Source organism: Acromyrmex echinatior, chromosome 8 (genome assembly GCF_024713525.1).
Source record: "Acromyrmex echinatior isolate Ae372 chromosome 8, ASM2471352v2, whole genome shotgun sequence".
Taxonomy (NCBI): domain Eukaryota; kingdom Metazoa; phylum Arthropoda; class Insecta; order Hymenoptera; family Formicidae; genus Acromyrmex; species Acromyrmex echinatior.
Genome location: NC_141859.1, coordinates 13,720,348 through 13,784,472, shown reverse-complemented (window position 1 = coordinate 13,784,472; position 64,125 = coordinate 13,720,348). Strand labels below are relative to the sequence as shown.

The window sequence follows — 64,125 nt, the reverse complement described above, 5'->3', positions numbered from 1 at the left end:
CTTCGTCATTTTTTGACATCAGTTTCGTAATTTTCCAAAATCTGGCAAAATCATACAAATTCAATGATTCTAATTCCTTAGGTCTGCTTGCATAGTAATCGATCGAGCGACGGACAATAAATATTCGTAGAATTTTCATCGAGAGCTTTAACTTCATTAAATGTTTTCATTAGAAATGGTTTCATTAGAAACTTTTCTGTTTCTGATCATTAACGTCAATCTAGTTGACATTGTATCACTGTCTGTACCATACAAAGAATTCCCTAACAGTGTAACCGCAGCTTCTAAAGCACCGCATTTTTGGTTATTCAATGAACGCAAAATTCCACAATTTCGATGCCAAGGGCTTATTGGAATCATTGCAAAGTCTATATTGCATTTCTTCGACTTTGTCGTATATTTTGTTAAGTACGAGTTTAAAAACTCCGATTTTTCTCCAATAAATTATATGTCCATATTCCCCTCCTAGGCTAACTTGATAGCCGGATTATAATCATTGGTAAATCTTTTTGACTTCTTGCGAGGAAGATCATACAATCTGCTCTTACTACGTAAAGTTTTTCTACCCACTATCAAAGTGATGACGTCTCTTAAAATGAAATTGTCAGTAACTGGCCGAGGAAAATCGAACCGATACTTTCTGTAAATATTCATTTTGGTTTTTTTTCGTACGCATGCAATACGAGTTATGTTTATGATTCTGATCACTTATAACCGTTCCGTACAACGTTAGCGAAACGTTTTGATCTGGAATTTCGCATATCACGTATTTTCGAATAAACGCAACAATTTTTTCATCCGGCGATTTTTCTAGCACTGGAGCATCTTTTATTCAAATCATACAATGCACATGCTGGATACCTCTACTTTTATATTCCAGTCGCCAGAAATAGTGACCTCTCCTATTGAATTATCGGACAAACAAATAAAATCAACGGTGGCTTTAAATTTTATATACTTGAATCTTACTTATTTACGTACTTAGACGTACTTACAAAATCATATGCAATTAGTTCGCTAATGCCCAACTTCTGTTTATCAGGATTCATATCTCGTAAATATTCACCCAAATCGGATCATTTCCATTTACTAGAACTCAGAGTTAAAAACTACGTCGCCGGACCATAATGCAGAGTCATGCATTTGACATTATTGGATGGTTGTCGTCAAAATTGATCCGTATTTCTCAGTTTTGCAAAAATACTCATTAAATTCGATTACAATTGTTCGTCTTTCAATTCATTCAAGTATCTACCAACAGTATATCTCTCTCGTGGCTTAGCAACCATCATAGTATAATAGATACCGTTTTTCAATTGTCGGTAGTTAACATCATTGAGAAGAAAGAACAGATTCAACCTGAATCTACTGTGTTTCGACATCAAACGTTCTGACAAGTAAATAATCCGGCAATGCAAAGTTTCTATCTTCTCGTTATCCATTGACACCCTCGGGATATAAATCAGGGAAACACGTGACATCCAGATATTTATAACGATTATCCATTGGAACATCTTCAATTTGGGATAAAACTTGAATGCAGATTCGTTATCAATTCTTTTCGCGTGCATTGGGTATATTGATCATTATTAATACTCGAATCTTTAGTGATTTGCGTGAGGAAAGCCTTACATTTGAAAACGGCTTGATCATTATTATCTTTGTTGTGCTGTACAGTGTTCTCAACCACCTTGTCTATTTCATTACTGTCACTTGCGTCACTGACGATCCGATATTCTGTTTCTTGCAACTTATCATTTATATTATCGTCAGACGACGCTGGAAAACGAATTTCCAAGTAGTGAGGATTATGGTCTTTCAACCATTGTGAAGTCTTATACACTTTATTAATATCCACCAAATTTTCCCAAACAACTTTAGACCTTTTGGGTATACCTCGAAGAATGTGCAACTCGTGATTCAAATTTATAGGATCTTCCGGAGGACATATCTTATCCAACGTTTCTTATAAAGGCAGAGGCAGATAAAATGTTCTACCTTTTATTTTACAGATCATTTGTCTATATATGTTTGTTCGAAACACAAACCATCGTTTGCACTACTCGGAAGCTGCTCACTCTCTTGATTAACATTTTTTCGTAATCATTGAAATCCGATAAAACATTTGATAATGGTTTTATGCAAGGTTATTCAAAATGCAAGCAGGAGGCAACATGCCTCTGTGAAATTTGTTCAAACAAAGCTTACAAATGAATCCAATATCGGTATTGTGTTCTGTTACGTAGGCCATCAGGTCTTTACGGCAGCAAGCTTCCAAAATAATCAATGATTGGCATACGATGATTTAAGAAATCAATCAAAAAAACTTCCATCTCTATATCAAATCTTTATATCAACGATCATGTTACAATCGGAGAGACAAAAAAAAATATGGTTGAATATGGTTGAGTTCTCACAAGAATGGAAGATGGAGGTGCCCATTCTTTATTTTCAGTATATTCATACAATCCGCATGACCCAGATTTTGACGGATCATGGATGCCTTAAGGTCTATCTTTTTGAGATACAGCGTAACGCATCACCGATTTGTGCGCATTATCATACTGCGGATACGGCGATGCACACGCTGTTGTTTTGCACATCTTGGGCCGCGGAGAGGACGTCACTTTTTAAGCGGTTGGGGCTCGATGTCCTTGACAGGACATACGGCTCCATTGTTAGGGCGGCTATGTGCTCTGCTGCGTGTTGGCCCTCGCAGATTTCTGCGAGGCCGTTATGCGCAAGGAGTAGGCCGAGTGGGAACGCCAGACCCTGAAGAGGCAAAGGGCTCTTTAGCTCAGGCCTGTCTGGAGTCTGACGATCATGTGTAAAAATATATATATAATGTACATATTTAGGATAGTATTTAATATAATATAGTATAGGATTCTTAGCTTTAACTAATATACCGGAACATGAAGGTGGGAGCATATACTCCACGACTTGGGTGCACCCTGAAATGCCGCCGGGTAGGCGGTTCCGAGGTGTGCCCAATGTGATCTTGCGGAGATGCTGAATAGGAGGAGTTTTTTAGCAGGTAGGCAATGATTTCCGCTGTCCTTCTTTATAGGAGGGACATAAACTCATCGAATCCTGCACAATCAAGAGACTTCTAGGTGTCTTCCCCTCATCCGGTTAGGTTCTCCTTCAGGAGCATCCCGAATAAGGGGCTATGTAAGGATTTTTCTCCTCCTCGCAAACAAAAAAAAGTATATTCATACAATATTAAAATATCCTAAGTGATTATCGGACACTTTCAGCAGACGAGGGTGAGAGAGGGAGAAAAGAGAGTGAGATAGGACGAAAAAGAGAAGGTTGGTGGAGTAGGTGGTGGGGGAGGAGGAGGGAGGGGAGAGAGGTGGAATTGATTGAAGTTGGTGAAGATGTGAGTGAAAAGTAAGAGAGAAAGGAGATGTATGTGACTGCGGACAGAGAAGAAAAAGACGTTATTTCATTTTACAAGAAAATCATCACTTTTCGACTGCTTGTATATCCAAAACGGTTTGACCGATTTTTATTTTTTTTGGCTCAACTTACTCGTAGCGATGCCGTCTTTCAGGATATGTTACATGCGATTCAAAATTTTTTATATTTTAATAGTCCTGTTGTGACCGGATCTCCAGTCCGGTTGCTTGAATTTCGGTTCTTCTTCTCTCTTCTCACGACCGCTACGTCTTTTCACCTCTAAAGACGAAGGGATTTACGCTGTCCTCTGCACCCCATCATCATAGTTGCGCGCACTCTTTATGAGTCGCCGGAGGATTCGCAAAGGATAGGTTCTGCAATAATTATTCAACTATCACTCTTAGGATAACAAAACAACTCTATATATTTAAATGCTGACTCAGTCACTATACAAATGTGTCGTCTTCGACGGTTACAAATAGTTGGATACTCGCTAACTCCGCACTACGCGTTCCCGCAGTCTATCTATCGGGTGATACCCCGTTTCGACGGTTTGGAGCACGCTCCTAGGTACTATGACCGTTGTTTCGTCGCCTGGAGAATACTCTCTCACCACGTTTATTTTTCATGTCGTTACTACCGCGAGCTCCTTCGCTACTTCGTATTGACTACTCTGAAGCCAGGCGAGGACTCCTCCGCTACACGCTATATTCTTCGCTCCCCACTATTGACTCCCGCTCCTCACTTCACTCACTTCGCTTCCTTATAGTGTTCGCATCGCAACCTATGTTCCTTATCGATATTCTAATCAATTCCCATCCATTACACCCTTCTGCAGTTTTAAGTACCAATGGTGGACCTCGTTCCTGTAACTCCGGTTTCTGCTCAATGTGGATTTAGGTGATCATTATGTTTCAACACTGTCTTCCCTTATACCAGCTCGATCAAAAAGTTTCCGGAAGAGACCACCAGGTGATGCTCTGAGTCAGCTGATTTGAGTTCTTTTTTTTAGCTAGGTTGCCACATCTATCATTGACATTTCCATCAAATTTTATCGCCATAGCTTGATATTTGTAAAAATTACGTCGTCTTGAGTATATCTACCTCTGCGCGTGTTTTCGATTTTTTACAGTTTTAAAAATGGAGTTGAATTTGCAACAACGAGTTTGCAACAACGAATACCATCCAACAGCCATCGAATTCACCCGATATGGGCTCCCTGCGTTTTTTTTCTGTTCGATCGAGTCAAAAAACCTGCGGGGAACGCGTTTTAACAGCCGAAAGGAGGTAATGGAAAAATCGAAGACGGCTCTGATGGCTATACCAATAATAGAGTTCCAGAAATGTTTCGAGAGCTGGATCAAGCGCTGGCATAAGTGCGTCGCATGGATGGAATGCAGTCGCTGGAGAGTACTTTGAAGGGGACAATATCACTTTTGATGAATAAACTTGTATTTTGAATTTTCTGAATGAATTCCGGAAACTTTTTGATCAAGCTAGTAGCTCTTACTGCTCGGGTGTCAGCTGCGCTTTGTACCATCTACTCGGCAAAGTGCGCATCCTGTCTGCACACCCGGTATATTTCCAGCTAAATCTCACCGTTGTTTTTACTCGGTTCCCCTCCTAACATTTAACGTTTAGCTTTTTCTCCTTTCCTTCCTATCGAAACAGTGTTTCGGTCCTTTGGCCCTACATGTTTTGGTTTTGCAAAACGTTAAATTGCCCGTTCATGTCTAATGAATTCTATGTTTCTGTTTTTTACCTCTCTTGCTTTTATCTACCTGCAATACTGTTTTGCCCCTACAATGGTAAATTTCTTAATTTCGCAAACGTCAAGTTGCAACATTCTTCTCCGATTCTTACGTTTTTATTTTTTCTTTATCTTATCCGAATTTATCCGAAACAGTGTTTCACCCTCTAGGCGTTGAGTACAAATTTCTGTCCCATTATCTTCTTTTAATTCTTACTCCGAGAAACTTCATGTTCCTCGGTTTTCCGCTATGCATCGCGATGTGCCCATAACACTGTTACACCATTTCCGCGATAACTTTTTTGACTTTATGAAACGTTAAGTTTGTATCTGATCATCCTACGTTTTTGTTTTCCTTTTATCCTCTCGCATTGGCCATTTCTACCCATGCCATTTCTACCCTTCATTTCCCCATAGCTCAGGTAATCGCCTATTGTACAATTAAATCTTATATCTCCTTGGAACTCTCTCTTTATTATTCGCTGGATATAATCGCTCATCACCGATTTCATTTTGTGACAATTATTATTATATTAATCCTAGCCCGCTTATCGCTAATTCTAACTTATAGTTATATATACATATATCTTATCGTTTGTTACTTGCTACAAAGCGCAGCTGACGTCCGAGCAGTAAGAGCTATAAGGGAAGACAGCGTTGAAACATAATGATCACCTAAATTCATATGGGATTGAGCAGAAACCGGAGTTACCGTAATAATATTACCCATCACCTTAATTGTAATGCTTAATCTAATTATCTAAACTTAGTATTAACAATTTCATTTTCATGACTTTATTTCTAACGCTTATCAATTGTATTATCTTATTTCTATGTGTTCATGTGCATATTTATTTGTTCCTTAATTGTAACTTCGCGCACGCACCCTGAACCTCAAGGCCTATTGTTCAAGGCCCAGCCGGCTTCGGGTCTTGCAGTCGGGAAATCCACTTCCGGCTGCACTGTACCCCCAAAAAATGGACTTTGGTGGTTCGGGATAAGAAATTTGTAGTGTCTTTTTTTTTTAACATGACCGGAGACATTAACCGCGCCTCCTGATGTATGTATGTATAATACATATAAACGTATGTATAAATGTATGTATCAACGTATGTACGTATAAATGTATGTATAAATGTATATATGTATAAACGTATGTATAAACGTATGTATGAACATATGTATGTATAAACGTAAATATAAACTTGTGACAAAGAAAATACGTAGAAAGACACGTATCGCGATACGTTCAAAATTTTTGGAAAGAGGGGGAAGACCTGTCTCCCCTCTTCGATTCCAGATGTATTACCATATACGTCACAAATTTATGCGGATGCAATCAGTCTTATGATACCCGCTTGTACGAACAGTTGAAAAAAATGTATTTCGCCAAAGAGAGCAGCGCATCGTATGACGTGAAGAAGGAATATAACATATAAGTTTCAACGTTCTACAAAAAAAGAAAATGTTTTTCAACATTATGTACTTACACAGCATGGAGCATGGTGCGGTGCGCTTACTGAGCAAACACTATGACATTCTGACGAATACAAGCTACAAATTTTTCGGAATTGGTCCATCGAGTTACGTGGAGCTCGCCCTGGAGGATCATCACGGACGAATTATCACTCTCTCTCGAAGCATGGAAGGGCTTTTACGAGCAACGATGGAATATTTACAAGATGCTTCGAAACGAATGCAAGAATAATTTCGTTGGACCGCTACAGGCAGAGCACGCTGAACAAAGCTACGCTCGAATGTTTCGATTCTTCGTCCGTATACATGATGATGACCGAAATGACGCTACGCTGTATGTTTGACTTTTACGGGTATATCAATGTAACGTTGGAACAATTAGCTTGTCAATACGCTCAATGTCAAGTATACGCGATTCTCCAATATCGCGTCCGAGAACGCTATACGCGATAGTGACATCTTCAATGAACATCAGCTCGTCGATTGCGAGCTATTAGCTTTAGTTTTTAGTATGTACAAAAAATCAGTGTAATAAGATGTGAATAAAAAATTTTTGTTCACATCACTACATATGTACTTTCTTTTACTGCCCAACAATCCTATTCTTTTCCTTGACGCGCTAGTAAAAGAACCGTATTATAAAAACTGCATCATAAAAGAAAGACTTTTACTCTTTTCTTTCATTCATTCATTTCTTCCAGTTTTTCTTTGATATCACGTTACGCATTCTGACATCGTTGCGCTCTAGCTTTTTCTAATGTGAGCCCTTATTACATACCCTACATTTTTTGTGGCATCTAAAGTTCTATAGTTTTATAGTCTGCAAACACTTATGATCTTAAGTCATACGCAGCGCAAATGTAAAAATATCCTAGATAGCCTTACTATGACAAAGTATACTTCTCAGCGTCAGTCTTTGCCGAATCTCTGCGCGATAGTGAGCATAGTGAAGAGTTTGCAACGTAAGTGAATTTTTATAAAAGTATTTTACATACTATTTATCATTACTGATAGAATATTTTTGCACGTATATTAAGTGATTAAATTAAAGTGGAAGTGATGATTTTTGTGATTTTTTTTTAGAAAAAATTTGTTGATTTTTCCCCAAGATATTTTTATAATAACAACGACGGCGATAAGTAACTTATGGGATTTAATAGAGATCCGTTACGAGTATCCTGTTAGAGGAGTAAGTAGTTTTTTCCTTCTTATTTATATCAAATTTTTTTAGCGAATTTGTGTTTTTTTACTTTTCTTTTTCATCTCATGGTCGACAACGAGCCAGTGATCAGGCTCCAATTAAAAAATAAGTTAGGGATACAGATCATCCCCTCGGTAAGTTCATTATAAACAGATTATTTTTCTAATTCACTTTTTCTAATTTACTTTTAATATTATAATGCATTTTTTTTTAAATTTACTTTGTAATCCATTTTTCAGGAGACACATCGTAGTAATATAAAAATTAAAAGGTTCATGAGACTCTTTACTACCCAAGTAATTCATGGTGTCAGGTGACAATTTAAAAAGAAACGAGTGGATTTGTGGGGGGAAGCTAGTTTTCATTTAGAAGAACTATTCGATCTCCGATTATATGAGCCCGATCCGAAAGTCCTGAGGATTGGAATTACAAGTATCAAATAAATTTTTATTATATATGAATTTTTCTTTTTTTATATATATTGCATGCTAATGTAATGCTTTTTGTTTTACAGAAAACAATGGCACTTGAATATATTTAATACATTTTAAAAAAATTTTTTTTATTTTTTTAATTAAATATTTTTTATGTAATTTAGACTTAAGGGGATGCTGGAGTGTTTTATCATTAATTATTAAAGACTCTTTTCTCCTAATTGTGTTTATGGATTGAAAAATCCTTCTCCATAATTAAAGTATTGATGACAACGCAATTCGCCAGCTACATTTGAATATGAAAAACGAAAGAAAATTGAAGACTTATAGTTTTGTTATCGGCTTCTAGTCAACACGTCACAATATGTGCTATATATAAGAGTTTCAGATCTTGCACATTCATAAAAAGCTGGCGAATTGTGGAAAACCTAAACGAACAATCCTATGTTTTTATAATAGAAACGAGGTAGGGGTTTTAGTATAAGAGAAGAGTATCCGAAAATTTCGTTTGTATATTACGAGTGAAATTGACGTGAAGCCATGAAACTAAGCAGTATTTTAATTCCGCGATATTCCGACAGCGGCGCTGTCATGAAAAGTGCGTCGCTGAACCATAGAAATGATCTAAATTATTGACCTACTCAGGCCCATATCAATAAACGTGCCCTGATCAAAGTTTTTTCTTTTGAGAGGAAAAATAATAATAAAATAAATATGATGTTAGTTATTTCAATTTTATTGAATAATTTCTTCCTAAACAAGAAACATACTATGTTATTTACATATGAATACAAATGAAGATAATTATTTTAATTACACTGTTCTGTCTTTTACATACATTTTATTTAGTAAATTATAGATGCATATATATAAAACAACATATATATATATATATATATGTGTGTGTGTGTGTGTGTGTGTATATGTATGTGTGTGTATATGTATATATGTATATATATATGTATATATAATAGCATACATACACACGTGTGTGTGTGTGTGTGTGTGTGTGTGTACATATATATAACACATGTCTAAACTTTATTTACTGAATTATTTACACATGCATATATCAAGGTTCGGAACGCGATGTGTGTTTCGGTTGAGCTTCCATTCTGCTCGGATGTCGGAACGACAAGCGGCAATCTCGTAGCAGACATATAAATGAAATTTTCGAATACTCATTGCTCTTATACTAAAGCTCACAACTCGTTTCTGCAAACATAGTATTGTTCTTTGAGGTTTTCTGTAAATCGTCAGCTACTTATGCAAGGTCTGAAATTATTGTATATAGCACATTTTTTACTCGACTCGGATGTCGAAACGACAAGCGGCAATCTCGTAGCAGACGTAGCATATAAATGGAATTTTCGAATACTCATCGCTCTTATATTAAAGCTCATAACTCGTTTCTATAAGCATAGTATTGTTCTTTGAGGTTTTCTGTAAATCGCCAGCTACTTGTTTTAAACGTGCAAGGTCTGAAATTATTGTATATAGTATTTTTGATTCGACTCGGATGTCGAAATGTCGACTTAGTAAGAAGCGCCATTCCTCTTATCGCGCACAAGCGAAGTACCGCTATTTAATTACAGAAATGGATTGAATCATTGTATAAACCAGCAAATTATATTATATTATCGGTTGGAAATGCTATAATAATAATATATTTGTGTATATATATAAATATATATATATCAGGATCGTTGTTTAGAAAAGGAATCATGGGTTCTTGCTGCATCGGTGATGATGCCAGAATCGATAGAAATCACATTCTTGAATTGCAGAACGAATTATTGAAACAGAAATACGATAGAGTGAGACAAAGAAAAAAACAAAAAAGGATAGAAACTCCGATTGTAATCGGTGAGACTCCGCACGCCGAGCTGGGCTCGTCGAACGAAACAGCGAGTCTATCTTTCAGAGTCTCTCTCTCTCTCTCTCTCTCTCTCTCTCGCCCCCTCTCTCCCTCTCTCGCCCTCCCTCCCTCCCTCTCTCTCTCTATGATCGCTTATCTTGACCGAAAATGCTTCCTGGGAAATTTCGGCCGCTCAACGTGTATAATTAAGAGGAGAAGAAACATTATAAATAACATACAAGTTTTAATAAATTATGCTAATCCTATATCCTTCCAATTTATGTATAATAGCAAAAATAATTTCAAAACACGATAATTTATGAGATATTGATATTTCCATAATTTTCCAAGAGCGTTATATATCACGTTCATAGAAGTGATTTGCAAGACCTCGTGGTCTCATGCGTAAGATGCGAGATCTGAATATTACAGATCCCATGATCAATTCCTTTTTTCTATTTTCATAATTTTTTTTTTTAAATAAGTGACATTGTTAATAAACACATATTACAGGCTAAATATTTTTATTAAATTTTTGAAATTATATGTGTATTTCTAAAAGTTTTAAACTGACAATTGTAGCAAAAAATAATTCGACATAGTATGCGTCGAATAGATAGAAAATCAGTATTTTTATATGTAAAGATGTGAGATCTGTTTACCTTTGGAAAAAATCCAAAAAGAAATCATGTTTCTGTAATAATGTTATGTTGATGTCGATCAGTACCTTCTGTGAAATGTTTTTTTTTATAACTTCCGAATGAAAATTCTGAAAATCAATCAAATCGCAAAAGTGCGATGATTAATATAATTATAAAGATGATGTCAATATATTAGGTGTACAACTTTGTTTCAGCCGTTTTTTTCCGAAATTCGAGGCTTTATTGTAAAAAACTGGTTATACATTTATGATTCAAAGTATTATCCATCGCTGGTCACTACTTTCTCCCATCTTTCAGGTAGCGTACAAATCCCGCGTTGAAAAAACTGGTCATCTTTTGAGGCGATCCACGAATCGATCCAATTTTTTACTTCTTCATAAGACCGGAAGTGCTGGTCAGCCAGGCCATACCATTGATCGAAACAAGTGATAGTCAGAGGGAGTAACGTCTGGAGAATACGGCGAGTGGGGTAGGGCTTTCCATTTCAACGTTTCCAAGTATATCTTGACTACTTTCGCAACATAGGGTCGAGCATTGTCATGCTGCAAAATCGTGTCTCTCTCGTGTCTCTCTTTATCGTGTCTCTCGTTGTATTGCGGCCGTTTGTCTTTCAATGCTCGGCTCAAACGCATCAATTGCGTTCGAAACTAATCGCCTGTGATTGTTTCAGTCGGTTTTAACAGCTCATAATACATTACGCCGAGCTAGTCCCACCAAATACAGAGCATGACCTTGGAGCCATGAATATTCGGTTTGGCCGTCGACGTGGAAGCATGGCCGGGAATTCCCCATGATTTTCTGCGCTTGGGATTATCGTAATGAACCCATTTTTCGTCCCCAGTCACAATGCGATGCAGAAATCCTTTCCGTCTTTGCCTTTCAAGTAGCTGTTCACAAACAAACAAACGCCGTTCAACATCTCTCGGCTTCAATTCGTACGGCACCCAATTTCCTTGCTTCTGAATCATTCCCATAACTTTAAGGCGTTTTGAAATGGCTTGTTGAGTCACTCCCAATGATCGTGCCAATTCTTCTTGATTTTGACACGAGTCTTGATCAAGTAATGCCTCCAATTCTGCATCGTCGAAAACCTTCTCTCATCCACCGCTATGTCGGTCTTCGACGTCAAAATCACCATTCTTGAAGCGTTGAAAGCACTCACGACACGTTCTTTCACTAACAGCGGCCTCACCATAAGTATTTGAGAGCATTCGATGAGCCTCAGCCGCAGATTTCTTCATATTGAAGCAGAAAATTAAAACGCAAATGACGAGAATTTGGCTCGTAAACTGACATTTTCAATCGAGAATAACTTTATGATGCAGACTTTATGATACAAATCGACTAATGTTATGGGGTTATGTTGACAGATACCTAAGTTAATTGTATGACGTCTATGATCTATTTATTTCGACTACTACTTACCGCTAAAGCCATCTATAGGAAGACGGCAAAAGCAAAGTTGTACACCTAATAATTTTATACTTAATAATTTTTTATTTATCTAACAAATCAAAAAGTTTTTATATGTGTCTTTATATGCAATATACAAATAATTTTTTATTTATCTATTGAAATGATTCGGTATTCTTCCTATAGTTATTGGAGTACATGTTAAATTTTGAGACAACTTTTGAAGCATCGCCTTCTTTCCTTCCGCCGCCGCCGCTCAACGCTCAACGGCTGAGCCGCACCGGATCGCGCGCGAATGTGTATCTCAGGAGCGTTGCACTAAGAAATATGCTGCGACCGTACCTTCCAGCAAATTATCAATCCTTTACTTTCCTTAGTCTTGTGTGATGTCTTCTTTATTCAACATACTTTCTTTATTCACATGTTGAATAAAGAAGACATCGCGGAGTTATTGGAGTTAAGTCATTCCAGTTTAAAATTACGCATCTCGTTCTGTATCGACTCTTATTAGCCTTAAATTGATATTATCAGTATTTTATATTAAAAGATATTAAATTTTATGGCACATAAGTGTAGTCAGTAACTGTTTGAAAGAAAACCGTAGCATAAAAATAATAAAGTAATATTTTAAAAGTACATAATATTCAGTAAAATGTATTTACTTATTAATATGATGTTCAATCACTATTATTAAGAAAATAACAATTATGTAGGAAGGAAAATATTTTTATGATAATTTTCATGCTAAAATGTTGTGATAATTTTCATGTCGGAAGGTATGACAGCAGCATGTTTCTTATACTGTGACGCTCCTGAGATGCACGTCCACGCGCGATCCAGCGGTTCAGCCGTCGACTGTTGAGCGATTGTAAAGGAAAAATAGGCAGCACTTCAGAAATTGGCTCGAAGTGTGTAACTAGTTCCGAGCACACTGAAGTACACGTATAATTACTATAATTTTATAAAAATATATTTGTAGTAATATGTTCATTAATAACGTTATTTATTAAAAAAAAATTATGAAAAAAAGGAAAAAGCAGGATCAAACTTAGGATCCTCAACATTCTGATCTCGCACCTAACGCCCGAGACCACGATGAGTTTTTGCGGATCGCCTCTATGAACGCAGTACATAAAATACATGGAAAATCGTAAACTATATCTCGTTAACTATCATTAGCAAAAATAATTTGAAATCATTTTTGCTACTATACATTAATGAGAAAGGTATATGATTAACCCTTTCACTTACAATATCGTGTAAGATTCGTGGTAAAGAAATCGGGCTACATAAGTATCATTAATGAGAGCCGTGGGACGTCTATCGGGCCAAACGTAAACAACACGTTCCAGGCTGTTAATTATGGCCATCATAACTTAAATTGTAGGGCAAAAGTTTAATATAATTTAATAAAAATTACGTATTATCTAGAATGTCTCTTTCCCCTTTATGATACACGCCAAGCGGCCGAGAAAATATTTTCGGTCGCTTAAAACAAGCGACTATAGAGAGAAGGACAGAGACAGACTCATTGTTTTGCTAGACAAGCCCAATTCGGCGTGTCCACGCGGAGACTTACTGATTACAATCGGAGTTTCTATCCGTTTTTGTTTTTTCTCTGTCTCGCTCTACCGAAACAACAGAAATTTAAAGAATTTTAAATCACAAACACGGTTGCCAGTTCTCCGTTTTTTTTTTTTGACAGTCTTCGGTTTCTTGGACTAATATTCAATACTCCAGCAGATATGAAAATCTCCAATTTTTGTCGTCTGCTGGAGTATTAAATATTAGTCCAAGCAACCGAAGTCTGGCAAAAAAAAACGGAGAACTGGCAACCGTGTTTGTAAATTAAAATTCTTTCATTTTCTTTTTATTAAATTATATTAATCATATATTTTTCTCATTAACGTATAATAACAAAAATGATTTCAAAAACATAAACATTGATGAGATCAATGATACAATAGTTTATGATTTTCCGTGCACTGTATGTATCGCGTTGATCGAGGTATGTACCTCGTCGAGGTGATCTGCAAAAACTCAGCGTGATTTCGGGCGTTGAGTGCAAGATCAGAATATTGAAGTTATGTTCAATCCTGCTTTTTCCTTATGTTCCTTATGTTCAATCCTGCTTTTTCCTTTTTTCATAATTTTTATTTAATAAATAACATTATTAATATAAACATATTACTCCAAATATACTTTTTATAAAATTTCAGAAATTATATACGTGTACTTCAATGTGCTCGAAATTAATTGCGCATTTCGGGCCGATTTCTGAAATGCTGCCTACTTTTCCTTCACAACCACTCGATGCTTGATGGCCGAACCGCTCATGTGCGCTCGTGTATCTCAAGAGCATCATAGTATAAGAAACATGCTGCGACCATACCTTCCAGTAAATTGTCATGAAAATATTTTCCTTCCTACATAATATCGTATTTTCTTAATAATGGTGATTGAACATCATATTAATAACTTAATGCATTTTACAGAATGTAATGTACTTTTAAAATATTACTTTATTATTTTTATGATACATTCAGTTTCAAAGAGCTACTGATCACGTTTTTGTGCCACAGAATGTAATATAGAATTTTACTTTACCGCGTCATATATCTGGTCATCGATTTGTATTTTTTTTTTAGTGGAATAAATCTGGAGAATGCACTTAAATGACATATCAATAATAGAATTTCAAAGATAATAGATAGTTTTTACAATAACGTGGATTTAGATACAGTGAACGCCTTTTCTTAATTAGTCACTAAGGAGAAGATAATGTGACCATGATATCGATTATGTATCTTTTTTCTTAGAGTGAAAAGTTAAAAATTTTTTTGTATGTATGTGTGTATATGAATATGCACACATATATCGTTTTGCGTGACGCTGTATGTGTAGAAAACATTATACGAGTCAATCAGCTGTAACCAGCGTTCACAGTATCGTTGCCGCGCAAAAGTACTGTCAATTCAGTGTAGTATAGTAGTGTTCTACACACAACCATATATATATGTGTGTGTGTGTGTGTGTGTGTGTGTGTGTGTGTGTGTGTGTGTGTGTATGTATATACAAGGTGCTTCCCAAAATTTTCCAAACTTTTTCAATAGGGATAGGTCGGGTGGCGCCATCCGTGTGTTCGATTGCGCGTTTGAAAGGTACATCCCTAGCTGACTTCCAGTAAAAATTTCATGACATTTGGTTCAGTGGAAACGAAGTTATGGCGTCTCAAGTGTCAGTATGTTGTATACATCGGTACGAGAATGAACTTCGAACAAAGAGCCAATATTAAGTTTTGTTTTAAACTTGGTAAAACATTTACCGAAACCCATAATTTGATGAAACAAGTTTATGGTGATAATTGTGTAGCCCGTGCCAGTGTTTATGAGTGGTATACGCGATTCAAGAACGGTCATGAGGACATAAATGACGACGCACATACAGGTCGCCCAAAATCGACAATTAACGAAAATTCCATCGAAGTTTTTATGATTCCAAGGGTATTGTGCACAAAGAATTCGTTCCAGCAGGCCAAACAGTTAATGCTGTATTCTATGTAAGCGTTTTGAAGCGTTTGGTGCACCGCATTCGTCGTATTCGGCCAGAATATCGCGAAGGAGGAAGTTGGCGCTTGTTACACGATAATGCGCCATCTCACCGTTCGACACTTGTCACTGATTTTTTGACTAAAAATCACATTTTAACAATCAACCATTCCCCGTATTCGCCTGATATGGCACCTTGTGACTTCTACCTATTCGGCAAAATGCATTTGTCCATGAAAGGAAAGCGGTATGTGGACGTAGAAGACATCCAAAGGGCTTGTATCACTATTCTGAAGGACGTGCCTTTGAACGACATAAAACACTCATTTGAAATGCTTTTAGATCGTGCCAAACGTTGTATTGAGTCCGACGGGGACTACTTTGAATAAACAATTTGAATTTGAAAAAAAAAGTAAACCGTTGTTGTTTTATTTCAAAAGTTGGGAAAATTTTGGGACGCACCTTGTATATATATATATATTGTGACGTGACGTTTTCCGTCCGTCACAAGGGCCGCATGGCCTGACCGAACGGTGCAGTATAGCGTCCTGAGTCCTCTCACATTTTGGGGGCGGACACACCTACGCTTTTCCCGCGACGTCGTTTGTGTACCTTACGCATTCCGCGCTGTCGTTTTCGTTTTCCCGTTTCGGTGTGTTCCCGTACCGAGGGTTATAGAGGCCGGCGACTCCCGCGACCTTGGCGAAGTGACGCCACCTCACCGGAGAGAAGAGGAGGAAGAACGACCAGGATTGGAAGTCGGGAGACGACCGCTGATGACAGACCCGCCCGGATCGCACACAGGTGATATCCTTCCTGCATTGCTACGCCCTTTTGATTATCGCAAAGCATTTTTTTATCGCCCTCTTCCAGGCGCAAAGCGGATCGAGAGTCGGTACGGCATGACGGGGAAGGCCACTCTACGCCCCAAAGGCGAGAGCCCCAGATAGGCGCCTCGAGGTCACGAGGCGGCCTGAAAAAGACTCCCGCGATCTCTCGAATTTCGCGCGCCAGGACATGCGACGAGCATGACGCAGTTCCCGCGATTAGCGGAGCCGCGGGGCTACACGCCAATCAGGCGCGATAAGGCCTCCTCGCGAGAATAATGAGCCCTGCGTGCGCCCGGCACTTGAGCTGTGGCCAGCTTGACGAGAACACACAGGATGTCAGCTTCCAAAATCGACTAGGACGAGCACCTGCAAGGGAGTCACGGTGAGACAAGCGTCACCCCTGTAAAGTCGCCGGTTTCCGCGTCCGGGAGGCGTAGCTTATCGGATTTCTATCGGGCGTATAATAGTGAGTGCACGTGGCATTACCGTACACCAGAGTTTCGCGGGACTCGAGTACGCGTGTTGCCTCCCGGAACGGCCCTTGTCGTCGGGATAACTCTAAGGCGTCCGCCAAGGCCACAGCCTCGTTACTCGTTGTCGGTTTCTTTTTTTATCGCGGATCACATATTGCGTCGAAGTTTCGTGTCGTAGTATTGTCGCGTATCGTGTCGTCTCGAGCGTCTGTAGCGTAAGATTTGCATGTTTATTCGGTCCTCTGTGTCATGACCATTAAAGTCAATTTATAATAGCAATTGATAAGTGTGCGTATTCTGTATCGAGGCTGCGTAGTGTCGCGTTTGCATGTATTCGAGCCTTCTCTGCATCTCAGCTGAGCGGCGCGAGGTTCCGCGAGCGCGCACGAGGTCACGCCGTATCCACGCTACAATCGTTGCCGAATTCCTTAGCATTTGCGAGGCGATGAAGTATGGTTCGTATAATTCGCGAGAGTATTCCCGTGTGGCGTGAGCTCGTGTCGCGGGAATTTAACGAAGTTGATACGCCTAGCGGGAAACCGCGGGGACTATGTAAATCAGTTATTGCGCTCAAATAGAGTTTATCGTCTCGATTGTATCGCCAGATGTGAATGAGAGTCGAAGACTCACTTAATATATTTGTTACTTTTGTTATTGTTAATTCGTGTGTACTTTATTCTCGCCGATCTGCTATCCTCGACCGCGAACCGCCCCCTCTGCCATTTCCGAAGCTGAGCTACCGATTGAGAGCCCGTCGACATTCGTAGCTCATTAAAGATGGCATAAAGAAAATATCGCGTAATTTCTAAAAAGAGTGGCACGCTCGCTCGTGCCTGGCGCCCAACTATTGTTTTGTGATTATGTGCCGCCCTTAAGAGCGGTCACGGGAAGACGCATTTCTGTCACGTTTCGTTTAACGCCACCCGTTATCCAATCGCCTACGAGAACCTTAGCTGTGAATGTGCGACGAAGTTGCGCCACGCTGAGTGTGATTGCAATATATATATATATATATATATATATAGATATATATATATATATATATATATATATAGATAGTGTTTTGTGTCCACAAAATAGAAAAAATATAGTAACAGAAAATTGTCTGCCTTTGGCAAGAGAAGGTTATGGGTGCTTTCTAACAAGCGACTCACTCAGTACAACACAGTGATTATCTCATCCTTGTATTGGCGAACAAGACTGTAATGATGCACCGTGTCACACTGTGTCTCTTGTTGGAAGGCACTCTAGAAGGCCAAAATTGGTTATTGTGATGTTTCTTATTGAACCCTATAAAGCCAGCATCTTTAGCCAGGGAAAGGTTAGCATCTTTATGTCATTCATGAAAATATCACTTTTATTTATCATACAAGTGATATATAGTTAAATGTTATAACAATAAATTGCGCTTTGCCTAATTATGATTCAATGTCAAAGGCGTTCATCGTGGGCTGACTATTTTTAATTTATTGCCAGAGGCGTTAATTGTGAGCTGGCTAGTTACAACAAAATGCCATAGTCGTAAATCGTGCTTTGGCTAGTTATAGACAAAGGTCAGAGGCGTTCATCGTGGACTGACTATTTTTAATTTACTGGCAGAGGCATTCGATTATTAAATTTGGTGAAATATAATTACGGAATCAATTTGTAGAATTTTGCGTCTGCAATTAAAGAAATGTGAATAGATGTATTGTCATGGTGGAATCAAAAACTGATTGCTTGACATGATCGAAACAAAGAAACTAATGAAGAAAAAAAAACTGTCAGTAAACAGCTTCTTTGAAATCTTACAACTTTTATCTGAAACGTTTTTTCTAAAAACGTTATGTAATGGCTTTATAGCACAAGAATGGCCGTAATTCAATCATAGAAGAGAACGTGAATCATAAGTCAACGTATTATATTTTGGCGTATTATGCATGCCGATACAAGTGTAATTCACATTCCTTTATGATTATAGTTATAGTCACTTTTATGTTCAGCTCCTAAATCCGGGGTCTTTTTGGACTATTTTATATATATATTGTACATATATATAACATACAATACATTACACAGTCAATAGTCACATGCATAATTTTCGTACGATGCTGTACGTTTATGAAATGTATATAAGTATATCATATTCAAAGCAAAATGTTTTAGCAAATGTATACATTTATAGGTCAATGTGTACATTGACTAACAGCAAGTTACAATAAGTATATTTTTACTAAATACACTCTGACTGTGACTTAGATATATCTTCGGATGTAACCATGTATTTGAAATACATGTATACACGTGTAATGTAATAGCATTTTTTCCTTTATTCCCAATACCATTTTAACTTAGGATGTATAATAACATGTATTGTCAGTACGTAAATACATTGCACATACATATGTAGCTATTCCATCTCTTTTTATTATGTTTTTTTAATGGGCCTTTTACAATTATAAGCCATAAATCAGCCATAAATAAGAAGTCAGACGCTAAAAATTGATTGTGATTGATCAATTTGTAGCTTCTGACTTCTGATTTGTAACTAATGGCTTATTGTAGAAGGCCCATAAAAGAGAGATAGAAGTTACTCATACTTAACTTTTCATGCAGATATAATATAGACACATTAGTGAATATTAGAATTATATTTTGTGTGCATTATAATGTACACACATTACAAAACATAAAATATATTTCTAATTCATATTCACATACGTGTGTAGCTATTTCATCTCTTTTTACTTACGTGTAACAAAAAGGTGTACTGATTTTCTTTTTTCTACGTTTAATAAAAAGAGATATATTTTTTTATGATCAAATGTACAGATATTAGTGATATATGCTTTTATATTTTCAATATCAGAATATACATACAACTAACATAAATCAAAGCTAACGAGAGTCAAACGCAGATGATCAGACGTAACATCTTAAAAAAAAATAATCAAATTATGAATTCTCTGATAAATCCTCATTTTATGTGTGCATATATACGCATTATATATATATATATATATATATATATATATATATATATATATGGATATTCATAAAAAAAGAATTATATTATGTATGTGCAATGTCGTATTCATTTATTGATACTATATTATTATTATCTAAAATGACATTGGACGTAAGGAAAAAGTGCTACTACGACTTCGTATCGATATAACTATTAAAGTTAAAAATCTGTACTTTATGTATATTACAGATTTTTAATACTGGTAGTATATATTGGAACACTGTGTACATAATACAACTGTATTTCTAAGGTCCGATTCTACAAATATAAGATTAACTTCAATTACGGTTTATTTTTTTCTCAATTCTAAAAAATTAGAAAATTTTTCAAAATAAATTTTACATTTGTGGATCCGACCCTGCTAAAATGATAATGTAGGAAACGAAATAAAAATATCAATAGTTAATCGATCGAATTTTCTGCATGATCATATTAACTCGGAAGGCGTAAGCATCTTATACATTGGAAATAAAAACCTGTAATATCAACCTTGACTAACTTCAGCCTTCGCTCCAGCATCCTCTTAAATAAATATACTTTTTTTTTTTTAAATAAATAAAAACTTTTTTTTTTCGTAACATACTTCAATATATAAACAAGCTGTTTCCACATTAAGCATTCGATCTATTTAAATTATTAAATAAAAATTTGATAAAATATTCTTGCGAGAAGAAGATACAACGGGAGCAACAACGTGACGGGAAAGATGTCAACATATAAGAAGAAGAGAGATAGTAAGTATGTGCAGTAAGTGTATGTGAGCTTGCATGGTGGCGCGGTGATGGGGCGACGACGACGGCGGCGGCAGTGGTCGACGGAGGCGGTCCGTGGCGACGGGTGGTGGGTAACGAAAAAAATACGGAACGTATAACGGAATGTTATCACATGTATCATGTTTATGTAATCCATCGACCAGAGTTCTATGTTTGCATAAACATTGAACTTTGATTATTACTGTTTACATAAACAGCGATACTGGCGATCGGAGTCCTTACCACGCCTACGAGTACACCCGCGCCTCGCGCTCCCCTCTAGTTCCATGGGTAAAATCCGTCTAGCATACTTACTCACGAGGCAAGACAGATCCTTGATTTATGCAAAATGCTCCGCGTTATTGTTCCATGGATCTTACATGTAAAACAAATTAATGTGCTTATTTCTCTTCATATTGGTAAGCCTTAAGAAGAATTACTTGAAACGTTTTACCACTTAAGTATTTCTGAATAGAGAAAGAGGTGAATTACTTAAAGCATTTTATCACTTAGGTAATTTTGAATAAGAAAAAGGAAAATTATTTGAAGCGTTTCACCGCTTAAGTAATTCTGAGTAAAGAAAGTGGTAAATTATCTGAAGCGTTTTTACCCCTTAAGTAATTCCTTATGAGAAAACACATCTTAGGTGTGTTTGCGGTTAAAGAGAGAAAAGATTGAGGAGAAATAAGAAAGTGAGAGAATATTAATGGTCATATAACTTTAAAATTAAATTAACACGAGAAAGGAAAAAAAGAAAATTTGTTCTTACTATTTGTTGGAGGTAGTGGCGAACTATAGGGAGCGGGAGTCCCCAATGATGTCCCAGTGATGTCTCGGTGATGTCTCTTAACCAAGAATGAAGGATCTTCAAACGTGAACTACTGATTTTTGGGATTGCATCGAGCTGACAATTCCGTAATTGGAACAACTAAACTAATCAAAATTTTACTTATGACTGACTGCGCTTTTCCAAAGAGCCGTATATATATATATATATATATATATACATATATATATATATATATATATATCGAGGTGTGATACAATTCGATACTTGGACTTTGGATGAATGATTCATCTCTTTTTTCCAAAGATTTTCCAATTATTTCGAAAGAATAGGAGTGATTAGAGGTGTTTCATTTTATATGTGAGTCAGAAAATATGATCAGGCTTATCTGTAAGCCACAGGGCCACTGCACGTGCTTTCAATTGAGCTAATAATTATTTTCCTTTAATTAATTAATTATTTAGTTATTTATAATAATCAAAAATCAATATTTGAATCATGCTATTGACTCTATTCTGGAGATAATCGCAAGTTATTCACATTTGAGAGAAAAACAGATTTTCTTCACGAAAGAAAAAAATCGTGGAATCGTCAGGACATAACGTCATCATCGTTCTCCATATCACTGTTGGAACACAAATCATTTGACAGAGCATGATCTTCATCGAACATTTTCTGGTCAGACATTTCTTTATGTTGATCATTTACTTCTTCTATCACTTCATCTATCACTTCATCCTCGTGAGGTGCAAAATCCATTTTTTCATTAGCATACACACACATTGATATAACACCGATATAACATTGTAGAAACTTCAAACTCGACTGCATGAGTGTACTTTTTCGTTTTTATATACTATGGTTGATGCGTTATTTCTTTAATATGCTGCGTGTTTTGACGTGTTTTTAACGCGTTTAAACGTTTTCGAAAGGCGATTTTATTACAATCGCAGCGATACGCTAAAAATTCTTATTTGAAAAGAATGTGGGAACAAATGTACGTTATTGTAATAAAAAAATTTTACAATGTCTGTGGTGTAAAATAAATATCACACAAAAATGCAGTTTACAACAATCGAAAATGTGAACCTTTACCTTTAATTTGCTTTTTTATAGACCTTTTTTTTCACCGAGTTATTCAACATTGAAGCAAAAAGGGTCATTGCTATAAACCGCATATTTATTAAATTTTATTTCATACCATAGACCTTTGTAAAATTTGTACAAAACTTTCACATTTGACGGTATCCATTTGTGCCCGTATAATTCCATAAAGGAATATCAGTCACTGATATAATATCCGTCAGATTGAAATATCAATTACCGATTTCGAAAGTAAAGATTTCAAACTTTAAAAGGCTTTTTTATACATCATGCTATGATGATTTTTCACTAAGTTATTTGCTATTTGAAAATATTAAAAAATTTGTGCAAAAATTTAGTGCCCGTTTTTTTTTGCGTGTAAGTGTATTTTGAGCTTCTGTACAGAACTGGATCCTTACGTTAAAATCATTCTGCGAGAGTTCTTGGAGTACTGATATATAATATAGATGGACTTATTTTTCTCGAGTATGCGTGACACTAATGATTGGCTAATATTTCTATCGCGGATAATATGATTTATCCTTATTTTAGCTTATATCCTGAAAAAAGTTGAATTTTTGAAAAGATACTTTAGTACGAAGTTATTCAGCTTATTGGGCCGTCGACAGAACGAGTAAAAATACTCTATTAAAAAAAATTTTTTATTAGTAGTGTGAAAACCAAGAACAGTTAAGATTACTCAAGATATGTCTCCCTTATCCTACACAATTTTGATAATAAGTATTTTTCCTTTATCTCTAACCGTTTTCGAGAAAAACGTGGAATTTTTTATTAGACTTACCCTGTATATGTACATATACATAAAGAAATATAGTATTTTTATATTATAATATTAGGTGTTGGAATTAATTCGTAGCGTTTTACAAGTGATGGGAAGTACTTTCATTAATGTATTTTTTAATGCTCATGTGAAATAAATAACATTCTTTCATTAAAAAACGCTACGAATTAATTCCAACACCTAATAATATTTTTTTATTACGAACAGTTTTATTTTTATTAAATATGATATAAATCTTATGAAAACATAACGATCAAGAGCATAAAGAATGAAGATGGAGAAAGAATGTGAGCGGGTGGGGTTGACAGCGGAAGAGGGTGGAAAGTACGACAGTTCTACGCTTCGTCAGCTGTCCTATTTGAACTGTTTGGAGTAGTCAGTGTGCATTGTGGCCATGTGCTGTTCGAGATTTTTATAAGTATTCTATGTGATTATGATTTGCATCGGAATCTTTTGCCAATGATAATCAAGACAAAAATATTATTCAAAGTTATTTTTGTTGAGGAGGGATCGCGACGCAGGGAAGACTCGAACTGTTATTGTTTTTATCATGCATACAAAAGATGAACATCCCGGTAGTAGAAGCGCCATCTGTGGTCAGCGATAGCGTATCGTTAAAACGATTTCTCAATACTTCCCCTCGATACGCGATCGAACTAAAGGAGAACCATTACTCATGCTTCTCCGAGACCAATCAAACTCCGGCACTTATCGTGCTTAGGTCTCGATAATCCTTTCGTTAGGACGTCTGCAGCCATTTCTTCCATTGAGACGTGACGCAGCTGAAAGGATCCGTTATTTATAGCTTCACGAACAAAATGGTGTATGTCGATATGCTTTGTCCTAACGTGGAAGACCGGATTCTCGGCTAGTTTCAGCGCTCCTTGATTGTCACTGAAAACGATGACCTCTGGCGTGTCCTCTGAATTGAGAAATTTCAGCAGTCCTTTTAGATGAATGGCTTCTTTAGAGGCTTCGGTGAGAGCCATATATTCGGCTTCTGTCGAAGATAAAGCCACTGTCCTTTGCTTCCTCGACTCCCAGGATACAGCACCTCCGTTGTACATGAATATATATCCGGTTTACGACCGTCTGTCTGTGAGGCAGTCTGTTTCCCCAGTCAGAATCTGAGAAACCGATGATTGAGCTTTCGCCACATCCGTAGGTAATCCCGATGTCCGGTGTCCCTCTCAAGTAACGTAAAACACGTTTTGCAGCGGTCCAGTGTTCTTGTCTGTAGTTGGTTAGGAACTAGCTCAGGAAACTCACGGCATGTGCAATATCGGGCCTCGTTGCAGTGGCCAAATACATCAAAGCACCCACCAGTTCACGGTAGGGCAACTCGGCATATTTCTTCTCCATGGCGCCCTCAGGGTGAGTCAGTTTAACTCCAATGTCCATAGGCGTTGACACAGATTTCGAGTCGGCCATCCCGAATTTTTTCAGGATGTCTAAGATGTAACCTTTTTGGCGAATCGATATACCTCCGTCGTCTCGATTGAACTCCAGTCCTATGCAGTATCCAATCTCACCTTGATCCTTGATGTCGAACTTCTGAGCCAAAAAATGTTTGAAGTTGCGGATCTCCTTGATGCTGTCGGAGACGATCATGATATCGTCGACATATACGGCAATTAAAAGTGTGATTCCTCCTCGATTTACTCGGAATATACAAGGATCGGCGTCAGCAGGAATGCCTCCGTATTCCTTGATGGCTTTACTAATTTTATTGTTCCAGCTTCGTGCAGCTTGGCGCAGTCCGTAAAGGGATTTTTTTAGGCGGCATACCATGTCGCCAGTCCTGATCTGGTCTAGCATCTTCTTGACCTTATCTTTGATTCTTCTTGATGTCATGCCAGATTGAACCACTTGCTGCATGATTTCTTCAAGAAATTCCGGTAACTCCATGAAGATTTCTTCGTCAAGGTCTCCATTCAAATAGGCTGTCGTCACATCTATCTGATGCATCGACATCTGATGTTTCGCCGCCACCGCGGTTAGAGCACGAATCGAATTCAAACGCGCTACTGGTGCAAACGTTTCGTGAAAGTCCACTCCTGGCTTTTGGGAGAAACCTTTTGCGACCAACCGAGCTTTGCGGCGTTCAACGACTCCGTTCGCGTCGTACTTATTTCTTAAGACGAATCTGCTTCCAATCACGTCGCGGTTTGTCGGTCTTTGTTCAAGTTCCCACGTGTCATTTTTGACGATAGAGATCACTTCTTCTGCCATGGCGCGGATCCATTCATCCGCATCAGAACAATCCATGGCCTGACGTATGGGGATCTCCACGGAGAAGGCGTGTTCCATTTCTTCGCTGGCGGTGCGAGCTTCATGATACCTTTTGAGTGGTCTTCCCCTCAGTCCAGTGCGTACTATGGTAGGCCTGCCTCGGCCCCTTTTTGCCTGTGAGTCTCTCTGTGCAACGACGTCCCGCTCATTCGCCGTCGATTGCCTGTCCTCGAAGTTTTTCTCTGTCTCGTCTTCTGGTACGGTTTCGTTAACTATTGGTGGGGGCGTTAGCTCGATGTCCATTTCATGTGATCCGTCTATTGGATCGTCGGCCTGCTTCTCACTGAACGTTTCCGGCATAGATTCAATGTAGGTAGAATTTTTTGCGTTATTCTCCATGAATTTGACATCTCTTGATATCACGACTTTCTTTTCTTCCGGTAGCCAGACTCTGTAGGCTCTTGACGTATCAGAGTAGCCGATGAATACTCCTCTCGTAGATCGAGATTCGAGCTTCCCCTTGCCAGGTGTCCTATCCAGGACATAGACTTCGCATCCGAAGTCTCTGAGATGGCTGACGTTCGGTGTGCGTCCTCTCCATTTTTCGTACGGTGTCCTCCCTCCTTCAGACTATTTGTGGGGCACCGATTTCGCAAATAGTTTGCTGTAGCGATGGCCTCGCCCCAAAATGATGTGGCTAATCCAGATTGTGTCAGAAGGCACCTCGCCATCTCCACTAATGTACGATTTTTCCTTTCCGCCGTTCCATTCTGTTCCGGGTTGTAGGGTGCAGTGAGTCGCCGCTGAATTCCGTTCGCTTTCAGAAATTCATTGAACTCCGTATTCACGTATTCCAGACCGTTATCCGTTTGAAGATATTATATCTTCTTTCCGGTAGAATTTTCTGCGAAAGCCTTGAATTCTACGAAGCAATTGAATACGTCGCTCTTCCTTTTGATCATCCTCACGTGACACCACTTCGAATTGTCGTCTATGAAGGTCACGAAATACCGGGCCCCGCCGTTCGTTTCCACGCGCATGGGTCCGCAAACGTCTGAATAAATGAGCTCCAACAATTCCGTTCTTCTATTTGAGTTCTTCGGGAAAGGAATCCTAGTCATTTTTGCTCGGGTGCAGATTTCACATTCGAGCGGTCCATGGAATTTATCCAAGCGCAGTCCTCGCACTCTATTCTCGCGATCGCATTTCACTAAGTCTTTCAGATTCAGATGTCCTAGGCGCCGATGCCATTTCACAATCTCAGAATCCGTCGATATTCCGTTTTGAATCTTGCGGTGTAAAGTCAGTCTACACTCCGATCGCGCATTTCCCTCGAGATAATAAAGTCCGTCGATACGTTTTGCGACGAATTTCGTATTTCCGTCTTCGTCTATTATAGATGCGGAGTTTCTGTTAAATGTTACACTATATCCCTTTTCGGTTATTTTACCGACTGAAAGCAAATTTGTGCGCAAGTCGGGGACGTGGAGTGTGTCGCTTAGCACCACGTTTGTTTCACGTCCGTCTGAATTCGCTACAATATTCACGACTCCTTTCGCATTGATTTTTGTAGAGGCATTGCTCGCTAAGTTGAGTTGTCCGATTTCGCACGCCCTCATCTCAGTGAATTCATGGGCGTCTTTGCATATGTGCGACGTGCAGCCGCTGTCGAGGCACCATAGTTCATTGCGAGTTGCGGTTAACGCGTGCGTCGACTTATTATTCTCGCTGCGGTTCGCTACAGTCGCGCCTTCGGCGTCCTTCGGATACTGTCGTCGAGTGGCCCCGCTCGCTGCGATCTGCATTCTCCGTCTTCGGCGATCGCTCGGGAAACTTCGCCTTCGGTTATCTTCGCGAGTCTTCGGCGCGCCTCGTCCGTTTCGAGCGGCTTCGTCGCGAGTGTCGTAAAGAATCCTATATCTTCGGCCGTTTTGGCTAATTGTTTGTCTCGATACCAGCAGTCGGCCGCCTTGTGCCCAATTTTTCCGCAACTGTGGCATTTAAGTTTAGATTTTTCTTTGTCCTCGTTTTTCGATGTCGCCTTCTTTTTGTTCTTCCAATTTTTATTTGCGTAAGGCTTGATCGCCATAGCATTTTGCACAAGAACGTTGTCCTTTTTTCGGGCGTCGCTCTCTTCAATTATTTTAATTCGTAGTGCTTCCGGTGTAGGTAATTCATCGCGCGACTCGATGGCACATCGGAAGTTTTCATATTGCGACGGTAGACTGTATAATAATAAAATCGCGAGCAGATCGGGATTTATGATCACTTCCATTTCGGTCAGTTTATCCACTGCGTCGAAGAATGTACGAATATGTTCGCGCACGTCTTCCCCGTCCGCCATTTTTTGTAATGCGAGACGTTTCAGCAGCGTTGCTTTTCGGGCAGGACCCTTGGATTGATATATCCCTTCCAATCTCAGCCAAATTTCTCGAGATGATGTGCAGCCTTTGATCTGCTTCAATTCGCTCGGGTGAATTGAAAGGATGAGATCTGATATTGCCTTACTATCGTTGTCGTCCCATTCCGCACGAGCTTGGGCAGATATCCCATCGTCGTCGGCAACTAGTTCCGTTTTCACGTCGGTTCCATTCACATATTTCCATGCGTTGTTCTTCACCAATATTGCTTGCATCTGCATTTTCCAGGTGTCGTAATTGTCTTTATTGAGCGTTTCAATACGGCTCACAGCGGACACATTCATTGTGAGTGTCGTTTTCTTTGATGCACTTGATCACTGAGAATCTCACTCACTTTTTCACTTTAATACGAACACTTATTGCGAATCGTTGCCTGGGCCCATAACCTGTTGAGGAGGGATCGCGACGCAGGGAAGACTCGAACTGTTATTGTTGTTTTTATCATGCATACAAAAGATGAATATCCCGGTGGTAGAAGCGCCATCTGTGGTCAGCGATAGCATATCGTTAAAACGATTTCTCAATAATTTTACTAACACATTTAAGTAGTCCTATAACGTTGGAAGCATTTCCGTTATCATTATGATCTCGCATGTTTTACAATGCCAAAAACTCAAATACGTGCGCTCTTGGTAAGTTCTTAAAAAATTTGAGGTTATATAGAACTCATTTAATTGATGGGGAATCTTGATAATTTTCCTAAATATATTGAAATAATATCCACGTTTTCATTCGTGCAATTTCATTTGAAGATGATATACATATCTTTTCAATTGAACACAACTAAAAAAATTTATAAATTTTAATTTCCAGAGATTATTTAGAAATTTAGAAATATACTCTCTCTTCATCTTCCTACCGATAATAAACAAATTACTAATATTCATTTTTTGTACGCATGCGCTTTTTTTTAATTTTGCTATTTTTTATTATATCAAAAATTTGGTAAAACTTTTGAAACATTTGATTAATTTTATAAATGTATAAACTTAAATATCTATACTGCTAAACAAATTTTTATAATTTTTGCAACTTATATACAATGGAAATTTTTTTACAGTTAATCAGTAGCTAGTATTGATATATTATTAAATATTCTAAACTTATTAAAAATTAATTTATCTTAAAGAATAAATAAAAGATAAAGGGTTAAAATTATTACGTTTAAAATTATTATATTGCTTTGTGATAAAAAAGAATTAAAAATTAAAAATTCATATCTAACAAAAGTTATTTCAATACGTGTACAATGGATTTTTAGAGTTCGTCGACCTTTCTTGGAGCATTTCATTTCAAATTTTCTTTAAATTACCATAAAAAGTTTCCCATCGATTTTGAAAAATATTATTGAAATAGAAATGTCTTTTATTTCAATAATATTTTTCTTTCTGAGAGAAAAGAATGGTTGCAAGTACTGTAATTTAACTATTCCCATACATCGAAAGTTTTCAAAAATATCTCAGAAACATTTCAATTGAAAAATGAAACATTTCATAAAAATGGCGAAATATGTCTGCAACATTTCTGAGACAGTTCTGAAATAGCAAAATGTCCGTGATTCTTGCAGATGAAATCTTGTTAAAAGGCTGATGAAATGTCATAGAAAGAGAATCTACAATCTTTTTTAAATATTACCAAAATTTCAGCCATTTCTAGTACTACAAAAATGATATTTAAATATATACAGGGTTGGCCATATTCGACGGAAAGATGTTTTTTTTTCAATCATGGGAAACGTCGTTACTCGATCTAACATCTCTGTCAAAAGTTACAGTGTTTGCCAGATCTTTCCGTCGAATATGGCCAACTCTGTACTTAATTGATTCTAAAATAATATTTAAATTTATTATGACGACATAATAAATTTAAATATTGTTTAAGTATCAATTAAACATGTATTTAAATATCATTTCTGAAGTAAAATTTATTGAGAGTTTTGTGTTGTGTTGTGATCTGGTTTACAAATTATATAAAATTTATTGAAATAAACTTAAAGTATTTCTCAAAAATAGTAATTATATCGCCAACTACCTATTTTGATTAATTACATATCAATACAACATATCAATATTTAATAAATCAGTGACATTCGCACGAATAAACTTAATAAATTTATTAAAATTCAAAAAGACAAAAAGGATCCAGCCTTTACAGACCATGTAATATTAGAATTGATTGTAAAAATTGCGATGCCTCTTACATGGGCCAAATCAAGAGAAAATTGTGAACGAAAATCAAAGAACATTGTAACAATATAAAATTGGATCCATCCAAACATTCTGATGTCACTAATCACATGTTGGAATGTGATCACATGTTTGATTGGGAAAATATTAAAATATTAGACATTGAACATAATTGCAACAAGAGATTAATTACGGAGATGATCTATATTAAAAAACAAAAGAACGGTATCGATTGTAAAAAAGATATGGAATTGCTGGATGGTTCCTATTTTGATATTCTTAAAGAAATTTCTAATGACTCTAATTTATTGATTGGTTACTGCTTCTAAAATGATTGATTACGTTCATTCTAAAGTTTATATATTATTGGTTACGCATACTTAATATTATTTAGGCTCATTGTCTTATATATATGCGTATTATTACTCGTTAGCGTTAGTCTACGTCAGGCTTCTGTTACGAATAATGACTCTGAATTATATAATTTCACTATATTTTATTAATAGGATCCTGACAGCTTTGTTAATCAATCCACACCATAAATATAAGGTAATTTGACTACTTGATACATTTAATTATTTTTCATCACAATTTTTACATAATTTTAATATATTTCATTCTCCTATTTTTTTCATTTGACTTCTCTTTTTGAACATGATTCTCATCCTTAAACGAGGATTTAGTTAAATTGTATAAACATCATAACTCTTATGAACATGATGGGATAACACTTCAGTTATTTATGATACAATTATGACATTAATTATAACATTCCGTTTTTTAATTGCGGTTAGATTATTAGGTTAATTATATTGTTAACTGAAAAAGACTCTGTGAGTCGAACCGTTTTAATGTAAATAAGAATTGAGTGATATTATATCTCAAATATTTTTATTGTAATTTAACAACTTTTATGCTCGTTTTTTATCGTTATCTTATCGTTTTTAAAGAGTATATCATATGTATATTTGAAGCACTTGTAAATCTGAAATTTAAATCATTTTTTACTATCATTTTTAAAAATTAATTAAATCTGTAAAATTATAATTCATATTCGATTTTTTTTATATACAATTTCAATGTACAAACAGTTGTTAAATATGCAACATAATATATATATATATTATATATATACATATATATATATATATATATATATATATATATATATATATATATACAATGCGTAGAAATACGTCAAATCAAACAATTGTTTTGACATTACTCGGTTGGATGTACAATAAAAAAGCAAAATTTAATTAAATTTGTCAATAAAGTAATACTTCCTAGAAAATGTGGGCAAATTCGAGCATTATAAACTTATTGTTAGGCAACTGCAACGTCCCATCTATAGTCAAACGAATGTGGGGGGTAGACTGCTCTCCAGAAAAACTTTGCTAGTAAGGATAAAATGCAATTGGATAAACCGATAAACATTAAAAAGCTTTAATCACATTGAAAAATGTGCTTCGCTCAAGCGTAATAAGAAAAATCTCGTAAAAAGTGACGCTTACGTTAGTATGCCACTACAACAAAAGCTTCCGCACTTTGTTCGAGTATTTCTCGTTATTTTCCTGTCATATGCTTCCGACAATAAGAACGAAATGATAGCAAAGAGCTCAATGATACGCAAAAAGGCATCGCAATCGCAAATGAACTTCGCTTTAAAAAATGCAGACTATTATCTATATATTTTATTTAAAAACTCTATGAATCGCATCGGTATTAATGTGTATTCAAATAACAAATCGTAAGAAGCGCGAGAATATTTATCATAAAAATCTTTTAGCATGTTACATTTATTTTATTTTTATACTTATCTATCGGAATAATTTGTAGATTTACGTGGCAGATTTCAAATCATTTTTCCTCTTAAAATAAATGTGTCTTTTAAAAAATATCTTTAATATAGTAATTCTTTTTTTGTTACTAATTTATGCAAAAAGCAATTTAAAGCTGTAACTTGAAAGACCGTCATTACACAGACATATTTATTTCAAATTATTCTTGCATGATTAAAACGTTCACAAATTTATCTTTCATCAAGACTTTTCAATACGGAAAAATAGAAAACAAGATAGACAGATGTATAGTCGCCAAAGAAGATTATATATTGGTAGACGTGTAGAATGGGAGTAAAATTAGAAGATTTAACTTGTTTTTAAAATTAGAAGAATATGTTTAATCTCTCGAGTTCTCCAGAATGCTGCCGCTGTTGCTGTTGTTCGATTCGTGAACTCTCTCGATGTACTTCTGTACTTCTGGACGTGTGATATTGTGTTCCGTGAACTCATGATTCTCGTCACATCGCTGCTTATCGTTTTCAGTCTCCTCGGTCGAATGCTGCCGCGCTTGCACTGTTCGTTGCAACAGCTGCGGACTTCGAGTTCGAGATGCTGATTTACCCTTTGATTTCGCGCACATCTCTTTACGTTTTGGTTCTCGATGCAGTGATTTCTTTGCTAAAATATAGATTAATAACACAGATCAACAAAATTTAGGGGGAGGAGTCTTGTGCTTTGAACTTTAGAAGATGTAGAATTTTGATGCGTTGAAAGCGACTATGTTGTCCATTTTTTTTCCATTACCTCCATTTTTTTTAATTTAAATAATTGCAAAAACAATTTTTTTCGGAGGTACTTTTATTATTAATTTTTCTTGGTAAACAAAAAATGATATCGAAATTTGTTTTGCAACAGTTTAACTTAGAAATAAAACAATACTAAAAACATTTTTTCGATGCTTATAAAAATGTTTTATGCAAATCGCAAACAAAAAGCTTTAGAAAAATCGTAAAAAACCAGAAAAAATTAACAAATTTTGAAATATAAAAACAAAAAATTCGAAAAAAATTCGTAAAAAATATCTGACAATTTATTTTGTAGTTGTATTTGTAGTTCTATGTTTCTAGTTTAAATCCTTTTTTGAAAAATATATTTCCGACCATTTGTTATTTAGAAGTTATCAATTTAAAGCGCCAAAACGCGCGCGCGCACGCGCGCACACACGCGCGCACACACACACACACAGAGAGAGAGAGAGAGAGAGAGAGAGAGAGAGAGAGAGAGAGAGAACCCGCGTCAACGCAATATCTATAGCGCAATATCTTTTCGAATCTGACACATAGCCACCGAATACAGGAGTATGTTGTGTAGTCTTTTTTGGTCTGATTTCTGAAATTTGAAATAAAAAATGTGTAATAAAAATGGCTGATCCAATATATAGAAGACAGGAATTTAAAAAAAACTGTATATGAAAATCGATATTTGATGATTTTATAAATCTTTGTACTGTAGACGTATTTATGCGGGATCTACAATAGAAGTCGTAGAGGTCGTAGAATCTTAATTCATAGAAAATTAATCAATCATAGTCTATTATTCTTCTCATGTTCAACTGTGATTGGTTAATATTCTACAATTTAAGACTCTACAACCTCTACGACTTCTATTGTAGACTCCGCATAACACGTCTACAATTGATCCATACAACACCTATTAATCATCTATAGAAGCGCTAGAAAACAGCTACATTTAATCCATATAATGTCTTTTAAACATCTATTAGAGCTCTATAAAATATCTACTTTTGAATCGTATAACGTTTTTTAAACTTCTAATGGAATTCTTTAAAACATCTACAATTGATTCATACAACGTCCTTTCAACGTTTGTTGGAGCTCTATTATTCATTTATAATTGAGTTATATATTGTCTGGCTATTATATCAATTCCAGAAATTTAAATAGTTTCTATATGTATATATTGAAATATGATGTATACATATATATATACAGTATTTTAACTTTTCTGTAGAATATGTTAATGAAGTCAGTTCATATTAATTTAATAATAAAATGTAAATATTAGTTTAATAGACGTCTATCGTGGATTTTTAATGGATCATATATCGTAAATCTCTAATGAACATCTATTGTACATCTCCAAGGGACATCTATGTGACTTTCATGTGGAGATAGATGTCGCATGGAGTTATAGAGGTCATGTGGACGTCTAATGGATGATTTGTTCTGTGTGGGATAAGGTAATATATCCACATGATACAGGATAGTTAAAATCCCGTGTACATTTACTTATTATTCATCGCCACTGGATCTGTTTACTGACTCTATTTTCAATTCAACAATTATGATTACGGTATAAGTAATCAGACACAAAACCAAATATCAATTTTCATGTATGCTTTTTTTAAATTTTTGTTCTCCATATTGGATCTGCCATTTTAAATTGCACATTTTTTTTCAAATTTCAGAAACCAGTGACCAATAAATACTACACAACATGCTTCTGTATTCGGTGGCTATATGTCAGATTCAAGAGGATATGCGCACTGTAGGTGATGTGCGGGCTGCTTAGGTATTTTAAATTCAATAATTTCTGATCGGAAATTAATTTTTCAAAAAAGGATTTAAACTAGAAACATACAATTATAAGTATAAATTATCAGATATTTTGTACGATTTTTTTCTTTTGAATTATTTGGTTTTATATTTCAAAATTTGTCAACTTTTTCCGATTTTTTACGATTTTTCCAAAGTTTTTTTGTTTGTGGTTGACATAAAACATTTATATAAGCATCGAAAAATGTTTTTAATATTGTTAGAACATTTCTGAGTTAAATATCGTAAAACAGACCTCAATATCATTTTTTGTTTAGCCAGAAAAAAATTAATTAAAAAGTTTCTTTCGGAAAAAACTGTTTTTGCGATTATTTAAAAAATGGAGGATAAAAAAGAATGGGCCCGGTAAAAAATTTATCATGCATGAATATGTATAAATATGTATAAACATACATAAACACACATAAATATTCATAAACATGTATAATTATATATGAAATATGTCCATACATGTTTATACATCCTTCTTTTTTTCGTAAAATTACTTTTTAGTGTATTAGAAATAATAATAGTAATGTGAAAACATAAAAAATAATTAAAGGGATAATTTTCGCATTGTTTGTTTTAGAAAAAGCAAATTTGGAAAAATACTGATAATACATAATTATGCATAATTTTATTTATAATTATATTATTTATGTATAATTATACATAAATAATTTTTTTACATTTCTTCAAACTTGATTTTTTCTAAAACAAATAGTGCAAAAATTATTTTTACAATTATTTTTAATGTTTTCACATTACTATTATTATTTCTATTACAAATTACTAAAAAGTAATTTTAGAAAAAAGGATGTATGAACATGTATAAACATATTTCATATACATGTTTATGAATATTTATGCGTGTTTATGTATGTTTATACATATTTATATATTAGGTGTTGGAATTAATTCGTAGCGTTTTTAATGAAAGAATGTTATTTATTTCACATGAGCATTAAAAAATACATTAATGAAAGTACTTCCCATCACTTGTAAAACGCTACGAATTAATTCCAACACCTAATATATTCATGCATGAAAATTTTTTCCGAGCAACATCGTCGTTTTCAGCGCATCAAAATCCTACAGAAATATCTTTTAAAGTTCAAAGTGCAAGTCCCTTCCCCCTAAATTTTGTCGGCCTGTGTAATTATATACTACAAATTGTTTTTAAATATGTAATGGCATGAAAAATATACGTTAGTAATAACAATTACTTTGTCAAACAAATTTGATATATGTATATATTTTTAAAACTCAAGTTTATATATTTAGAATATTTAGAAACTGCATAAAGATATTAGTCCTTTTAGTCTTCTCTATAGAAATATCAGAGAATGGAAAGTTACTTTTCATAAGTAATAAGTTACTCGTTACTTACTGAGTAGAAAAAATAACAAGTTAACGTTACTATTTTATCGATGAATATAATTAATTTACTGTTAACTGAAGTATTCAAATGTCCCTATCTTATTTTCATCTGGCGGGATACTTATTGACATTCGAATTTTTTTATATTTTTTAATACTTTTTTTATATTCTTTTATATTTTTTTTTATACTATGATACTTCATCATTTATGATTTTTAAATTTTCATTATCCGTTATTCTTTATTCATTAATTTAAGATTGTATCTCTGCGTTGTAGCACTGAAGAAGGCTTTGTGAGCCGAAACATTTGTTAATTATATTAATTTTAAGTTAATTTAATTACAGTTCGAAATAAGCCATGACATTGTGTTAATTTTTAAGAAAATATACGAGCATTTTTTACTTCATTTTAATGTTACTAGTTATCGATTTTTTAAAATTAACTCTTTACAATTACCGTTACTTGAGAGAGTAAGTAACTTTTCGTTACTTTTCTGTCACTTTTTTAAAATTGACGACCATCAATCACAGTGGACGAGCCTAGAGGCTTTCTAGTCTCAAACGCTATGAGTATTTGTGTCCAATCGTATCGTGCAAAGTAACGATAAAAGTAACTGTAAAATTTGTTACCGTTACCAAAAAAATGTCGTTACCATTATAGTTACCAAAGAAAAAAGTAACGCAGTTATCAGTAAAGTTATCAAAAAAAAAGTAACTAGTAACTGTAACTTTGTTACAATTAATGAGTTACTTCCATTCCCTGAAAATTATATATACATAGGGTGTATATATATTTCTTGTATCTTAAAAAGCGTCCATTAATCCAGCGCTATTCTTGATTACAAATTGATTTAAGAACATCTTTAAGATCTGTAAAAAACACTAAAAGATATTTTAGAGTTGTTTTATGTGTCGATTTTATCCGCTAATTTGACAATTGTTAGAGATTAATATTTCGTTAACTATTGTAAAAATTGTAAATGGCTCAAGATTTTTGGTTTCAGTTTTTAATCAGGAATAGTGTTATTTAAGATATACTCTGTATATTTCATATATATATATATATATATATATATGTATACATTTTCTATATGTATATGTATATGCAATATCATATATAAAATTGTTTTTTCTAAACAATTATACCTATACATATAATTAAATAAAAAAGACAGCAATGTATAATCTTTAATTCTTAATTTAATACACTTTCTATTTTATTTTCTAATATGATTTATATGATTAAAATTACCTCGAAAAACACGCTTTTGACTCACGTCGCTATTGCATTCACTTTCATCAGATAAGTCAGACTCGAGCTCTCGCTTGGATACTCTTGAACGTTTCGTTTTGCAATTGAATAATACAGGCGAATCATTCCTTCTATGCAAGAAATCCTGTCCGGATGAATAATCCTCGAACTCCTCATCGTCTTCGTATGTGCGCTTTCGTTGTCGTCGCTATCATCATAAATATTAAAATTATATTAGGTGTTGGAATTAATTCGTAGCGTTTTACAAGTGATGGGAAGTACTTTCATTAATGTATTTTTTAATGCTCATGTGAAATAAATAACATTCTTTCATTAAAAACGCTACGAATTAATTCCAACACCTAATATTTTGTATGTTTTATTTAATCAAATAATTTTCATTCACGATATAGTCCAAGAAAAAAATTGTAACAATTATTCTCATTGTTGATTTACCATAAAATAATCATTTATTATATAATACATCATTTATAACGCTTTTTAGGTTTTTATGGATATTATCTTCAAAGATATCAGAAGATTTACGAGTTATCACCTGTGTTCTACCATATATCAGCTCCTCACCCTGATGAAGTAAACGACAAGATTTACGAAACTTTAGCATTAGCAATGGATGAGAACATGGCGATAACCCGCAAACCATCTGATATATTATTTATTTTATTCAATTATATTATATTTACATAATCGAATAAAATAAATGATTATAATTTATTTTATTCAAATATATTTATAATCTTCCTTCAAGTGTTTTGCAAAAATATTGGCTTTACGTTTAATTTTTCCGTCTCTTTGCATTAGCATAGAGTCTCGTGTAATTGCCTATGTTATAATAGATTCTTATTGAAATTTGCTCTAAATTATTTTAGCTCAAAATGTAAAGAAAATATGATTAGCATTTATATTATTAGAATCTCTTTAAAAAATAATATCCCTATATACCGAGTGTTCAAAATAAAATTACAAATTTGTATCTTGGAAACATGGCATTATTCAGAAAAATTATTCAGACAAAAGTTATAGGTTCAAAAAGATCTATTTACAGATTTTATTAGTTTGACTTTGGATGGCGTCGCCAAGGTCAGATCAAATTGATTTTTTTAAACATGACATCCTGTTTTTGCCAGAATCTAATAGCTGATGTCAAGACACTTTTCAAAACACTATAATAAAGTTATTTTTTATCGAGTACTTTTTGAGTTATAATGCTTAAAAGTTACAATACCATTGACATTAGTATTACCCACGGTGTCCAATCAACGATTAAAACCTCTTGAATGTTGTTCAGAATGTCCTGAATAATATTTGTCATGAAGGTCATTAGAGATTATTCTTCTTATATCCATTTAAAAAATTTATTTTTATGTAAAAATAAAAATTAGAGGTACAACCTCTGAGGATTTTTGATCTTGACAAATGTTATCCAGATTGTGATCCTGAACAACATTCAAAAAGTTTTAGCCGTCAGTCGAACACCTTGGATAATGCTAATGCTGACAGTGCTGTAACTTGCAAGCCTTATAACTCGAAAAGTATTTAATGAAAATGAACTTAATTATGACGTTTTAAAAAGCTTTCAACATCAGCTATTAGATTCTAAAAACAAAAGTAAGGTATCTCTAAAAAAATCGATGTAATCTTGACGACGCCACCCAAGATCAAACTGAGATCAATAAATAGATCTTTTTGAACTCTACAACTTTTGTCGGAACAATTTTTCTTAATAATGCCATGTTTTCGAGAAGAAAATTTGTAACATTTTATTTTAAACACCTGATATACAATGTGGCAGAAACCATCCGTACGCTACTTTTCTCTCGAAAACAGAGTATTTTAGAAAAAACCGCTTCAAATAAAAGTTGTAGGGTTCTAAATAATGTATTCAATGATCCGATCAGTCTGACTTTGGGTGACGTCACTTTAAGCAATGTCACTTTGAATTTTTTAAACGGAACCCCCTATTTTTCATTATATCACATTATTCACATATTCTTATAGCACATCTCGAGAGCAAAGCACTATAAAATATTTTTTTATAAAGTACTTTTCGAATTATAATGCTTGTGATATAATGAAAAATAGGGGGTTCCGTTTAAAAAATTCAAAGTGACATTGCTCAAAGTGACGTCACTCAAAGTCAGACTGATCGGATCATTGAATACATTATTTAGAACCCTACAACTTTTATTTGAAGCGGTTTTTTCTAAAATACTCTGTTTTCGAGAGAAAAGTAGCGTACGGATGGTTTCTGCCACATTGTATATCAGGTGTTTAAAATAAAATGTTACAGTATCGCTAGCATTATTATTGCCCAAGGATCATGTCTTAGATAACATTCGTCAAAATCAATTAGAGATTTGAGAAACTTACTTTATGAAAAAATATTTTATTACAGTATTTTGGAGAGCTTTCGAGATATTGTACTATAAGAATATATAATTAAAAATAGAAGGTTCCATTTTAAAAAAAATTTTAAATGACATCTGACTTTGATGACACTACTCAAGGTCAAACTGATTAGATCACTGAATAGATCATTTAAAACCATACAACTTTGGTCTGAAACAGTTTTTTCTAAAATGTTCTGTTTCTGAAATGAAAGGGATGTACGTGTGGTCTCAGACATCTGTATACATATACAGAGTAGCATGAATATATGGCCCTACTCATTCCGAGCAGATAGAGTGGACTAAACTGAGAAGAAAAGTCCTCTACCATTTTATAATTTTCGCAATAACAAAATATTAATTACTAAAATTGTTGAAAATTACATACGCGGTATTTGTTATATATATATGTAGTACTGAGAAATAAATGTTAATATAATCGCTTCAATTACTGCGAATTTAGGCTTTTAATTGCCCATTTTTTCATTTATTGTTTAATTGTTAAAAATTGATCTTCAATAATTTTTTACTCAAATACTATCAGTTTTTAACATAAAAACTGCAAGACAAAACTTATTTATTAGAGACAAATTATTAGAGACAAAAATTATTTATTTTCTTCTCATAGAGCTCTACGAATTTTTTCAAAATTTTTAAATAATTTTTTAGTATTGCATTTTCGTATTTTTAACATGAGAAAATACGGTATTAAAAAAATTCTTAAAAAATTCTTAAAAAATTCTTAGAGATCTACGAAAAGATAAACAATTTTTACCTCTTGCAGTTTTTTTGTAAAGTTGATAGTATTCGAATAAAAATTATTGAAAATTAATTTTCGGCAATTTTTAGCAATTAATATTTTGTTAACTATTATGAAAATTCCAAAATAGTACAGAACTTTTCTACTCAGTTTAGTTCGCTCTACCTGCGCACAAAATATTTAATTTTTCTGAGACATCCTGTATATGCATATAATATCAGTATATGAATTCTTATTCTTAGGAGATATAAGAACAAAGAGTAATCGAATAAACATAAATACATTTAGATTAGAAATCCTATAATCAAAGTTTGGTCATGAGATAGCAATTTACAATTTGTTTTTTTTTTGTTTATATTTTTCATTAAATAGCATTATAATCAGAGCAAGGTGACACATATCTTTTTCTTTTTCGTACTACTGCAAAATAAGATAATCATATCTTTTCTCATTCGCATGCTTTTGACAAAAAATGTCGGAATCGTTATCGTGGCTAGACTCTGTTATTAAAGGATATTTCTAATTTAAATATATATATATATATATATATATATATATATATATATATATTAAATTGAATGTATTGTCAAAGTAGTTCAAACTATTCAAATAACAATAATTCTAATTGACGCACCTTTCGATTTTGGACAGCATTGGTTCGTCTAATATATGGCGAACGTCGAGATTTCCTTCTTACTTTTGTATTACGATGTCTACTATTTCGTCGCCGAGTAATTTTTTTCCTATATTATAGATATTAAACAGAATCACAGTAATTTTAATTTCTTCGTTTTTTTGAGCCAACATTTTAATTATGTTAAACTTCTTATATAATAGTCTATCATCCATCCATAATAGATTGTAGACGTTATTTATTATAATGAATTTTAATAGATCTTACTTATAAAATTTAAACATAAGTACAATATATAAAAATTATTGTCCAACACGGATTTTAGACTACAAATGAAGCCAAGTGATTTTTATAAATTTTTTGTAGCTGAAAACAAATCCGTAAATGAAATTGTCTCTATCACGCAAGGTTTTCGAAAAACTTGAACCTAAAGGTGCTAAAAATGGCTGCAAAAAACTTTGGGTCCTTTGAGCTAAAATATCTAAAAATGTAACGTGATAGAGTAATTTCAATTATAAATTTGTTTTCAATAACAAAATATCTATATAATATCTATATAATTCTTATAATATCTATAAGAATCACCTACTTTATTGACTGTTTTATGCAAGAAGCTATAGTTACAATGAAGAGGAAGAAAATTAAATTTATATATATAAATGTAACACTTTAAGGATCGCTTATGTAATTTGAATAATCACCTGTTATTTTCTATTTTTTTATAACAAATGGGAGGCAGAAAAACAATGCGCTACTTATATGCATTTTTCCACAGAATCCAATAGCTATTATTTTCATTCAAATAAAATTTTTGTTAATTATTTAAACGATAATTGTTTGAACAAATTGTATATGATGATTGTGATTTCAGATTTATAATGAAAGAGAGAGAGAGAGAGAGAGAGAGAGAGAGAGAGAGAGAAAGAAAGAGCTTTCACAACTGTTACATGTAGATAATTATTCATATTGTATAAGCAATCTTCAAAGAGTTATATTTATCTATGAATTTTAATTCTCTTCATCTTTGTGTAACTGTTGTTTCTTGCGTAAAGTCGTCAATAAAGTAAATGACTCTTATAGATTTTTTGTTGCTGAAAGTGAATCCGTAAATGAAATTGCTCCATAACGTTTTTGAGTATTTCAGCTCAAAAAACACAAAAATGCCATTTTTTATATCAATTTTCTCAAAAACCTAATGTAATAGAGCAATTTTATTTATGGATTCGTTTTCAATGATCAAAACTATATAAAAATCACTCGGTCTTGTTCGTGGTCTAGAAAAAAAGTAAATGTGTCAAAGAATGTTGTTATCTTTGAAATGTGAAACTTTAAATTAGTCAAAAAAGGAGAGTCATCGCTCCACATGTAGAAGAATTTCAGCGTACTTGCGCTCTTGTGTTTGCAAGGATTCAACATCACTATTCGGTGTTTCTACATCGGATTTTGATTTTTTTTGTTCGTTTATCTGATTGTTAGCTGGTTCCTTATTAGTAGATGATTCCTCCTTAGCAGGATTAGAAACAGAATTAGGATTTAAAGTAGCCAGTGCTTTATAACGACCACTTCTATGCCGTAGAAGTCCAGCATTTACTGCATGCTTTAAAGCTCGATGTACCTATGTTAAAGAAACATTTAAATTATTTAAGTTTTATTATTGATCATAATAGAAATTGTCTTTCTCTTTTTCTATTTCAAAAAATAATCTATGATAAAGATTTTTTAAGTGTTCATAACATAAATACGATTGGGCACAAAACAAAACAAAATTTTAAAAAGATTATAAACTTTTTATTTAAAGTTCAATTTCTTAAAAATAAATTTATATTGTAAAAATTTAAACAGACACAAAAAATATATTTTTACTTCTAGAAAATTGAAATTCTGAAAAGCATTTCACACATGAATTATTGTGATAAATAAACACAAATTATTAAAGAAAAATATTTAAAATGTAGTGTTTGTAGGCGCACACATAATAACTTTTAAAATAAATACTTTTGTATGTTACCTGCAGTGTCAAATTTTTTGACGATACGTTGCTATGTCGAATAAAACTGAGAACTTCGCGAGCTGATGAACCTCTGGTGTCACCAAGATTTGCTACTGCATCTAGCACGCGAGCCATAAGTCGTGGATTCGATGGTCGAACCATTTTCGTGATATACAATTTACTTAACTGCTGCTTAATTATTCTTGTAAATGTCTAATCATTAAATTTCAAATTATCCTATTACAAATTAACTTATTATTATCCTATTATTATAATAATAAGATAAATTTCAAATTATCCTATTATTATAATAATAGGATAAATTTCAAATTATACTATTATCTTATATAAAGAATAAATAATATAGTATCAAATATAGTATTAAACATTCAATGGAATTCACGAATGTCTGTTTAAAATAATTATTATGTTTTTATATTTTTAGTGTTTTTTAGTTACATGACATAACACTTATATTTTTAAAGAACAAAAGAAAATTATTTACAATAGATCTTTTTGAGTTCATATTGCGAATTGCAGGACTAACTCGAATTTTTTAATGCTACTTTTAATGCTAATTTTCATATCTACATGCCATACCTATATGTATTATTACCTGACAAACTCTTGGAGTAAAAAGATATCCAATTACTTTTCTTAATGTGACAAACGGTTTTAATAAACCCGTTGTAAATACGGGCCGTCTTTAAGAGCACCACGAATTTCGTTGAGGCATGTCGTTGTTGCATCGAAGTTGTCACTGAGACATCCGTTGTCTCTAAATGATATTCTTCGTTTGTTTGACGACGCTTCTTTTTTCTTTTACTCAAGAGCGTATTCAGATTCCCGGGTGCTCCCCGAGAACCGGTATCATGTCATCCTATATTTAATGTTCGGTAAACAACAAGGATAGAATGATACCTGTGTGGCACTTAGGTGGGAATCTGAACATAGTCCAAGCTGTTATACATATTATGCCGGTGAACATTAGATAGAATAATTACGAATGCCTCCGATTTACAAAACCGAACACAGCTTCAGAATCGCAAAACTTTCTTATTTCTATATACAATAATAAATTGTACATACATACATTCGATTATATAATCTTTGAAAAATGCAACATTGTACTGAAATTCAATAAATCATCTTAAATTATTACTTATATATGTTATGGCATATTTAGCATAATCAAAGAATTTTAATTTATTAAAATTTTGATACATTTTTTATATAATTTAAAGTTAAATGAATTCACGAAAACGGTTTCTATATATATATATATATTTATATATTAGAAACGCGACAGATACATTTTACTGCATTTATAACATGAAAAATTGACATTGTGTCATCCCAATTTATTATGTAACATAAAATACATACTATCGGCATACGTCAATGTCAGGAATTTTCGCAATATCATGATCATGAATTACGAATTAAAAGTACACCTGTCATTTTTGTATACTTTCTCGTACATATTTGTTATGCATCATGTGACTTATCTACTCTATGAAGAACCAAGAAGATGTTATATATACATAACTTGCCGTAATCGAAGTTGAGCTCTAAACTAATTTGTAAATTGCGACAATTCTGCACAAAATACTTTATTATTGTCGAGATCTTTCAGTGTTACTAAAATTGTACAAAATCAAATAGAATTATTTATCCATCATGTCAATTACCATGAGTAATTCGTCGCTACATTGTAAGTCAAGATCAAAGGATGTATGAAAATTAGATAAATAATGGAAATATTTAAATTATTTAAAATAAAATTTATATTTGAATATAGGAAAGGTCGTATTATGAGATATCGAGTTCATTTTGGATAAATGAAATCTATGCAGAATTTAAAAAAATAATAAGTAATTTTGAAGGAAATTTAATAAGCTTTAAAATAATGTTATGTAAGATTTAATTCAAATTTTATGTTTTTTGAAAATTAAAAAAATGTAAAAAGTGTGCAAATTGTAAAAAATTGTGCTTCTATTAGATGCTTCGAGAAATCGATAATAAAATTCAAAGTACATCAGTATTGCAATTAAAAAACTTTATTTAATGTTTGTAAAATACAAACAAACACAGCCAGTGTGCGCGCAAAATGAGCATACGATGCATTGTAGGACTCGTCTTCAGTTGAAATCAAGCATCGGAGAAATAGACACTCGATGTTTATTCCGATTGTCCTTTTTATTATTATACAATTTATACTTTAGTAACGATTTTCACTATACCATAGAAGCATAAGTTGTTTCATATTAGAAATACCCTGGGTATCTCATATTACAATTTTCACGTCTTACGGTTTTACAATCATCAAATTTAACTTCTGAATTAAGCAATTTAATATAATATATATCATATTTTTCTATTAATACGATCTTATTTTATCACTATATAAAGAAGAAATTTATTGTCAAATATTTACTTCTTATAATAATAAAGGTTTAAAGGCTCATCTCAACGAAACTTGAAAACATCCGATTCTACAATTTTTTTTACAACGACTACAAGAATGATCTAATAATGAATTTTCCAAATAATTAAATAGTTGTCAATCTAGGAGCAATAAATTCATGGTGAAACTAATAGATAGCTATAATAGATTTATTTATTCAACAGAAACGCTGCTATCTCAGGCGTCTATCTCATAACAGAGGGCTTTCTTCTATGGATATAGGTGAACGCACACGCGCGGTAAATCTTGAAAACAATGAACTCATCTCCGATAACCTTAATCTTGACATACAGTGAGTGTAAAAAGTATTCGTACAAGAAAATTTTTAATAAAAAGTCTTATTTGTAGAAAATAAACATTAATTAGCAATTTTATACAATGAATCCCAGTAAAAATTTTGTCATGCATGAATATGTATAAATATGTATAAACATACATAAACATGCATAAATATTCATAAACATATATAATTGAATGTGAAATATGTCCATAAATGTTTATACATTTTTTTTCTTTTGTAAAATTTTTAGTGTAACAGAAATAATAATAGTAATGTAAAAATATTAAAAATAATTAAAAAGGTAATTTTTTCTCTATTTTAGAAAAAAATCCAGTTTGGAGAAATGTAAAAAAATTACTTACGTATAATTATATATAAAATTATGCATAATTATGTATGAGCAATTTTTTAAATATTTTTCCAAACTTATTTTTTTATAAAACAAACATTGAAAAAAATTATCCTTTTAATTATTTTTTATGTGTTCACATTACTATTATTATTTCTATTACACTAAAAAATAATTTTACAAAAGAAAGAAGAATGTATGAGCATGTACGGATATATTTCATATATAGGAGAAATCGGGACACCATGGGTCATCGATTGTTTAACATATTCTAGAATTATAAAAATAATAAGGCTCAATAAATCAAAATAAGTAAAAAGGAAAAAGGGCTAAGAGCCTAAAACATAAATTGACAAACTGTATGAGTAATTAAAAAAATTTTTTTGAAATAAAACTATGTCATAAATTAAAAACGTAAAATATAATTTGACAATCAGAAGGTGAACAAAACAAACGTTTCGATCCTAGTTGGATCATTTTCAATGTGACAAATAAGTTAGTGTGACAAAATAAATTAACAACGGTAATTAACAATAGAGTTATAACGTAGATAAAAAACATAAGAGATCAAGTAAAATTCGCATTCGGACGCAAATTAACTAAAGCTCGCTCCAAATTAAAAGGAAATCAAACAAACGATTATATTTATGACATAGTTTTATTTCAAAAAAATTTTTTTAACTACTCATACAGTTTGTCAATTTATGTTTTAGGCTCGTAGCCCTTTTTCCTTTTTACATATTCTATAATGTTTAAATTAATATCATTAGTACAATACGACTGTTACTTCATTGTCCATACTTTTTATCTAGGTGGCAATGATTAAATTTCATTATATCGAAAAACATCGATTATTAATGGTTTTCGTGATGTAAAAATAACTTTTTAATCGCATAAAAATGTATTGATATTATTTTTGTAGTAGAAGATACATGTATGAAGATAAAATATAAATTTCTGCGTATCTTTTCTCAACTTACTTAACTCACGTTACAAGTAATAATCTAACATTTATTTTTTATAGTTTTCTATTAAATGTATAATTAAATGTACAGTTGGGGTACCATATGAATCATACATTAAATATTCATGAAGAAACAATACAAAAAATATATATACTAAAAGAGTTTATACTTCTAAGCAATTTATTTTATTTTATCGTAATAAAGGAACTATGCCCAGTTTGGACCCCGGCTGAACAACATTGAGACCTAACTAGGATTGTAGAGCATAAAAAAAGGATTAAAAAGTTCCATATACACAATTTTGTAAAATGAGTCCCTTGAATACTACAGCTGTTCAAAGTTCGCTATTATGACCACATATTGCATACCATATATAAGACTGGTTTTATTCGATTTCTCGAATTATCTAGCATCTGGAATATGTCCAATCTTGACGAAGACAACTAAAATCTTTTTCGGACCCCAAATGAATAGCTATAAGTGATATATATTAATCGATAAAAAGTGGAGAGAAACATTCAAAGTATGAAACAAAAGGTTTTAATTGGTTTGACAATGAGGCTGCGATTCAATATTTTTAACTGTAACGTTTCCATCTCTTGTTTCAGTACGTTTTCTTTTATAATGGCACCAACAGACATGACATATACATTTAAATGTGTTAAGTGGGGCTCTTGTGGAACTACTAGGTTCTTGTTCCAAGAAATCCAGCACTTCCCCAGCAAATGTTTCCGCGACTTTTCAAATAATTTCCACATTGTCCTCAGTTAATCTCATCACGACTAACTGCTTCGGAGTAATCCCGTACCAGAGGCTGATATCCCGATTGGTACATTCGCCGTTTGTCCATCTCCCTCCCTCTCCCCCCTAAGACGAACTCCATCGCCATTACAAACAAATCTGAATTTCTGTGACATAACGGCATGAATCGCGACCAGGAACTTAGCCGGATTAATGAACTGTAGCAAATACATTTTAGATATTACTTCAGTGTCTTTGGTACAATCCGTTACCGCCGTCACCGCAGAGAGATGCCCTCGATGCAGAGAAATTGGATAAGACAAGTGATACATGGTCATAATAGCAAACTTTGGATAGTTCTAGCACTCAGAAAATCTTTCCTGTAAAGTTGGATTATTGATTATGGAATTTTTGATTCTCTTTTGATACCTTAAAATTTTAGGCATGTCTCAAAATTGTTCATCCAGGATCCAAATTCCCCTATAAAACTAGGCACAGTCCCTTTTTATCTTATATTAATGGTTATTTCTCATTTGTTTTCTTTCTATTTTATTATTTAATAATTATTAGTTACAATATAATTATACTTTATTGTATTAATGACTATGCTAATGTGTAAGTTAAGTGAAAATATTTTTCAACTTTTATCACCGTTATTTCTTGCATAATCCTATTTTTACTATTTTGAGGTGACTCATGGTATACTGGGGATACTATGAGTAATTTTTTTAAAAATGTTTTTATTTTTTTCTTAAAAACTAATAAATATTTACTAAATATACTTATTAAATTTTAAAATATGCATTATGCTTTAATTATTAAAAAAAAATAATACAAAAATTGTTATATTGAGATGCACTTTTAAGAGTTTAAATTTTTGTGACTCATGATGCCCTGGTCTCCCCTAATTATATGTTTATGAATATTTATGCGTGTTTGTGTATTGTATATTTATACATATTTATACATATTCAGGCATAAAACATTTTTTACCGGAATACATTCTGTTTTAACATAAACAAACGATCTTTGCATGTATTTTTGATATTAGAAGCTAAATTTCTCAACTGTGTACGAATAATACTTTTTGAGCAAACAATAAAATTTTTAATTTTCGCTTATTTTTCAGATGATATATTTTCAACAATTAATACTCATCTTTTTGGTATATATAATTTTGGTATATATATATATATATATATATATATAATATATTTTTGTATATATATAAAAGAAACATACAGTCTATTTTATGAATAAATAATTTTTTTTATGAATAAATTAATTACTCAGTAAGAAATGATCGTCAATTAAACATCGAATCAACGTCAAATTGGTATCGAAACCATCGTATCGATATCGATTTGACATCAGTTCGATAACTCATTTCTAGCTAGATAATATTTACTTTTTTAAAAATAAAGCTTTTTAAAAAAAATATTTTTTTGTACGAATACTTTTTGCACTCACAGTATATTGTGATATACCCTGAGTGATCTTCGGAAAGTTTTAGCCCGCGCTCGTTATTCGTTCAAAAGTTATTAATGAAATAAGTTATGCTATATAAAATAAAATTCTTTGCTTTAAAATAAATTTTCTACTTTAAAAACAAAAATTTTCTTAGAAAACATAATTTTCTTGTATAATTTTTGTTTTTAAAGCAGAGAATTTGGTCTTAAAGTAGGAAATTTGTAACGACTTTTTATTAGTAGCGAGACCCAGCTTACATTCCGTCTTACCTAGGGGCATGTAATTTTCTATGCGAAGCGAAATCTACCCCACTTCCCTGCCTGTCTAGGGATGCACGAATTTCTATGAAACAAAGTATATACATTACATTCCTCTGCCAAGAAAGTCCCTTGGCAGGAGAGGAGGAGATGAGATAGAATTTGCTTCGCGTGGAAAGTCATGCGCCTCTAGACAGGAGGGGAGGTGGGGATGAAAAACTTTTGAATTAAACACTAAAAAGATGCAATAAAATTTGATAATAATTTTATATATTTTTATTAAATTTAGTTATATTACCAATATATTTTACATTACCAATATATTTTAATCTTTTCTCTGGAAGCTTAAAAAATTTTGTGCAAAAGCTATAATGATATGGCAAATATTATTTTTTTAATTTTTATTAATATTGATGTTTGCTAGAGTACGAAAAACTGAATAGCCCTATTGTTAAATCGAATTGATGAACGAATACTTATATAAAAAAAGCGAAAATTCGATCTCATGAAGCCAACATCATGAAGCCAAGTATCCTGCTCATCCTTGTCAACTTTATTATTTCTACCTTTTTGTAAGTTCAATTTATCAATATTACATTATATTACTCTATATTACATTTTACCCTATACATTTTGATGTTATCAATTATATGCTGAACTTATTTAAAAGTCCATGCGAGATTTTTTCATTTAAATTCAATAACAATTCAAAAACAATTTATATAACTCACGCAAATGATTATTTGTTTATGTGCAACAATGCGGTCTTAAAATACAAATAAATCCGCGAGTATACTTACTTATTGTCTCTTGAATTGATTCGTAATTGGATATTAATATTCGTTCTCTTAGATTACATTAAACGAAGGCCATTTTCATTTAAACAACTGCATCAAGAAATACAATTAATAAAAATTCATAGCAGATATCTATTTTTCTTAATATTACTCAGTCGCGCGCGCGTACTTCAATTAATTATATTAGGTGTTGGAATTAATTCGTAGCGTTTTACAAGTGATGGGAAGTACTTTCATTAATGTATTTTTTAATGCTCATGTGAAATAAATAACATTCTTTCATTAAAAACGCTACGAATTAATTCCAACACCTAATATATAAATCATAAATGTTAATACATTATATTTCAGTATATTAGACCTTGTTGAAAATGAATATATTGTAATAATATCGTACGCGTCTTGTCAGAATAATCATGTTTTCTAATTTTCTATTGTAAATTTCAATTATGTCAGAGGGAAAAGTTAAATTAAAAATTCTATTATTAATTAATCAATAAACACTACAAAAAATATTTTAATTTCTTTTTCGAAATATAAATCTGAACAATTTAAACTCATAAAAAGTTGAGCTACACGACGACAAGTGTATACTTAAGCGAAATAGCACGCTTTTAAATACGATAAATATATGCTAGCTTTATTTAACTCTTTCTCGTATGAGTATTATTGTTTTAATTGCTAGTGCAATTAAAAACTAGTCGTCTACAGGTCGATAGGCGGCTTCGAATCGCAAAACTCCTCTCATATACGCTTACGCATACACAATCGAACATACATACCCCAAGAATAGAAACGTTATTCTTTGACAGTTTCATGCTCTGACAGTAAAAGGAAGATGTAAATTGTCATTAAAACTGCATGAAGAATGGAATTCTTTATGTAAAATTGATATGATCTGGAAACTCGATACATATTTCTACAATGGCAAATATAGTTACTTGCATACAATCACCAGTCCGAATAAGTTCGTCAAACTTTATTAGAATGGCAGAGTACTTTACAGTTCTAGATATCAATGTAAAAAAACACCTTTTGCACTTCATCATATATTAAATTTATTTTTTAATTAAAATATGAAAGATTTAATCTTTGTGCCATCATATTAATTCCACGAAAATATTCTTTCAAGAATCGTAAAAAGTATAATAATTTCTGCAAAAGTCTGCAAATCTCACGTAAAATGTATCTAAAATTTATGACCGGAATTTTACCTGAATTTTATTTCTTATCATTATATACTCTCTAATCGTTTAAAAATTATTTTATTTTTTTGTCATATTTTTTTCTTCCACTAAAAAGTCATATATTCAAATATGTATTGTATGCTGTCAATTATAAACAATTTTTATCTATATGATTTAAAAAATTATGCAAAATTAAGAAAAATTAGCAACTTATATATTAATAAAGGAAAAAAATCAATTTGATTTAATATTTCCACTAATTTCTATTCGCTGAGATTTGTTAGTAATCTATAATCTCGCTATCAAGAAGGAGAAATAAAAATTGTACGCATATAATAGAAACAAGTACTTTGATGTTTGACATTGAATCTCTGCAAATCTTTTCTCGGCAACGTGACATATGCAAGGTCTGAGGTATTTCAAACTTAAGAATTAATTCTGCTGTATACAATAAAGACAAGAAAAATTGGGTCAAAAAAAAGGGAATAGATTAACAATAAAAAGATTATATCATTCCAATATCTCTTTTGTATTTGATCTTATATTTATATCAACAATAAAAAGCGGAATAATTTTGATGGTAATGTAGAGAAAAGTAATAGAAAATAAATTTTGTATTATACCACAGCGATCTTAATATAATTCAAAAATTTATATTTAAAAAAAAGATTAAGATTATATAAAAAGTAATCCTAATTCTTTAAACTTGGTTTTTTAAATACATAACATTTTTACAGTAGATTATGACACATTTAATGCTCAGAACATTTATTTCAGAAATACTCGTAATTGGATAACACTCTTCTTGAAAAATTCAAATACTTCTCTCCATTAAAGTTGAATCAATAAAATAATTTCCCGGAATTTTTTTGTTTCTGGCATTTCTAAATTTCAGAATCATCATATAACATTTTTAAAAGTATCAAATGATAATGTCTGTTGAATAGATTAACGTTAAAATTTCACTTTAATTATATTAATTTAGAAGATCATCATTCAAAGTGGGGTCACAGTTTATTATGAAATCAAAAAAATTCATTTGATACATTGTCTGCCACAAAAAAAGCCACACTTCTTTTGTAATTCTTGCTTGAATAATAGGAAAACTTTTCGAGAATGAATTTTTGTTTTTCTTTTTCCTTTAACCTGAACAACGTTTATTCGAAGTTTTCGGGGATTAGCTATTGTCTTCTGAATGTTTACCCGAGAAATTGTAAATAGTCGTATCTTTCAGAGCATTTACTGCGATAAGCAACAAAATTTCTGATTGTTAATTTCAATATATACGTTAATTTCAATATAATACTTTTATAGTTTAGGATTAAATACTTATAAAAATTTTAACCTATTTATTTTAATAATTTAATTTATTAATTTTCTCAAGAACGAATGTTTCAAAAAATATTCATTTTTATTATGTGCTTTATCGAAGTTTATCTAAATTGTAAGGTAATTTAATTGTAACCTAATTTACTTGCGACCATAATCATTTGCCATTGCTGTAGTTAGACTTTTTATATATTTATTTTTATATACACATATTTACTATTGCTTTCCATTTTGTGCCTTAATTTCTCCCTTACATCTTTTTTTATGTTTTTTATTCATCTATCTTTTTTAAAATTTCTTATTGAAGTTTACTGAAAGAACTTGTCGTGTCATTGCTATCTTTAAAATTGCCATGAATTACTTATTATAGAATTGTTTAACTTTATTCTTCGATTAATTCTTTTTCTCATGAAATTGATCTCTTTTCAATTTGTCCTATTCAACTTCATTCTATTTTACGCTTCTGTAAAATAAAAGGCCGTCATTATCATTATTCATGAGGCAGAGAAAATTTATCGTTATTAAGGAATAAAACTTTTGCTTCTTCTCATCGTTGTTTTAAGGAAAGGGATAAAGGAGAGAGAAAAGGAGAGGGAGAGAGAGAACATTTATTATGCACTTTGGGACAAGTCTCCTCAAGCGCTAAAACCAATATACATACAGAAAAGATTCAATTAAGTACACCGAAAAAAATCAAATTATGAATATACAAAGATTTTAAAAGAAAAATATGAATAAGCATATTCTATAAAGATAAGAGTTTACATGAGTAATAAGTACACAGAAAATTAAGATATCGCATTGATATACATACTATTAAAACACGGATAAACATGCAAAAAGATAAAACTTCTCAAAGAACATGCATTGTTGTCGCAGAATTGAGAGCTTATAGACTAATATTACTATAATTTTGTAAACAAATGCGCATAGAGTTTCTGCCTAAAGATATTTATGGAACTCGAAGAGCATATATCCTGCGGAAGATTATTCCATAGATTGATAGTAGTAGAACGAAAAGACCGTTTATAAAATTCTGTGCGGCACTGCGGCAGCACCAACAAATTACCAGGCGATTTGGTCTGTCTGCACGACACTTCGGTACGGTACGCAAAATTAGAGAGAAGAGGTCGAGACCGCTCTCTTAGAATATTGTATAGCAGACGACAAATACTGCCTTCTGATGCAATCTGCAATCAGTGCACATTCATAATAAGGTGTGATGTAGTCGTCCCCATAGATGAATCTGAGACAAGTATTTGTGCTCTTCTCAGCTTGACATTCTGCTCCAATGTCATATCAGTGTAGGCAGCGCAGAAATAGTCCAAATGATGGAGGACCAGAGCAACAGCAAGTCTAATTCTGAGAGATTCCAGCAACAAGTGTCTGCACAATTTAAGCTGATATAGCACAGTTCTTATTTATATATTTTCTTCGTCACGTTATTGACCTGTTTGTCCCACGACAAGCTGCTGGACATCACAATTCCAAAGTATTTAACATCTGTCTCGAACAGAGGTCTCAGCGACCATGATGCTTGACAGTGTATCAAAATCAATGGCGTTGAAATAACGTGCTGTACTCACAATGATAGCTTGCGTTTTAGCCTCATTTATTAAGAGCTGATTGGCCATAGTCCAGTCTGTGGAGTTTATATTCTCGTTAATCCTTCTTATGGTTTCCGCTAGAACTTAACGATTCGCAGTCCAAATAAATAATCAAGTCATTAGCATAAAAATTATATTTACAGTTACTGAGGATGCTCCCAAAGTCCGACAAATATAAACTGAAGGACACAGACTCAAAAAAAGAACTCTGCGGTACACCAACAGTAAAATCCGCAGGGATGGATTCGGTGCCACTCCACCTGTCCCTGATCACTTGTGTCCTACCCGTGAAATATGATGCAACTCATAAAAGTGAGAGGGTACATATCTCTAAATTTTTTTATAGAATTCCATGGTTTATTCTATCAAAGGCCTTTGAAAAATTGAATAAAACACAAACAGTAACTCTCCCCTGATTCGCATATCTGAAGTCATCAAGTGTACTGATTAGACATGTTTGTATGGAATGAGTCCTTCTGTAGGCAGACTGTCATGAATCGAACAAATCGAAATCTCTCTAGAAATGAACAAATTTGCCTACACACAATTCTTTCCATCGTCTTCGACAGGCAGGAAGTATTGAAATTGATTGATAATCATTAACCGCTGCAGGATTCCTCATTTTAAGGATAGGACACATCACCTCAGACTTACATTGGCAAGAAAAATATTATGCAATGAAGTTAAAAATGTGCTCTATAACAGACAGAATACGAGACGCCATGAGCTTCAGCAACCTAGGAGAGACACCATCAGAGTCAACTGTGCTAGATCTCATAAGACTAACTTTATTAATATCCATCGGAGTAACATAATTCCAATAAAATTTATTATCGTCAAATTCTTTTTCTCATTCGAGGTCAATGTCATCGGTACTTCGTCCACCAACCTGAGCAAAATAAGTGAGCATAATAAACATTTAATTCATCCACTGTATATTGAAATTATGAACTGTTACTTTTGGTCTTAGGACTAAGATGCCTCAACTTTTCCAAACTTCCCCGATGAATTGGGAGCCACATGCTGACAAGTAGTAGTCACTTTTGGCCTTTCTCATTTTGGTCTTTTGCATTCTATTTCGGAGAAGCTTGAAGCTCCGATAGTTGTTTACGTCGTCTCTCTTTCGCCACATCTTTCTGGCAAGATCTCTCTCTCTCTCTCTCTCTCTCTCTCTCTCTCTCTCTCTCTCACATCGCCCTCCTGAGCTCAGGATGATCCATGGAGCTAGAGCATTTATAGTAAATCCTCTGCAGCGTTACATTTATTATAACAAGCAAGCAATTTCGAGTTTAGCATGTCCACCTTCCGATCAATGTACCTGTCTTCAATCAACATCGACCAGTCCAAGCCTTGCATTTCGGAGAGAAAGACCTTCTCGTTGAAAAATTTAAAGTTACAACACATCTGTCACACATAACAAATCTGTCCAAGCGTCGTTGTATCCTAATACTGTACCTAATGTATATAAGATCATGAGCCGAAAAAAATGTCATGCTAGCCAAAACCAATTATCTTCACACTGTCATCAACAATACAAAGATCAAGCAAAGTGCTGGAGTCTCTCAAGATGCGTGCCCCGTATGGTACACAATACAAATTAGCAGAGTCGATGAAGTTTTTTAATCGCATACTATCCGTAATCCGTGAGCATTGAAATCCCCAAGAATAATAGAGTGCCCATAATTAATTTGAAGATCCAAAAATTGGTTTTGAAATTCATTCAGGTTCCCAATGTTTGGAGATCTATATACCACTTCAAGCAGAAGACTGGACGCAGATTAGAATCTTATTTCAGCAATCAGGAATTTAGGCCTACCAGGGCAACCAATCTTCGAACACTTGAGAAGAGAAGCCCGAAAGTAGTTACAAAAATAAAACGCCACATCACCACCATGTCTGCCCACTCCATCCCATCTGAGCAACAATGATGCACATTTGGCCTCCGGCACCACAGAAAACCAGCCCCACCACTTCTATCTCCACCAAGCAGACACCTGCTGGCACCGAGTCGATCGACTTCGCCGGTGCGCGAAAACGAGCGAGACAGCAAGAGATAGCGCTCGTCTTTCTCGCACTACTAGTAACTTGTAAATACAAGCGAGTAATAGAGCGAAAAGGACTGACGCCCTCTCTTGCTGTTTCGCTCCCTCTATTAGTCGCTTGTTATAAGCGATCGAAATCGTGCTTTTCCGGCTTGGCGTATATCCTGCATAAGGGAAAAAGGCACATACAGATTCTAGATAATGATAGATTTTAACAAGTTTTAATAATTGTATAATTTCTCCCATTAATAGCAAAAACAATTTTAACGTTAAAAAATCCAAATATGTTTCAAACGTGACATTTTTCGTGATATCTTTCCAGTACACTCATATATTTTTTTTTGAAGTATTGATATCTTGATATTTTTTTTTAAATTTGAATATTGGCACTTTACTTTAAAAATAGTATTAGTCTAATTATTCATTTATTTTTTATTTTTAAAAATGCATATTTCAATAATTTCATATTTTTTTATAATACAATATTAATATATTTAAAAATATTTATTAAGTATTAATAAAATATATATTAATATTATTCGTAATATTAATATGACATTATTAATAATCAATTATTAATATTATTATTATTATTTAAAAAATGCAATTTTATAATAAGTGAAAAATCTAATAGATTAAATAATCGTTTCAATTTTTTTTAACTATAAAATGCAAATTTTAAACATTTAATGAAAATATGTGTTCAAATATCAAAATGTTCTGCCAAAAAAATTTCGTCCATAATAATACTCCAAGAATACCATTTAGAATATCATTTATAATGTTAATACTAATTGCGATATTTTATTTTCTTTTACTGCGAAGTACCAATTTTTTAAATTTTAAAATAATATGTGTTACAGATATCAATACAAATGTTCTATCAAACAAATTCTGTGCGTATATTCAAAAGATTATGAACTTCACGTTTGAAAAACATTATAATTCTTTTTGGTCTTAAAATAAATTTTATAAACTGTTCTTCTCTAATATATTTATTACATTTTTTCAATTTTTTGCTACATGTATTCAGGGATATAATATTAGGTGTAGTAAAAAGAAATCCATTATTTTTCCAATAGATGGCTTTAATAATCTGTATTACGAGTAGACGATACAGATTACTAAAACCATCTATTGGAAAAATAATGGATTTCTTTTTACTACACCTAATATTACAATTTTTATTTGGTAATTATGCGAGAACTTGTATATTCGTGTATATTACAAATTAATCCCGAACCATGCACACAAAATGAGTCTCTTACTGTGTTTTTTAAAAGTTTCAAATTTTCTTCAGTCATAGATATTTGTGCCCTTCTTCTTAACTCTAGGCTTTCATAAAATTTATACAAATTATAATTGAAGAACTAACGCAGAAAAATAAACGAAAAAGCGCTTTAAAATTGAAAGTTTGGAAAATAAAGAACTCTTTGGAACGTGGACAGAAGTTAAGTATTGAAACTATTTCATATATTTTCACTCATTTACTAGGTGGGGTGAAAAGTAACCTCCTTGGGAATGAAAAAAATTTTTTTCTTATGCAGAATCTCGCCCAAAATATGGCGTGTTCGCTCAGTACTAATCTTTGTAGCATCTGCTAGCTCGCGCACCTTCACTTTCCGATCAGCCAACACCATTTCATGTATTTTTTTGACATTTTCCTCGGTAACCGCATCGGAGGGCCTGCCGCTGCGGACTTCATCGGTAGTGGAGTTGCGGCCACCACGAAACTCTCGAAACCAATATTTGACGGTGTAATCTGACGGAGTATTAGCCACATAATATTTATCCAACTTTTCTTTTGTTTCCTTCGCCGTTTTGCCTCTCAAAAAATAATGTTTTATGAAAGAACGAAAATCGTTTTCGCAAACACGTCAACAACAATCAGCTCTCAAAACAAAACTAAGGGCAGTATCGCACTGCCACTTGGCATGTCTGCCTAAATATGAACGGACTACAAGGCACCATAAACTTTTTTGCAGTAGTGGCGCATTCTGGCGGTCAAGGAGGTTACTTTTCACCCCATCTAGTATATGTTACAAATCAAAATTGTTCAACAAAACACAACTGTACATGCAATTTTAATAAACAACAGGTGTTACATATCTTTTATAAACATTTTTGAATAATAAATCAATATTAATGTCCATATTATTGCTTGACGGAAATCGTGGGAAGGTAGTGGTTTCTTCCATCAGAAGGAAATGTAAAAAATTGTCTAATAAGTCTTATAAGGTATTAAAAACGTATGAATCATTAACTATTTGACAATTTTTTATATAATATTTCCAAAGAAATGAGAAAAAGGAAAGAAATGAAGCAGATGTTTAAGTGAAGCAACTTAAAAGCATTAAAGCGTTAAACAAAACTTGCACAATTAATTAAAATGCGTACAAAAAATTCGAAGTAATATTAATTACGAACAAGCGAACAAAATATTAGTATGGCATATTATACATTTTTAATTCAAAACGCTAATTAATAATTTATATGGAATAGTATTTAACTACTGTATTTATAGTTACAAAATTGTATGTATTTTGCAAAGTCTTTATAAAAAGTTTCAAGACAACAATATCGGCACGCAATTATCATTTCTGAAATTAATTCATTTATATGAATATATATATTAGTTCAACATCTCAACAATTCAGAACGTAGTGGCGCTTTGTATTTAAAATAATGTTATTTAACATAAACGGTCTTGTTTCTAATCTTATTAATAAATATTATTGAAATACATATAAGTTAAAAATAATATAATAAAACAAATAACAACAAATGAATGAAAAAATTTTACAAGGAAAAAATAATGCAAGACGTAACTTTTTATTAAAATTTAATTGTTTATTGTTTCAATAATATTAACATCATTATTATCATCGTTATTCTTATCATCATCATCATCATCATCATTTGTATTATATAATAAAAGTCATAATAAAATTTTATTTAATTCTAAAATAACATAAATATTATATAATATTTTAATCTTATAATACTTTAAGTTCTAATATACATTAATTTCTAATATACATTAATTATATACATGAATTATTTAATATTATTTAATAATATTTAACCTTATTTAATATTATTAAATATAACCTTATAAGTGAAATATAATTTTAAATAAAATAATATAATCTTAATATAACCTTATAATATAACTTCAATACAATATTATTAAATATTATTAAATGTAACTTTATTAAATATTATTATTTTTATATAATAAAAAATAATTTAAATATCTGTTTGAAACGTCTTCTTAAAAACTTTTCTTGGATGCGCTTTTGGAACGTCCTTCCTGAAACAAAAACAAATAATTTATATTAATTTTTATATAGAAAATGTAATTATATACTGAGTGTTTTAAAATTGACAATAAATATTTTAAAAACAAACTATTTGTAACATTTTAACATGAAAAATATAATACAAAAATGCTAAAACTATGATAATTTTTAAATAGGAAGTTAAAGAATTTTACGAGTAACAAATCAAGAATTTCATACACTTAATAATGACAAGATAATTAATTTGAAAGTGCTTTTGTTATTATCAAAGATATGAGGTTCAAGGACGTACTTTCACGCTATCTTGCTATTTTTGAGCATGCGAAATTTTAGCCATGTCATTCATAATTTTTAAATTCTTTCTATTTGAAAAATAGATTACTATCGTATAGCTTCGATATTTTTGTATTAAATTTTTTAGTTTTAAAATATAAAAAATTAATATTTAAAATATTTATCATTAATTTTAAGATACTCTATATATTGTATATAAAATAATTTTATTGTATTTTTACATATACATAAGTAGTATATGAGCAGTCATGGGCCGTCAAAACAAACTCCCATCACTACACTTCTGGCGCCTGGGACGTGGCCTGTCTGGAAGATGGCGTGCTCTGATTGGTCGATGACGCAAGGGTGTGGATAATGAGGTAATTAAATGGTGCATTTTGATTGGCTGAGTCCATGGCTGTCCACGCACTGATTGGCTCTGTCCAAAGTCGCCCACGCAATAACTGAAGAAAAGTAGGGGTGTCGGAAGGGATAAATTCCGTGGCACCAAGGAAAATCGGGACAGAGACATTTTTTCATTATGAGGGGGAAAGGGAAAGGTGTCCGCGGGCAGCGGATATGAATATCACACAGTTTTTTTTGTTCTGCAAGTCATTTTTTGTTACAGCGATTCAATTTCTCCGGCGTTCTGGTGTTTTAATGAAAGCGTTTTTTTCTTAGTATTTATGACGAGGACTTTTACGACAATTTTCGGGAGACTTGCTTTCATTAGAGAGAAAGGGGAAGTAAAACAGGAATGAACAAGTTCGTGCTGATATGCCTCGTCGTAACGGACGTAATGATTTACTCGTTTTTAGAGAGTAAATTTCTTCTGTACTCTATGCCGGAGATATTTGTATTTAAATATGCTAAAAATCTACATTATTTACGCCTGAAATGTTGGGATATTTGGAATGTGAAATAGTCGAGAATTTAAAATACAAAGATTTTATTTATTATAAAAAAGTTATTACATTGATAAATGAATTATATCACATTGTCCAAACTCGTGGAGATTTTAAATTTATGACCTTACTGGAGAAAAGAGGAGCGGGAATGGTAAGGGTACCTGGTAGGACGCGGTCAGGCTCTTGTCTCGCAGATATCCGCACAGAGGCGAGTACCGCGAGTCAAACGCATCTTTTTCATGCTCGCCTTGGAATATTGCGTCAATGTCCCGAAAAAATGCTATGACACCTGTTTCCTACAAGCGGTGCAATCGTCGGTCCGAATTTCGAATCAAGGAATCTAATCCCTTTAAAACTCGGGAATAGACCACGTGCGATCTCTGAAAAGAGCAAGGTTAAATGACTACGAGGTTTTTAGAGTTTTAAAATTAAAGAATGAGAGAAAGAGATAAAATTGTTAGTAATGCTTATTGTTCCTAACCATTGCCAATCAAACGGAAGATAAAGAACAAGGTTATACCTTAATAAGTTTATTTATTACAACTAATTTACATATTGGCGTATAGATTGACGCGTACTGATTACAGATTGACGTGATAATCTTTATTAATTTATTATCATTTGACGACTATTTAACAATTATTTAAATTTTATGCACGTTAGTTAGATTAAATTGCCAGAGAATGAGGATTCAGGGCAAATAGAGTACATAGGTTTTACTCGGTCTATTTCAGGAATAGTAACGGAGGAAGGAGGAAAAAGATTGAAAAAGAATTCCACCGGGACTAAATAAGGGTTGGCGGAATAAATACCGGAATATAGGAACGGGAAGGTTAGCCGGTAATTTCATGTCGGATTTTGTCTGGATCGAAATAATGAGGGCCGACCGTAAAGATCCTTTCGGGGATAGATGCGATAGTCTGCGAGAAATGTCTGATGAGTGACTCAAATGAGTCACTGTCTTGGATGCAGAAATAGGATCTCGGTGATGATGGAGAAATTTCTTCTAGGAACTTCACGCTGTCCGTCGCAAACGAAGTTCCTCTGGAAAGTGGAATGGAGATGACAGATGAATCAGATGTTAACGGAGGGGAAAATTCGTTCTGTTAGAGCATCTGAAAACGCGGGTGACGGAGATCGAGAAGGAAGTGAAGGAGTTCGAAGAGGAGGTAAACGAGAAGGAGGAGATATCATCTCTAACGCGTTTAGATGAGCAGGTCAGCGAAGCCGATGGCGAAGGTGATGGAAGCAAGGAGTCCTCGATTGGGCAACTCGATCTCGAGAACTCTCAAGGTGCTCCTGTATGCTTGGTCCAGGAGTCTCCGCGCTTCACGGTAGGTCTGGCTTCTAAGCCAACCCTTGGCGATTTAAGCGTGACACTATGGTGTAGCGTTGGTTAGATTTCGCGATAAGTATATGAATATATATATATATATATATACATATACATATATATATACATACAATATACATATGTATGTGCGTGCGTGCGTGCGTGCGTGCGTGCGGACCAGCAGAGTGTCGGCTAGCTGAATGATTTATATAATCGCGAACCGGCTGAATTTCGTGTCGGAGATGGAGCTTAACTGTCTCTCTGTTTGTGAAGAGCCTCCGTTTTCGCGAGCTAGTGATGCCGAGTGCAGGCCTCGCGTATGTTATTGGTTTAATCTAGGATTAGGATCAAAGACATCGATTGTAAAATGGGATACTGGATACTATATCTAAAACAACTTTCATCATCGATCGAATGTTGCCGGATGTTTAATAGTTTAGAGCCATATATGTCATTTATTACCGACAACTGCTGTTTCAGTTTGTAATTCTTAATCTATTTACTTCTGTCCTTCGGGATAAAATTCGCCTATTCAGCATTTGGTTTAAATTTTTAATACAATAACTTCATCCCGAGTAGATTATTAGTCTTAAAAAGGCAAATGTTATTCGGCTCGTCATTATTGTAATTTCCTATGGTAGAAACAGGTAGTCTATCGGTGTTATTTGTTAATTTTTATGGTGAAAATTCTAGTCGAAGAAAAGAACTGTGGAATCTGGACGTAACAACATGAAAAAATATATTATAAAAATCATAATCCTCAATTCATTAAAATTATGTTAACAATTTTGTTGATTTTAATTCAGTTATTTCTAAAAAACAATATATTAAAGTATGTTTCCAAAAATGAATGAAACACAAATTTTATTTGTGTTCTCACGCAGCGTTCAATATCTTCTTTGTTGTCTCGAAAAGTGAGTTTGATGATTTCGCTACCGATGTAGGAATTAGTCAGAAGCTCTATCTCCTTAAAAATATCGGGCGTATTCGTTAACATTGTCGATAATAGACGTTAGTTGCTTTACATCGATACATTTGATTACTCTCCATTCTTTGAAGTGTAACTTGCTGCATTATAATCGCGACGGAGTAAGATTTTCTTTTCTTTGTCGGCAGTTGTGTTCTGCTTGCGTACTTGTGGATGAAGTCACCTTTGGAAAATTTTCATCTTCTTTGCGCGTCACCAGTATAGCTTTCGCACCATAGGCGAAAGTGAAGCTGATAAATATGTTTGCGAATAGATAGGATTTATTTTGATTTTGCTACTTTCGTTTAGATATGCTCACGAGTCCCATGTTCTCTTAAAATTGTTCCCATGCGTTTGAATCGAAGCTGATCCCTTTTGCGTAATTGCCAGTCAATTTGACGATAGATTCGAAGGTTCCCTCCTTTGTGGATTGTAATCCCACATGAAATTTCTTCGTATGAGAGGAGAGGATACGTCGTAGAGAGCAGCAAATGTTGTTACTCATTTCGTTCGGTAATATTGTTTATCACGGGAGGATTATTAGACACAAAGTGATTTCCAATTTCTTGTCTTTCAGCCATGTCGCTTCACGCGAAAACTTTGGATGAATGTTTCTCATACAAATAAAGAAAAACTAGGACTGATCTCGAAGAAGACTCTTCGAACAACGAGATGAACATGACTAAAGTATCGTAACACTATGTGAAGC

The 64,125-nt window shown here is 33.2% G+C and overlaps 1 protein-coding gene across 1 annotated transcript; it reads right to left on the bottom strand.

Annotated features, from left to right (window-relative positions):
• Positions 1-32,307: 32,307 nt before the first annotated feature.
• On the bottom strand, positions 32,308-43,347 carry LOC105150097 (uncharacterized). The gene is made up of 5 exons (XM_087408587.1): positions 43,125-43,347; positions 42,538-42,767; positions 41,153-41,261; positions 37,351-37,558; positions 32,308-32,781 (listed from the first exon to the last, which is right to left on the bottom strand). Exons 1-5 carry the CDS (start codon positions 43,302-43,304, stop codon positions 32,501-32,503), a joined length of 1,008 nt encoding a protein of 335 aa, XP_087264713.1. The 5' UTR covers positions 43,305-43,347; the 3' UTR covers positions 32,308-32,500.
• Between the last annotated feature and the right edge of the window lie 20,778 nt (positions 43,348-64,125).

Bases quoted from the DNA above. Each gene is read 5' to 3' on its own strand.
- LOC105150097 (XM_087408587.1), bottom strand. From the start codon at position 43,304: ATGGTTCGACCATCGAATCCACGACTTATGGCTCGCGTGCTAGATGCA. The intron at 37,559-41,152 runs GTGCGTCAATTA...TTATGATGATAG, and splicing joins ATGCTGTCCAAAATCGAAAG to CGACGACAACGAAAGCGCAC. The intron at 32,782-37,350 runs GTAATTTTAATC...TCTATATTTTAG, and splicing joins TCAAAAGCGTGTTTTTCGAG to CAAAGAAATCACTGCATCGA.